Source organism: Amblyomma maculatum, chromosome 9 (assembly GCF_055883805.1).
Source record: "Amblyomma maculatum isolate TAMU_Amacu chromosome 9, ASM5588380v1, whole genome shotgun sequence".
NCBI classification, from domain to species: domain Eukaryota; kingdom Metazoa; phylum Arthropoda; class Arachnida; order Ixodida; family Ixodidae; genus Amblyomma; species Amblyomma maculatum.
The window spans coordinates 30,119,749-30,183,859 of record NC_139352.1 but is presented as its reverse complement, the minus strand read 5'-3'; the positions used below and the strand labels follow the sequence as shown (position 1 = coordinate 30,183,859).

The 64,111-nt window shown below is 45.0% G+C and overlaps 5 protein-coding genes across 11 annotated transcripts; 1 reads left to right on the top strand and 4 right to left on the bottom strand.

Moving 5' to 3' along the window:
- Positions 1 to 8,015: 8,015 nt before the first annotated feature.
- Positions 8,016 to 9,565, bottom strand: LOC146178732 (uncharacterized). The gene has a single exon (XM_084578492.1). The coding sequence runs from the start codon at positions 9,563 to 9,565 to the stop codon at positions 9,005 to 9,007; it is 561 nt and encodes a 186-aa protein (XP_084434618.1). The 3' UTR covers positions 8,016 to 9,004.
- A 1,486-nt stretch (positions 9,566 to 11,051) lies between these two features.
- Positions 11,052 to 12,746, bottom strand: LOC146178731 (uncharacterized). The gene has a single exon (XM_084578493.1). It carries the CDS (start codon positions 11,475 to 11,477, stop codon positions 11,061 to 11,063), a length of 417 nt encoding a protein of 138 aa, XP_084434619.1. The 5' UTR covers positions 11,478 to 12,746; the 3' UTR covers positions 11,052 to 11,060.
- A 146-nt stretch (positions 12,747 to 12,892) lies between these two features.
- Positions 12,893 to 27,380, bottom strand: LOC146178730 (uncharacterized). The gene is made up of 2 exons (XM_084578491.1): positions 22,063 to 27,380; positions 12,893 to 14,603 (listed from the first exon to the last, which is right to left on the bottom strand). The coding sequence occupies exons 1-2, from the start codon at positions 22,147 to 22,149 to the stop codon at positions 13,995 to 13,997; spliced, it is 696 nt and encodes a 231-aa protein (XP_084434617.1). The 5' UTR covers positions 22,150 to 27,380; the 3' UTR covers positions 12,893 to 13,994.
- A 43-nt stretch (positions 27,381 to 27,423) lies between these two features.
- LOC146178729 (uncharacterized) lies at positions 27,424 to 42,172 on the bottom strand. 3 transcript variants are annotated; one of them, XM_084578488.1, is made up of 3 exons: positions 41,575 to 42,172; positions 35,859 to 35,907; positions 27,424 to 32,513 (listed from the first exon to the last, which is right to left on the bottom strand). In XM_084578488.1, the coding sequence occupies exon 3, from the start codon at positions 28,687 to 28,689 to the stop codon at positions 28,105 to 28,107; it is 585 nt and encodes a 194-aa protein (XP_084434614.1). In that variant the 5' UTR covers positions 28,690 to 32,513; positions 35,859 to 35,907; positions 41,575 to 42,172; the 3' UTR covers positions 27,424 to 28,104. The 3 variants fall into 3 exon arrangements, with proteins under 3 accessions (XP_084434614.1, XP_084434615.1, XP_084434616.1); XM_084578489.1 differs by lacking the exon at positions 35,859 to 35,907; XM_084578490.1 differs by lacking the exon at positions 35,859 to 35,907 and having other exon boundaries at positions 41,865 to 42,172.
- A 261-nt stretch (positions 42,173 to 42,433) lies between these two features.
- LOC146178728 (GDNF-inducible zinc finger protein 1-like) lies at positions 42,434 to 53,112 on the top strand. 5 transcript variants are annotated; one of them, XM_084578485.1, is made up of 5 exons: positions 42,434 to 42,570; positions 44,281 to 44,375; positions 45,719 to 45,830; positions 47,784 to 47,865; positions 51,330 to 51,460. In XM_084578485.1, exons 1-5 carry the CDS (start codon positions 42,545 to 42,547, stop codon positions 51,402 to 51,404), a joined length of 390 nt encoding a protein of 129 aa, XP_084434611.1. In that variant the 5' UTR covers positions 42,434 to 42,544; the 3' UTR covers positions 51,405 to 51,460. The 5 variants fall into 5 exon arrangements, with proteins under 5 accessions (XP_084434611.1, XP_084434609.1, XP_084434610.1 ...); XM_084578483.1 differs by lacking the exon at positions 47,784 to 47,865 and having other exon boundaries at positions 42,437 to 42,570; positions 51,330 to 53,111; XM_084578484.1 differs by lacking the exon at positions 47,784 to 47,865 and having other exon boundaries at positions 42,544 to 42,802; positions 51,330 to 53,109.
- The last annotated feature ends 10,999 nt before the right edge of the window (positions 53,113 to 64,111 follow it).

Sequence of the window (64,111 nt, the reverse complement as noted above, 5' to 3'; positions counted from 1 at the left end):
AGCAGCAGCAGCAGCAGCAGCAGCAGCAGCAGCAGCAGCAGCAGCAGCAGCAGCAGCAGCAGCAGCAGCAGCAGCAGCAGCAGCAGCAGCAGCAGCAGCAGCAGCAGCAGCAGCAGCAGCAGCAGCAGCAGCAGCAGCAGCAGCAGCAGCAGCAGCAGCAGCAGCAGCAGCAGCAGCAGCAGCAGCAGCAGCAGCAGCAGCAGCAGCAGCAGCAGCAGCAGCAGCAGCAGCAGCAGCAGCAGCAGCAGCAGCAGCAGCAGCAGCAGCAGCAGCAGCAGCAGCAGCAGCAGCAGCAGCAGCAGCAGCAGCAGCAGCAGCAGCAGCAGCAGCAGCAGCAGCAGCAGCAGCAGCAGCAGCAGCAGCAGCAGCAGCAGCAGCAGCAGCAGCAGCAGCAGCAGCAGCAGCAGCAGCAGCAGCAGCAGCAGCAGCAGCAGCAGCAGCAGCAGCAGCAGCAGCAGCAGCAGCAGCAGCAGCAGCAGCAGCAGCAGCAGCAGCAGCAGCAGCAGCAGCAGCAGCAGCAGCAGCAGCAGCAGCAGCAGCAGCAGCAGCAGCAGCAGCAGCAGCAGCAGCAGCAGCAGCAGCAGCAGCAGCAGCAGCAGCAGCAGCAGCAGCAGCAGCAGCAGCAGCAGCAGCAGCAGCAGCAGCAGCAGCAGCAGCAGCAGCAGCAGCAGCAGCAGCAGCAGCAGCAGCAGCAGCAGCAGCAGCAGCAGCAGCAGCAGCAGCAGCAGCAGCAGCAGCAGCAGCAGCAGCAGCAGCAGCAGCAGCAGCAGCAGCAGCAGCAGCAGCAGCAGCAGCAGCAGCAGCAGCAGCAGCAGCAGCAGCAGCAGCAGCAGCAGCAGCAGCAGCAGCAGCAGCAGCAGCAGCAGCAGCAGCAGCAGCAGCAGCAGCAGCAGCAGCAGCAGCAGCAGCAGCAGCAGCAGCAGCAGCAGCAGCAGCAGCAGCAGCAGCAGCAGCAGCAGCAGCAGCAGCAGCAGCAGCAGCAGCAGCAGCAGCAGCAGCAGCAGCAGCAGCAGCAGCAGCAGCAGCAGCAGCAGCAGCAGCAGCAGCAGCAGCAGCAGCAGCAGCAGCAGCAGCAGCAGCAGCAGCAGCAGCAGCAGCAGCAGCAGCAGCAGCAGCAGCAGCAGCAGCAGCAGCAGCAGCAGCAGCAGCAGCAGCAGCAGCAGCAGCAGCAGCAGCAGCAGCAGCAGCAGCAGCAGCAGCAGCAGCAGCAGCAGCAGCAGCAGCAGCAGCAGCAGCAGCAGCAGCAGCAGCAGCAGCAGCAGCAGCAGCAGCAGCAGCAGCAGCAGCAGCAGCAGCAGCAGCAGCAGCAGCAGCAGCAGCAGCAGCAGCAGCAGCAGCAGCAGCAGCAGCAGCAGCAGCAGCAGCAGCAGCAGCAGCAGCAGCAGCAGCAGCAGCAGCAGCAGCAGCAGCAGCAGCAGCAGCAGCAGCAGCAGCAGCAGCAGCAGCAGCAGCAGCAGCAGCAGCAGCAGCAGCAGCAGCAGCAGCAGCAGCAGCAGCAGCAGCAGCAGCAGCAGCAGCAGCAGCAGCAGCAGCAGCAGCAGCAGCAGCAGCAGCAGCAGCAGCAGCAGCAGCAGCAGCAGCAGCAGCAGCAGCAGCAGCAGCAGCAGCAGCAGCAGCAGCAGCAGCAGCAGCAGCAGCAGCAGCAGCGGCGCAGCGGCAGCAGCAGCAGCAGCAGCGGCAGCAGCAGACGGAGGACTTCCACTGGTCGTCTCGCTCATGGCTCAGAAAGAATTCTGGCAGATAATTTCGCAGTGGCGAACGGCAGCGGCAATTTCGGCTCGGGCGGTGCACATATACAGATCCGCCGCCACCGATCTGGCTCTCTGATTGCCACCGCACAGGGGTTGCATTGGAGGAGGAGCGAAGAAAGGAATTAAGATCGAGCCGGCGCTTTGACAACCGGAGACTCGCAGGAAGAGGGGGGAGGGGGGCGGCGTGTACACCCAGCGGCAAACGATGGGGGCAGAAGCGCGCGCAGCAAGCGGACAACGCGATAAAGGGAGGAGGGAAGAGATAGCAGCGACTGGCTGATGCTGCTGACGCCGATAGTGAGTCAACCCCAGCTGCGGAGTTGGTTTCAGGGACAATTAACGCCGCCGATGCCGACGCAAACAATATGATACCCTCGCTTCCGCAGCGCCAAGAACCAGGTCTAGCCGTGGGAAGGTGGTCACGTATTCGTCGACGTGCCAGGGCCTACGTGAAATAACCGGCGCGTCGGCAACTGAAGAACACCCTATCCGCCACACAGGAACAGGGGGGGGGGGGGGGGGGGGGACCCTCCCCTCCTCTTTCTGCATGGCGGCGACTGTGTTCTATGCAGTCACGTTATCTTGACTCTCTAGCGGCGTCAGCGGCATCCAGCGGTATCAGCTGCTGCTAGCGCTGGGGGGATGAAAGGGGGGCGGAGGGCCGACGACGACGCCGACGCGAAACCCAGGAACGGACGCCAAAGAGCTGCGCTCAAATAGTTAAGTCCCTCAATTAGAGTGACATCAATTAATGTGACGTCACCCACCTGCCGTCAGCTTTGAGGACCAAGCGGGAACGAGTGCGCTCCAACGTAGTCGGGCACCGCTTCTTGCCTTCCGCGAGTGACAGATGCTGCACCTTTCCTTTCCTGTAATCTAATAATAGAACGGCTATATATAGAACGGCGGTGAACTTAGACGCGCTCGACATGGAAGCCAAGGAGAGTTTAGCTGCTGGCGAACAGTGCAGAAGACTATAGAGAAATTAACTTCTTATCCCAAAGCAGTCACTGCTTTTACGTATATATCCATACCACGATCCATACCACGACCTACTGTGATCCATACACAGCAGAGCTAAGCCATCTTTCATTTTTTGCAATATGCACCGCGCGCTATGCGCTAAATATTTACGAGTAAAATCACATAATTCTATATTATTCACAAACGTAAAACGGCAATACATCGAAGGACCTTGTAATCACCCCTTAAATTTCTAGTCTGTGGAATCAATGTTACATGCACAGTAACGTTGGCTAGAATAGCCTGTACGACGCTTCAAGGTTGCCGCTGATAATCTAGCCATGTTTTGAAGCGCAAGTTTCACTTGCCTAATCGAGCGATTTCGACGTGTGCACGCCTCAGGTGCGGCGCAATTAAGTAGCAGGAGCCGCGCTTCTTCGCAAGTGCGGCGCGCGCGAAGGCGGCGGCGCACGTTTCTCCGCACTAAAGCCCCTTCGCACGTGCACCTCGCGGAGCCTGCGGCGCTCGCTTCTTCTGCTGTTGCTTCGATTCCTTGCCTACTTCGCACACCTGCTTCTACTTCTTCACCCCTGCCAAACTTTGTTCATATCGGTACATATATCTCCACTGGTAGTGTTCAACAGCCACATGCCACGGGAAAGGACAGCAGTTTAAAACAGCGAAGCACTGAAGGTAGCCGGCGAATATCTCCACTTAGAAGAGGAATAACTGCAGACCCGGACCATGAAAGGGAAATAACTAGAATAAGATTGAAAAGAAGTGATACTTGGCAGTTTCTTGCTGATTATGACAAGCAGCAACTTACTGGTATAGCTCAAGAGGAAGACAACAGTTGCATCTTACCTGTACCATATACTCGCATATTGGGCTGAAAAATGCAGGTAACATGTTTAGATAGGAAGCGTGCACGGTGGGTCAGAAAAATAACTCGAGTTAATTACATTCTAGTGGAAATTAAAAAGAAATGGGCATGGGCAAGGCATGCAGTGTGCAGAGAGGATAACCAATGGTCGCTTAGGGTAAAAAATTGGATTCCAAGGGAAGGAAAGCGTAATAGAGGTGGCAGAAAGTTGGGTGGATGAGGGTAAGAAGTTTGCAAGGGTCAAGTGGCCGCAGCTGGCCCAGGATCGGGTTAAGTGGATGAGTATGATGATATTTGCTCCAGAAATATAAAACATTGCCTGACAATTAAGTCACACAGCCTTCCAGTCCTATGCCGCACTGTCATTGTGGCACAGTGGTTAGGGCGCTCGACTACTATGCCGAAGAATGTGAGATCGAATCCCGGCCGTGGCAGCTGCTTTTCGAGGGGCATGAAAAGCAAGGTTCCTGTGTGCCTGAAAAGTGCACGCTAAAGAACCCCAGGTGGTTGAAATTTCCGGAGCCCATCACTATGCCGTCTTTCATAGCCTGAGTCGCTTTCGGACGTTGAATATCCCATAAAACCAGAAACCAATGCACTTCATGCCCTCCTTTTCCCTCCACTGCCACCGCTGCCCATCTGGCTCGCCTCCGAAAAAGCCCTCGACACCTTCGTGCCATCTAGATTCAGCTGTGGTGTTCTTGCGGTTCGCAGACAGTAACCATGTGCTTCGGCTCCATTGCTGTGATGTTGACAGCCATGGAGAGGAGTAAAACCTCAGCAAATCTGTGTGACCATGGTTAATCCAGCTTCTGCTCCGTAAACTAGGTTAACGATAGGCATCTCACCTGGATTGGCAGCACAGTATAACCAATCATAACAAAGCTTTCACTTGAATAAGTGGGCTTAGCTGAGCCAAGTTGCCACAATTTTTACTTCACTAGACTCAGGCTAAGCACCAGTCAGAAAACTATCTTATATGCACCGACTATTTTAACATTGCATAAACACACTAATAATGGGCGTGAGATGACCAGCTACACCTCATTTTTCTAACCCTCCAGAGGTTCATAGTGCATAACGTTCCTTTTTCTGTCTAGTCTTTCCCACAGCTGGGCCTTGTGAAATGTTTTTTTTTCTACATTGCATGCATATTTTCCTTTTATACCTTATTGTGCACTCTTTTCACTTCTACTTGATATAAAAATGCCACTTTTCTACTCCTGTTGTTTAAACGAACCAAGCTTTCTGTATATGAACTTTATCTCAAAGATGGCAAGATTTTGTACAGGATGCAAGTAGACCTTTGCCATGTCTTTTCATAGGCTTTTCTCAGATCCCTGCGATGTGGAATAAAGGTGACATTACGAAAGTTGTTGCTGGATATTGGCTTCTCTGCTTTAAGAAGCAAAGAGATGGCGCCGGTTTAACCATAGTTGAACTGAATTAGACAAGCGATAGCTGGGCTTTGCAAGTTTCTGCATGGTTTAGCATTTGTTTTTATTCTATTCATCAAAAATTTTTCAAAAATATCTTACAAAATTGTAGCATAGTTTTTATTCACAATAACTAATTAGGACCAGCAACTAGCTTTGTCATACTCAATATAAGCTATCCAACTATATACGATGATGCTGTAGCATGAAGTCTAATTTTAAGCACAATATAACTAAAGCTCTTGGTCTGCCGGGGTTTAACATCCCAAAGCAACTCAGGCTATGAGAAACGTCGTAGTGGAGGACTCCAGAAATTTCGACCACCTGGGGTTCTTTAACATGCGCCGACATCGCACAGCACAAGGACGCCTTGCTTTTCACCTCCATTGAAAAGCGGCCGACGAGGCCGGGATTCGATCCTGCATTCTTGGGAACAGTAGTCAAGCACCGTAACCACTGCACCACCCCGGCAGGGACAGTATAACTAAAAGTAAATGATTAACACCTACAATAGGTCCAGTACAATTATACTCAATATAGGCAATTCGACCTAACTTGTATAGATGTAGCGCAAAGTCGTTTTTATCACTAGATGACTGTATTTACAATTATTCTACCTCAGTTATACTTGGCATAAGCTATTCAACTTTTCTATTATACTCAACTGCAGGTCGAATGGATGCAGTTCATCAGTGCTCGACTCTTGCATTCATTACAGTCCTTGCTCGAAAATAGTGCGAGTCAACGGTTTTGACAGACTGTATAACCTGTCATTCTGACCGAGAACTCCATGGTTGGAATGAAATAGCACATTGTCTTCTTGATAGCATGTGTGCAGCTAACCTACAGTATAAATGAACACCCAAAATGCCACGTTTACGCAAGCCCTCGTTAACTTTGCGAGATGCACAGCATGCCTAAATTGTGACAGATACTACTGAGACATCACAGCGAAACATACAGCATACCATACCTTAGGCCTTTTAATATATACGCAGCAAAAATCAGCGTACATGGTTAAATAAATTAATATGACTCTGCAGAGGTGGATGCATGGCATGTTTGATTGTTCATTGGGATAACTGCCACCATGGGGGGGGGGGGGGGGGGGGGGGGGGGGCTGGCATGTTATTGGTGGGACATTGCAAGAAAAAAAAATTGCAAAAGCACCAGCTAGGACAGAAGCAAGGTTATACCACAGGGTGGTCTTTGGCCCTATTTGCTCACACTGCAGTCGTTTACAGGGGGGGGCCTGGTATCTATTGGTGGGCCATCATAAGGGAAAAAATTCACAAAAGCAACAGCTAGGACAGAGGCAAGGATACAACGCAGGGTGGTCTCGTGCAAGCTGCAGTCCAGTTCCCACTATCCTTGCCTTCAGTACAATCGGCATGACATAACTGAGCCTTCAGCCACTGCCAAATAACATTCGTTTCTCATTTCTTGTCCTCATACAGTCTCACCACCTCCTCTCATGACCCAGAAAACCTTGTATGTCCAACTTTCCAAAACCTCAAACTTGACCCTAAAATTCAATCCTGAGCACCTCGATGCAGCTGTCCGTCCTTTTAAACAATTGCAAAGCCCAGGACCTTATTTTATCTTGCTCCAGCCTTTCTGGAGTTGGTGTATCCTCGCATCACATATCCCTCCTTCACAGGCTTGTGCTTTATAGCCCATTCTTCTGATGTTTGGCTAAATCATAATGTTATCCCCATCACAAAGGCTGTGGAAAGCTTGCAAGAGGGACCTCAAGTTACTGCCCAGTGTCTATCACATCACTTCTTATTGCACAACTTTTGACTTTTGAACAGTGTCATTACTCCTCTCAGCATCCCAGCTAGCACCATTTCCACCCTGCAGGGTTGCAGCTCTGGCCAGTCATGCACTTCGTGACAGCCGCACTCTTATCGATGCGGTCAAACTTGACTTTGTCAACGTATTTGAGAACACCAAACATGCCCATATTGAGAAGGCTGCAAGAGTCAGGCTGCGTGGTGCCGTTTTACTAACTATGAACAGCTCTTTTGTATATATAGCAATGAATCATAGGCAACGCGTCCTCCATCACAGATCGACATCTAAATGGTTCTCCACTCCGAGCTCCCATAGGGTTCAGTTCACGACCCAACCCTACTTTCCATCTAGTCAGACATTCCTAATGCAATTTGCAGTTGTACATCTCTATCAACCATCTCCTGTATTACCACTTCATTGCTCTGCCCGGCTCTAGGACAAACTTCAGGAAATCTCCTGGTGGGACTCAGTCCTAAACCACACATTGAGCCAGTGTGGTACAATTGTGTCTTGTGCAAGAGTTTGATCCTGCCAATTTCTGTATTCTTTAATAATTCTAGGCAGTTTTGCAAGTGCCGAAACGCTCACTATATATGCATACACCACACAATATAGAGGAACTATCTACGATCAATTTCCTGACATTTTGACACCTGTTACGAATTTCTCGGTATTTTCTTTGCTAGAGCTCTTGCTATTTTTTTCACTTGCCACAAAGTACAGAGTACACATTGATTTTTTATTCCTACAACGTTTGTTCCTACACTGTTCAGAGACTCGGGGACCACCATCAAATGGTAGCTCAGCCAGTCTACACTAAGTTTTCCGCTGCAGAACGAAATTTACATTCTACACACCTGTCATCTTCCAAACTGCATTCGGACCAATTGATCCCCACTGGATCCAATAGGCCACATTAGGATTTAACCAATTTGTCACATTCAAATTCATGTAGTTGTGTATAAATTTACAATGCTAAATTTTCCAGTTGGAATCAACTGAAAATTTCCAGAATGGAGTCAACTGATCTTTTTGACTGGGAGATTTGATGTCAACCACTTCCTATATTTCTTATATACTCACCTCTCTAATTGCGTTAGGGTACAACTTCCACCTTCATTTGAACCCTGCAGATGATCCTGCTGTGCAGGTTTTTTACTGAACTTTCAATTACTTTGTTTTATTCATATTATTTCTGGTATAGCATTCAGACCAAAGCCTGCACTTCGATTGTCAAGATAACAGGACTGACTCTTTATTATACAAAGACCATGATGGAACCATGAGAAACACACAAGACAAGCCATCAAAAAGCCACAAATCAATACAAACTGATGCCAACACAAAAGTGAATAAAGCAATTCCGTGCATATGGTACAAGTGCGTAGGTGGTGGTAAAATCAAGAAATTGGTATTCTATAATGGCCGCCTGGTCTGCACAACTGTGAAAACAGAAATGCAATGACAATGACTCATCAGGTCAAACATTTATGTCTAATGGACAGCACTGCAGGCTTTCTTTGGAAAGTCTGCATTTCAAGTAATTTTGGCCAATGGAGTGCCTACTCCAAACACCGCACTCATTTGTTCCTTTCCTGTACCCTCAATTCCCAAAGCATTTCAAAAATGGGTGGGAGTTGAAACAGAGCAGTAAAGGGGTGAAACAGAGCATAGTAGTAAACAGGGACTAAGATACAAACCTTAGTAAGGATTTGTTAAAAGAAGAAATGTTCTCGGCAAGTAATACCAGGACCAAAATCGACAACTCATATGCAACATTTACAGGCCAATAAGTCCACAGCACAAAGAAAAAAAAAAACAGGATATACCGCAACACACAAAAACGCAAAAATAAATGTCAAGTAGCAGATAGCAGGATCAAATAGGATGTTGCTAAAATTTGGACACAGATGGCAAAAATGAAAAAGTAAATGGCAAGGAACTATCAAATGTGCAAAATCAAACTGACAACTAACACTTGGGTAGCACAAAAAAGGAAAAGCAAAAGGCTGCTGAAAAAAAAAGTGCAGTAATTCACGCATTATGTCAGCCATGTGCTGGTTACGAGAGTCAAGTGAGGAGACAACTATTTGTTGAAGTACGGTCACTCGCTGCCTACAGAGTATGCACAACTGCAGGGCCGGTCGCCATCAAAGAGCGCGACGCATGTTCGCCTAATGGTCAACCCCCATGCTCTCACATCCACTGTCATGGTGGTACCTGGTTATGTGCTGGGTAAGCAGGCCCGGTCTCAAGAAAGACTTGGGGCACAAGTTGCACTTAAAGCGCTTGCTGCTGTCGTGCAGCTGCATATGGTCAGACAGGTATTTGCGTGCCACAAATTTTGCCGGGCACAGGTGGCAGGGAAATGGCTTGCGGCCCTCATGTTTCAGCAGGTGGATGCGTAGGTCTGGGGTACCCTGGAAACTCTTGGGGCATAGGTGGCACTTGTGGCGCTTCTTGTCTGCATGGTGGGTGGCCACGTGGAAGGTGAGCATCTCGGGATCTTGGAATGACCTCGGACACACGTGACACTTGTACGGGGCTGTCTTCTTGTCGTAGTCTTGTGCCCGTTCACTTAATTTCTTTGTGGCATCACTGCTGGGCTCACTTTGGTGATGCCCTGGTTTCCCGTCTTCTGCGTTAACAGCCATTGCCCCTGAATCGCTCGTGACAGTCCCAGTATCAGACGGGCCTGCCAAGTGCTCGACCTGCTGCATCGACATTCGGAGCATAAAGCGAAATGAACACAAGCGCCGGCTCGAGTACACCGCCAAAATGCACTGGAGACATGAACATCTGCCAAACTGGCGAGATAAAAATTCTGAACATATTTATTTGCGCCAACTTATTTGCGCCAACAAAGGGGGAGGTTGCCAAAATTGTCAGGCAGTGTCCAATAAGCCCTTTTGCAAGTTCTCCAGTAGCATAGTTTGTAACTTCCATATTTGATATCAAATACTGTACAAAAAGGACAAGTACAAGTAACAAAAAGCAAGAGGACTAGTGCTTTTGACAATCTTTCAGTTTTGATCACAGCAGCGTCCAGACTGATGGCCGCTTCCATATTCTCTGCAATCGTGAGATGTGCTGAAATCGCATCAACATTGTGCAAAATGCGTAACGTTCAGCTTTTCTCAATACCCCAAACCACGGAAATTTGGAAGTATCAGTCAAAATTTTTACAAGTACCGCAAGCACACGAGAACTCTATATTTACACTGTGCGCATCACAGGCAAGCACCTTAGCTATCTCTAAACATTCACACAAAAGACAGCTGCCGCAGCAAACATCTAGTGTAACAACAGCTTTGGCTTGATTTGGCTTTGATTGGCTGTTTAGCCAATAACGCCAATGGTGCTACTGCGGCCGTACATGATGATGATAGCAATTACAATCCAGCTGCAGATTCCGCGGTGCTGAGTCTGCACAAATCATTCTTGCGCAGGCAGTCAACATACCGGGAGTTATAGGGCAGTGAAAGTACAATCCCGAAAGATGAGTAAAAAATCTAAAATGTTGGCAGGTACGCCACACTGAAAGTGTAATGCTAATTATGATTCTTTGCACTTTTCTAATCTCTCCACTTTTCATCGTCTTGTCTCATTGATGTCTTTGCATACATTTGCCCCATTTATTATGCTGCTCACAGACATGCTATTATGAAGAAAATGTCACTTGGTGACATTCTTTTTTAACACAATGTGACTGCAAGTGGTAGAAGGCAAGGTGGAAATGTTTTACCAGGTGCTCTGAGTTCATTTCTGATGCCATCTATTTAATGCACTCCAAAGCTTTATCCCTTTGAAGCACTAGCCATATGCTTGTTCAGTACTGTTGTGCTTACGCCCATTCTGCTCTAATTTGGGGAAAGACACAAGCACCAAAGCAGCCTGTAAAAACAAAGCACATCCAAAGAGAATCTGTTAACTTAGTTTGTCATCCTTCACGCAAATCCAACTGTTTCATTCAGCCAACAAATTAAGAACTTCAACAAATGGACATGGTGTAAATTCTGACATTTTTCAATAACTTGACATCATGAACATCAAACTGACATGAACAGCTCAAGAAGCAATCCCATAAGCAAGACATACTCATGACCTGCAGTATGGAAAGAAGCATCACAATCATGCCACGGCCATGTTATTACAGCACAGTCAATCACTGCCCCCAGATTGCCCGACTGCAGGGTCGGTTGCCACCGGAGGGCGAAACACATGTTGCTCTTAGATGTCAGCCGCCGTGCCCTCACACTGAATGATGTGGTGGTACCTGGCCATGAGCTGGGTAAGCAGGCCCGGTCTCACAAAGGATTTGGGGCATAAGTTGCACTTAAATCGCTTGCTGCTGTAATGATGATGCTGCATGTGGTCAGACAGGTACTTGCGCGCCACAAATTTCACTGGACACAGGTGGCACAGTATCGGTTTGCGGCCCTCATGCCTCAGCAAGTGGGTGCGCAGGTCTCGGCCCTCTCGGAAAGTCTTGGCACAAAGGTGGCACTTGTGGCGCTTCCCGGCTGCCTCGAGGGCGGCTAGGTGGGAGGCGAGCGTCTCGGGATCCTGGAACGACTTTGGGCACATGCGGCACTTATACGGGGCCTCCTTGTTCTGGTCTCGTGCGCGTTCACTTAATCTCTTCATGGCATCGCTTTTGTGTTCATTCTGGTGGTGCCTTGGTATCCTGCCTTCGAGTTAATGGCCATCGCCACAGAATAGCTCGTGACAGTTCCGGTATCGGACAGGCTAGCCGACTGTTCGACCTGCTGCATCGACATTGGGCGCATCGAGCGAAATGAATTGAAGCGGCAGCTCGGGTGCACTACCAAAATGCACTCTATATGTGCACACGTGTCAAATTGGAGAGACGGAAATTGGGAGAGTTTTATTTGTGCCAACAGGGAGGCAGGAGGGAGCGGGTGTTCGTCTAAACTGTCAGGAAATGTTCAATCAGCCATTTTTCAAGGACACTTCAGGAGCATACTTTGTAATGTCGACAATCTTTCAGAGTAGTTTTGTTCAAAGCATGCTCCTGGTCTTTCACCCTTGTAGGATTGTGTTGTAGCCTGATGATTTTGATAAATGGAATTCATTGCTAGTTTTAACTCACATTGCCACTGTGAGATACGCTGATAATGTATATGCATTGCACAAAATTTAAAAGTATAAGATTGTGAAAACGTTTCTGAATACCTCTTGTTAGGCTTTGATAGAGCCTTAATGAGAACTATCCACCGCACACAGGCACCCTAGCTATCTTTAAAAAAGTACACACAAAAAAAGCTGCCACAGCAAACATGAAATGCAACTGCCACAGCTATTTTGGCTTGACTTGGCTTTGACTAGCTGCTTTGCTGATAATGTCGAACGTGCTAGTGATTATGATGCATCTGAACATTCTGAGATGCCGGTTCCACACAAATCCTTGCACAGGCAGAGGCAAGGTATCGGGAGATGTAGGATACTAGTCACACAGACAGAAAGTTCAGTAAAAAATTGAAGTGTTAGCAGATGTGTACTAGTACCCCCAAAATAGAACGGAGCACATGAACAACAAAGTTTCGTTTCACGGTGTGTCCTGCAGGCGGATGTGCATATGTATAGCTTGGGTGCATGTGGGTCATCCGGATGTTCAGCCTGACATACTCGGTGCTCGCCTTATTATTAGCCCAGATGAGGGAGAGCACTTTTTCCACAGGCCCTAGCTCTGTTTCATTTTGGAGGCAGTAGTACATGTTCACAGTGCAATGCTTTAACATGTCTACAATTTTCTATGCTCCATCTTCCTCTCCCTTCGCCTCATTGATGTGCCCTCGTGAACCTTTCTCCCTTTTATCACTCCTCAGGGACACGGCCTAGGAGACATGCCACAGCGAGTGGTAAACGGCGAGTGGGAATGTTCTACCAGATGCCGTGCATTCATTTCTGGTCTCATCCTTTTAATGCGCACCAAAAGCTTCATCCTTTTGAAGCACAAGCTACATGCTTGTTCAACCCTGTTGTCCTTGTTCCCATTCTGATCTATGGTTTGGAGAAAGACAAACACCAAAGCTAAGGTGCTTGCAAAAAAAAAAAATGCACATTCAAAGTGAATATTGTCAAATGCTTTGTCATCTCTCAGACAATGCAACTTAACTGTTTCATTCAGCTAACAGATTAAGAATTTGAACCAATGGACATGATGTACACCTGACATTTTTCAATAACTTGCCATCATGAATGCTAAAGATACTACTCTGATATGGACAGCTAAAGAAGCAATCTCATGGCAAGGCATACTCAAGACCTTCAACACCTATTATTGCAGCAGCCACCACAGGATGTGAGAGTGAGCAAATAGCCAGTTAGATCTGCATCTCAGTAGTACACTTCACTGGAACTGCCCTCCTTACAGGAGTCCCTTCAGTTTATATCACCTTCTTCTGAGGCAATAATATCCATGATGCTTTATATTATGAATGTTGACTAAAACTTGATACAACTTTCTATGCCTGCAACACTTTATCAGTCGGGATCAACCAAAAGAACAATTAGATAACGATAGTGAATATGAAGTTACACATCATTATTGGCTGGATAACAAAGCACTAACAGCACTGCCCCAAATACTAGAAGTCAACAAACCCAATAACCCTTGCTCTAATAACTTCCGTATCAAATTCAGAATCTCAAACATGCAGCTGGCTGCATGTTGAGCTCAGCAGGGTTTTTTTGAGTAGTCATTTTTTTGTGTGCGCTATCTGACTTCATGCTGCCCGAGATGACAGGGAAAAGTAGAAGACAACACATGTGCACGTGTTGTCGCACTTGTACTGTCATCATAACGCCGCTGTTCTCGGGCAAAATCTACCCATTAGCCCAACAGTCACTTACGTAACACCCAAAAAATAAAGTACCTGTCAAAACAAAGCATGTCGACAGCGAATCTGGTCCCATGCTTTCTCATTGCTCACGTAATGCAACTGGTGCACTATTAAACAGCCTATTAAACAGAAAGACTGCAGTAAATCACACAAGTTATGTCAGCCATGGGATGGTTGTACAGTACAAGTTGTAGGGCATCCGTTATAAGAATAAGTGAAAAAGAAAACATTTGTGCCATGTGGTACAGTCTGGAAGGAGCCATCACGATCATGCCACGGCCATGTTCCTGGAGCCCAGTCACTCAGTGACCACTGACTGCTCAACAGCAGGGTCGGTTGTCACCGCAGGGCATGACGCCGGTAGATCCTGAAAGTCAGCGGCAGTGCACTCATATCCAATGATGTCATGATACTTGGCCATGTGCTGGGTAAGCAGGCCCGGTCTCAAGAAGGATTTGGGGCACAAGCTGCACTTGAAGCGCTTGCTGCTGTAGTGCTGCTGCTGCATGTGGTCAGCCAGGTATCGGCTTGCCACAAATCTTGCCGGACAGAGGTGGCACGCGTACGGCTTGCGGCCCTCGTGCCTCAGCAGGTGGGCGTGTAGGTCTCGGTTGTCTTGGAAAGTCTTGGTGCAGAGGTGGCACTTCTTGAGGCGCTTCTTGGGTGTCTGGTGGCTGGCCACATGGGAGGCGAGCATCTTGCGCTCCCAGAACGCCGTCGGGCACAAGTGGCACTTGTACACAGGCTCCTCGCCACGGTCTCTCACCTCCTCGACTGGCATGTCCATGGCATTGCTGCCGTGCTCGTTTTGATGGTCCCCTGGTATCCTGCCCTCTGAGTTAACAGCCACCACTCCCGATTCGCTGGTGAGAGTCTCAGTAACGGATGGGCTCACAGAGTGCTCGACCTGTTGCATCAACAATTGGGGCATCGAACTAAATGAACAGCAGTGCTGGCTAGAGTGTATTAAAACACATTTGATACATGCCGACAGTGCTGAAATTATGATTTCTATTCTAAACATCTGTTCTAGCTAGGCAGCTGTTGAATGCACTATGAAGCTTCATCCCTGTGAATCACTAGCCATGTGCACGTTGAGCACTGTAGTCCTTGTGCCCATTCTGTTCCACGGTTTGAAGAAAAACAAACCCAAAAAATAAAGTACCTGTCAAAACAAAGCATGTCGACAGCGAATCTGGTCCCATGCTTTCTCATTGCTCACGTAACGCAACTGGTGCACTCCACCAGCATACTACCGTATACACGCGTGTAATGGCCGCACGCATGTAATGGCCGCACCCCGAACTTTAGAAAGAAAATTGGGAAAAAAACTTTTAAAAAATTTCCCAAGTAAAAGCCGCACCATGAGTTGGGCAGTGCCGTCTACTGTGCGGTGCAAGAAATACGGAACGTTTTGTGGTTACTGCCGCCAGGTGGGGCCCAAAAATCAAGTGAAAGCCAAAATTAAGCGTAAGGTTAGAAGTAGAATTGCCAATAAGAATTAAGAACAAAATATTTGAGGAAAAAAAATGTCGAGCATGGGGGCAGCGGCCACCACCTCCGTTACAAAGGGGGCGCTCCTAGCCACAGCGATGCCCGCCCGCTACAAAGGGTGAGGCCAGCAAATCCAATCCAATCCAAGTCTGTTCGCTCCTCCGTTTTACAGCCATTTCCTCGATCGCCCGAAGCATATCACGTGCGATCTTGCAATCGGAACGCATCGCTGCCCTGATTTGTTCTGCGCTCGTGAGCTGAAGATTTTCTTTTTCCTCGATGGGAAAATACGCTAGTTATACCGCTCACTTTAAGCTGAAAGTGATTCACTACGCGAAAGAAGAAGGAAAAAGAGCGGCTGGACGAAAGTTCGGCGTTGACGAAAAATGTGTACGGCGATGGTGCTCCCAAGAAGATTTATTTATACAAGTACCTGCAGTGCCCAGGGGCATTATAGCAGGGGGGGGGGGGCAATAACGGTAAAAAAATACCTAAAATGAGCATGTTACAATACTGAAAGTATACAGTAAAGCACATTTGTTTAACAATAAAAAGAACAACACTGAAAATGTGAGTGCGAGAAACAGGTTTAAAAGGGTGGAAAGCTACTACGACAAATTGGACGCCAGGAAAGACTGAAAATGTTTACCTGTTTTAAATTGTTCTATGCTCTTAGGAAGACTATTCCAAAGTGAAGAAGTGTGAGGAAAAAAGGAATTACGGAACACATCAGTTCGACATCGCGTTACAAGAACTTTCAGCTTATGGTCGCGGCGTTCAGAGATAAAATGTGGAGGTAGAATGTACAAGCTCTTGTTTATTCCCGTAAGATCAGAGTATATTTGGAAGAAAAGTTCTAATTTTGCGGTTAGTCTCCGGTGAGCCAATGTTTTCCATCTAAGGCCCTCAGGAAAACAAATGTTCAGAGGCGCACTTTCCGAGGGAAGCAGAGCATGTTTCCGGAAGTTGAAGACTCGCTTCTCGAGTATGTGACGGAGACGCGGCGCAACGGCTTTGCTGTTTCGACTCAGATGTTGCGCATGAAAGTGCTAGACATTGCACGCAGCAAGGGGATTGCGGCTACCGTGTTTAAAGCCAGCAATGGGTGGATTTCACGCTTCATGAAGCGAAAAAACCTGTCCATTCGCCGTCGCACGACGATGTGTCAACGTCTACCCGAGGAGTATGGTGAAAAGCTTCTGCAGTTCCACAAGTTTGTTATCAACAAGCGCAGAGAACATGAGCACCTTCTCTCTCAGATTGGTAACGCCGATCAAACCCCGGTTTGGTTTGACGCACCCCAGAATGTGACAGTCGAGGCGAAGAGGATGAAGAGCGTGCGTGTGCTTACATCGGGGAGCGAAAGGCAGCGATGCACGGTCATGCTTTGCATCACAGCGGATGGACGAAAACTACAGCCTTACGCAGTTTTTAAGCGGAAACGTCTACCTGCGGAGAAATTCCCTGATGGCATCTTTGTTCGTGCGCAGGACAAAGGATGGATGATGGATGACGGATGAGCTGCTGACAGACTGGTTGAAGTGTGTTTGGGAGAAGCGACCAGGAGCGAATCTTGCGACGTGTTCTCTACTCGTCCTAGACAGCTTTAGAGGCACCTGACAGAGAGCGCGCGGCAACAGCTCCACGCATCTAACACGGACTTGGCCGGCATACCTGGAGGCATGACCGGCATGCTTCAGCTGCTGGACGTCTCCGTAAACTGCCCTTTTAAGTGTGGATTTCGCCGTGCGTACAGTGAGTGGATGGCAACTGCCCTCCACCAGAAGACTCCAACCGGCCGACTGAAACGGGCATTGCTTGTAGCCGTTTGCCACTGGATACTCCAAGCGTGGGCCACTGTTTCGTTCGAGACTGTGGAAAAAAGTTTCAAGGTGACAGGGATATCAAACAGGCTGGACGGTACGAAGGATGACCTCATCTGGGACAAGAACAAGCCTGAAGTCGCGATGAGTTCGGAGGAGGAAGAGGACGACGACGAGGAGTGATGTTTTGGACACGGGACGAGCCTGAAATCCCGACGAGTTTAGCGGAGGAGGACGAGGAGTTTTTTGACAATAATAAAGGCAGGTATTGCCGCAAATAATTTTTTTTGCTGTCTTTTTTTCTTATGTAATCGCTGCACCCCCTCATTTTTACCCCAATCTCGGAAAAAAAAGTGCGGCCATTACACGCGTGTATACGGTATGTTTCATATCAGCCTCCTTTTTGTTGTATATGTCAGCAACTGAGGAGTGCTTCCCCATCATTGGAAGATCAAAACGACCCCCCGTTGTTTCAGCCACTTGCATCACATTACTGTCGCCTACGAAACTACGACATCAAAATGCATGAATGACATCGAGCATCTTAACTTCTCGCTGTTACAATTTGATCACAAGATGAAAGCTCAGAATCCTGATGTCCTTCTCTTTGTGGACAATGCTTCTTGCAGCACCAGTTATTTTTTTCTTCAAACTCCACACCCTACCTTCAACCAATAGACAAAGACATTATGCGCTCTGTCAAGTTGCTGTACAAAACAGGGTTGGTAGAACGCCTGTTGCTCGACAGGCAGCAAGACTGTACAATAGTAGTAATTGATGCGAAGTTTGCTGTTCAGGTGTCTGGAATGGCCTGAGAAGTGAAGCGGTGAAAAACTGTTTTAGACAAGCAGGCTTTAAATGTGGTGACATGATGTAAGAGGGCCCATATATGGATACTGTTAAAAGCTTCCTTGAAAATGAAGCATGGGCGAGCATCCAAGAGACTGCTGAGGTACCATAATGTTTTGAGGAATTCGTATCTGCAGATGTGGATCTTGTGTGCTTCCGCAGAGCTTACAGAGTGTGCGATTCTTGCGCAAGTAAATGACACATGTGCCATAGAGAATCACTACAATGACATTTCAAAGGAAAAGTGTCAGCATCTGAGGGTGACGAGCATGTAAGAGTGCTTCAAAGGTATTATATTAGAGCAACAGGAAGCATTGCAAAATGAAGTGCTTTATCTCCAGAATTTGGGAAGATATACACTCTGCACTCACAAAAATACATACTAGTATGAATAACTTCTTTGAGCTTTCCTGAACAATTTCCTGTTAATGCGTGTGAATGCATTTATATATGCTGATGTACAGTAAACTGATCAACACATTGCTTTTATACTTTTTGGTTACAAGAGATCTTGCTTACAAGAGACATCTTTTTCGGGTCCCCTGAGTGTCTGTTGTAACGAGGTTTTACTATTAATAGCTTGCATACAAGAGGGCCAGGCCTGGGACGTGCAGTGAGCAAAACGTGGTGACTAAGCCATCGCGATGGCTTCTTCACATGTCACTGGTGTAAGGTGGCGAAGAGTCTAGGAGCAACCAAGGAAGCAATCCCAGCTCGTCATTGCCTTCTACGAACCGGATTTGCTACTAGATCTTTTTCGCGCTTAGGACAACGCAAATACGGACTGAATCCTGAGAGAAGTAAAAAGAAGCTGAGCACATTGGAAGTCAATAAATACTAATCTACACTTTTATGCAGTGAAAGTCTCAATTCTCACCTTTGAACCTCATTTAACAATAAATATTTTGAAAATCAGGCAGTTCGGATGATATGTTCTCCTAGATAATATGATTTTTCCACAAGTTTTAAAAAATGTATCAACAGGGTTTTACTGTAAATAACTAAAATTCTTAATGGTATGCCATTGTCTTAAAAAAATAAGCAGGTTGGCATACTGGTATTTGTTGTTTACATGACCCTTACTAAGGTAACTGCTAATCAAGTTACATCAAACAGACCTTTAGTCAACCAAAGGACTAAGTATGCATTCATATACACTTCACAATTAACAATATTCATACAATCAGTCAGGTAATAGAGAAATGCACAGGACATAATTGACACTTATCCTATTTTGCGGAATATAAATCACGTTTTTTTTTCAGAAAATTTTGTCAGCGCATTTTACCCATCGGTGTGACTTATGTAAGGAAGAAATCTGGGCTGCGGCAGCCACATCTGGTCTATGCCCAAAAAGGTGTGTATGCGCTGCGCGACGTCAGCACATGTTATGAGACCCTAGTCGTCTAAATTAAATTATTTCGGAGCCCACAACTGGGTGACTTCGCTCATAGCCCATATGTCACTTCGGGATGTTAAGCCCACAAATGTATCATTTCTGCTTGGCAAAATATTGGGTGGGCGGCGCAGGCACACACCCGAGCCAGAAAATTATGTGCCACAACTGCGAGCCATGTTCTGCAGTAGCTGTATTTCAAAAGAACTGAAAAGTAACATTCAACAGTCTTGCAAAAACGAAATGCAGCTGACAAATTTTGATAGACAGTTTAATTATGAAGGAGGAAAATGTGTTGTTCATTTTAAGATCTTAGTTTGCCAGTAGCAAGTTTTAATTTTCAAGCCGCTCCCATTCTCATCATTTCTGTCTGACAGGGTATCTTAATTACATTGATCGCTGTAGCAGTTTCACTGCCTGGAAACCACAACCAGCTGCCTGAAGGCAGCCCGGGATACTACTAAGTAATCTTTTATTGCGAAAGCAATACTACTCTAGGTTTCGAGCCTTCACCGTAGCGCAGCCGGTAGCCACGTCTTACTCACGTGACGCTGTGACGCCACACCCTATGTGACACTAGGGTGAGAGCTGGCCTACCAACTCAAGCGGTTGGCAGGAGCTGCCAACTTGGGTCTCTCGTTTCACATGGGACGGTTATGTCAGAATCAGCCTGCTAAGACCCTGGCATTCACGTTACCCCTATAGGCCACTAAGGCACGTTCATTAGCTTGGTTAAAACGGAACTTTATATGTGGGCTGAGGAAGAAGAAAAAGAGAAGAACGCTCGGTCACCCGCAGCTAATGCTTTCGCTCAGTATTTGATTCAGCAGCGTTGAACCGTTGATTTTTTTTTACTTTTGGCCTTCATATTAATAAGAGGTTTTCCCCAGCATCATCATGCGTGCTTTATATCTTTCGTGTGTCAATTTTCACTAACCATAGCTCCGCCCATGAGGCTAAAAAGTTACGACATGAAATTAAAGCTCCGCGCAGTTGAATTTGCCGAAGAGCATGGGTACTGTGCTAAGGCAGTTTGTGGTTAGCAAAAAAGGTTTTCGGGGCTGGCACAAAGCCACCAGTGTGCTCCAGAAAATAAAGTCGGCCATGAAGGCGAGCAATTGCCTAGGTGGTGTTGCATATTTTCCCTCACTGCTCTGGCCTCTCCTTTTCCTTTCCTTCTTCCCTCTCTTTTCTCCGACAGTTTTGCCTAAGCGCCATCTGTAAGTGGATATACCATCTGTATGTATCAAAATAAAACATTTTGGAAAAGTACTGTTCGGACTTTGGGCACTACACACTCCTGTGCGAGCAATGCGCATCACGGGATATGGGCATATGCGGTAGCCGCCGCAAACATGTATTTTCGTCACAATTGCTCACAGCGTGATCGTTAACGAGTAACAGGTGCGTCTTATATATCAGTGCGACTTATCAGTTTCTCTCTTTTTTTTTTTTAGCAAAAGTTGTCGTTTGGATGGGGCATGACTTATACACCGGATAATTCGATATTGTCGTCAGGTTGAGGTGCGACTTATATAAAGGTGCGAATACGGTATCACCACCGCAGATCAAGTGAAAGCATCCGACTCATTCCACAGCTGGAACTGACAACAGGCACTGTTGTAGCAGTTTCTGCAGCAGAGCAGAGCAGACACTTCACCTTCTGTAGTAAAAAATAATTTTATAGGATCGAATGAACAGGTATGTCATAAAAACCAGTGCAACTTAAGTGCAATCATTAAAAACAAAAAATATGGCATTTGCAGGGCAGCACAACTTATACGCAGGTGCAACTTGTGCATTGAAAAATACGGTAGTCCTCTGCAATTGCAAGACTCTTTGTGCATGAAGCATGTATATCACTACTTTCTTCGAGTACATTTATGCTGTGTGAACTGCCTTATTTGGCTGCTTTGTCAGGATTTATTGTACTTGAGTATATTTTTCTTTTCACTACGAGAGCTCTGTACATTATTATCATATTGATCCATAAGCGATGAGTGGGGCATTGAGCATGAGCCCCGTGTCATCACGCTGTCATGGTGGCCATGCTGCATCTGGTAAGTACAGGTTAAAAAAGTTCAAATTTGCAGGGGCCCAAGAGGTGGTACCATTATAAGCAAGGCCTTCAACTTTCTGTGCAGTAACATTATGAATTCAGCGAATCGAGAAGAAAAGGCCTGCTACATTGTGGGAACCCTCCACCGTACATTACTGCATGCAGCCTTTCGTGCAGCTTCTGCCTTACTGCTTTTGTTTTGTTCAGTTCTGCACCCAACGCCACCCAATATAGTAATGCTGATTTTCGACAGGTGGCAGAGCCACCAATCACTCCACGGAAGCATTCAGCAGTGCATACTATGCTCCGATAAACTATGTAATCACACTCCTGTCCCTCCTACTAACACATACAAACACACTACAATCCAAAGGAGAGAATGTGGGCCCAATCCCACGAAAAATTTTGAATTCTGTTTTCTTCTAAAATCGTGACAAACGGGAGACTTACTTCATGAGCACAAGGGGGAGAGAGTTGGGAAGAGTCCAGGTGCCCGACTAATGTGATAGTGATTTCTTACAGGGCATCATAGTTCCTTCTTTTTATGACAAAACTCATACTGTCATTGAATTTAAGTGTCTCACTGTCATATTTCATCCTGCACCCAAGATTTGCATTACACCAAGAGCGTCCATGGTGGCATCTCAACGGGGCATCAATTGCAGTGTTTGTGGGACTTTTCAAAATGTGCAAGCCGCTACTCAGCGTTAATAAACCAAAACAAAATGTGAGAAATGAGGCTTACCGGCTCCTCAACCGGCTCCAGTTTGACACGCCAGATGGGCACGATCTGGAAATGCACGGGAGTGGCGTTCGGTGCCAGGGCAATCATAGTGCTGGTAGCACCAGACGGCGGCAGAGGGGGACGCAAGTGCTCCACGACTGCGAGTATCAGGAGACAAGCAACAGACACTTCAGTGAAAGCATGTTATAAGGGTACGGAAACTGCCAGAAAAATCTATCCTCCATCCAGGTTAAGAAAATCGAAAACAATACCCTCATTCACAAGCAGACCATGAAGGCATTTCTAGTGCAGACACACAGAAGCGGAATTTATAAAGGAAAAGGTTCCATGCATTCATATGGGAAGTGGTAATTAAAGCAATTCTTTGTTTGCAATGAGGGGTGGGTGAAACAACTGGCAGTACAACTTTTGTAAAAGATATTTACACCTGCACTGAGTTAGCCCCACTACGACCACAGTAAGTCCCATTCCACATTAAGACAGCTCACATATACACGCATGCATAATCCACAGCCCAATAGCAGAGAAATAAGAAAATATATAAATAGCAAATTAAATGGCTAAGGTGCATACAGATTGTGACCCCAAATGCTCCTACCCCGAATTCTCAGGTCCTTGTCTAGTTTCGCCCTTGCAAACTTTGCACCGATAGTTAATTAGTTTGAAACAAGGGGTGCACCCTCTGCATTAACACTACCTGCATATCAGTTTATGATGGTATTTAAGTTTCGTGATCATGAAACTTTCAGTAACCCTCGCAGCTACACCAAGACTTATACTATGCAACTGCTAGCAACTACAAATCCACGCAGAAGTGACTTACGTGTACATTCTACCACTTTCAACGCCAAAAATTTTGTCTCTGGCCATTCTTACAGGAAAGAATGATGAGAATTGCACGAGAGCAATAAACCAGACCATTACCGCGCCAATTATACCCAGTCGCACTTCCTTGCCCAAAGAAACAACTTGGATAAACTTAGCGCTGTGCGACATTCACGAGCAGAGTCTACACAGTGTGTAGCTCTGCAAGCACACAAACAAAAATAGCATTGCTCTATTTTGTTTCTTTCATTTGTTTACAAAAGCCATGCACACAAAGGCACACATAAAAAACAAGACAAGCCTTGCCATTAACCATCTGCACTGTTTGCACATTTTTCTTCAGCTCCCATTCCACTGTACCATATTTAAAGCAATGAATCAACCCCAGTATGCCTGGCTTTCAGCTCTCTCGGCATGTGTGTGCATTCTAGAAACACAACAAAGAAACAGAGATTTTTGTGAAGAGAAGCAGACACTTATTCTAACAACCACAGAAATGTCCTGAATTCATTTTATAGCATTCTTTAATTTTTTAAACATGCATACACGGGCAGGAGACAGCACAAGAAATATGCTAGACTCCCATGTTGCTTCCTATGCATGTCTGCATTGACTAAAGAACTGTATAATATGAAGTTAACAGATCAGTATCAGCTCACCCGTATTAAAAGGAATTGATATATTAACAGAAAAGCATTTCTTTACTAAGTTCACATCAAAATATCCAGATACAACTAAGGTGAAACCTATTTGGATCAAATGCAAAACTAGACACTCTGTGACCTGTCAATCAATGATCGCAAGGAAATCTCAATGACAATGAAAAACTTCCAACGTTGAGCCTTACTATACTATTAAGTAGCATTCAATAAGATTGCTCTAAATAGACTCAAGGTAACATATACAAATGTGCGATAGCAGGACTCCAACAAATACCAAATATGGTACAAAACAGCAGCAACACAACGCCAGTATCAGCGTGCAGATTACAGCTTCATGAAACAGCACCACCACAAACTTGCCGTGTGTTCACACTGAAAAATCCGATAGCTGCTGTACTAGACTCAAGGGTGCTAACATATCCATCATGGTGGTTCACACATCATCATCTTCAAAATGTTCCAGCAAAACTATGGACTCCACACAACTCGATGACAACTCATGCGTACAGTGGCATAAAAAAAAGCACAAAAGTCTACCTACAACCTTGATGATAGGTTGACTGCTCACAGCTCAAAATTGCAGGACACAACTTATCACATTGTCACAATTTCTTCTGGCTAACACAGTTTCCGAAACGCTATGCCTCATATTTCGACAAATTTTGACTGTACAATATATTTTGCACATGTGCAAACGTAACAAATGAGCCGAACCTAGAGTCAAACAATTTGAACGGCTGAAATTCCAATGTCGTCAGCGGCTATTGTGGCCTGTCTGGACTACTTAGGTGTAAAAGAGGAAAACGCGTGCATGAAAAACAAAAAAAAAAAATTTGGAGAACGCTTAAGCTTCGCCGTCAAGAGTGGAACGCGATAGCGTTATTGCACCTCGTTCGCACCGCCCAGCGCTACCGGCACTGGTAGACGGCACCGCTTCTATCACACGCGTCTCAAGAGTGAGCGCGCAAGGCCCTGCAATACAACACCCGTCGACCTGCCAAGGAGTGTAAGACAATGCGGTACGGCACAGCAATTACTGATGAGGTGCCCCGCGTCAGACTTTGCACTCACAGATCACGTGGTGAGCGCTGAGCAACGCAGCGTTCGGCGCAGCAACGAAACGTGCGCCTGAGCAAGCGGAACGAACCAAAGAACTCTGTGTTTCGGAGGGAGAAAGCCGGGCAGCGACGCGCCATTAAGGCGGACGCGATCATGGGGCTGACGCCTTGATGGGATCGTCCTCTATCTCGCTTGGGAGCACCACGCAGAAGCATGATTCCTCGGAAGCAGCTCGGCACACATCGCAGGGGACGCTTTCCCAGCAGAAGCGCTACGGCGCAGTGATCACGTCAGAGGCGTCCAGCATCAGACGCTGCACCTAGCAATCACGCTGTGAGCGGAAAGAGGAGCCGCGTCGCCTAAACACCACTGTTCGAGTGACGCACGCTGGATGTTGGAAGGGGAGAGAGCGAGAAAACTTATTAAACGCAAGGGTATTGGGGCATCCTCGCACCGGTACCCACGCGGCCCGAAGGGGAGAAGCGGGTGAGCGAAGATAGTGATCTAAAGAAAGGAAAGACGCTTGATTCTACAACCCGTGAGGGTGCACGGCGAAACGTCAGGGGCGAGTGGCGCGCTACGTGTCGAGGCAGCGCCGCACATTGCGAGGAGGGGTTCTTCTGTGTTTGCCGCAAGATGGCTCTGCATGTGCGCAGAGCGCAGAAGAAATGTAGCAGAAATGTACTTCGCTACTCGTGTAAGTGCGACTTCTGTAAGTAACATGCTCATAATTACCGATATACACCACAGTATAACGTCCTACGGCACGTTTCTAAGCCAACACTGCATTCACTAGAAGCGCTTTTGTACCGCTTTCAAGCATCGAACTCGTGGCTGAGTGGTAGCGTCTCCGTCTCACACTCCGGAGACCCTGGTTCAATTCCCACCCAGCCCATCTTGGAAGTTGCTTTTTATTTATGAAGTGCATGCCAGGATTTATCGCTCACGGCCAACGCCGCCGACGCCGGGTTTTCTGCGACACGAGCTCCTTAACGCTGTCGCGTTAAAAGCATTAACACGACAGCGGCTATATGAAGGGACGTGAATGGTTAGAAACGCAGCGGCTTCATTGTTGAGCCTAAAAGCAAGTGGCAGGGCATCTGATTGTGACTGCAACAGCGTGGTCAGATACAAGCGGGCCAGGCCTGGGGAATGATGCTTAAGTTGACACAAAAACAACCATGTGCCACCATAGCTTCCCCATAAAAAAATAAGTTCCAGGAAGAAAGAACAAAAAAAAAATGATGAGGGAAGGTTTTGATATTTTCAACATTGCCGTCACCGAACCGGGTGTTGTGAAGTTCCTTGCACTCTCGAGACAACATAAATGCAGGCCGAGTCCTGCAGGCACTCGGAAGGGAACTTATAAGGCCTCGAGCCAATAAATGGCAATCAATATTTCATGAACACAAGTCGTTAACAAAAGCTTTAATACAAGTAAGCCTAGTTATAACGAAATTGTAAAATGCCCACAATTTCTCATTACATCCAGGGTTTCGCTATATGCAGTTTTCGCATGAAGATTCAAAATGACAATACACAAAGGAAGCCACATTTAAGATTTGAATGTAAGGGTTGGTTAAAGCGGTGCTTTATATCCACATAGGGTGGTGTTTTGCATGATGTGGTAGCTTATAACTGTTATGCTTATAAGTATATGCGGGACAATATAGCCACAAACAATATAGCCACAAACTAAGATTGTTAGTGAGCAAGCAAGAGCAAATGGCATGTATGCGAATGAGGATCCAAAAGGAAGGCTGGCGGACATGAGGGTTTAGCCCGCTCACATCACACCCTTAAAGACCAAATTGAATGTTCCCCCTCCCAAGTTTATTTAATCAAACTGGCACTTTAGTTCCGTCAACATTAAAAGGACTGAAACACTTAAACTTGTGTCATTATTCAAGCGAAGTTTCAGCCCCTTTCAAGTTCAAATTACTAAAACCATAGCATGCATTCGTACATTCGCCGGTGAACTTTTACATTTCCTTGGCAACATAACCAAGTCGTGTGACCCAGGTATGAGAACTATGCTACACTTACTGGGGAGACAATGACAGTCAGCATTTTCAGGAAAGATGGAGCACTTAATGAAAAGTCCTTACACAGTCGAACCCGGATATATCGAACTCGAAGGGGATCGCGAAATAGTTCGATATATCGATAATTCGATATACAGAAATCGGCTTATGACGGCACTTACGATGCGAAAAAACGATACCGTATGTGTCGCATAATCAACCCACTCACATAATGTACCCACCCTCCACTTTTGCACCCGAGAATTCGAAGGAAAAAATGCGTTAAGGCCAGCTCGCTCACATGCAAGCAACTGAGTGATCTCAGCGACGAGCGGCAGCAACAGAGCGAAAATTTTTGAACTATTTGGAACTGCGTCCCTCTCGCCGCTCGAGCCACCGCGGCAGCTCAAAACAAGGTTTCTGCGTCGCCGCGGCGGCAGAAATCGCGAGCATTTTCGCTTGCATGTCGATGGCGTGCGTCAGTCCGTTGCGGTCGTCTCATCCACAGCTCATTGGCAGCGTGCCAAGGTGCTGCGCAGCGATAACGTCTGGGCGCGTTTATCTTTTGATAGCTCCTGCGGTGGCGGGGTGCGAACTTGGCAGAGTGCCCGTAATTGCTTGATTGCACAAGCCTGGTTCGATTTATCACGCCGCGCTTGGGGCGGGCGTCATGATAGCAGCAGCTGACCGCGTGCTTTCGCTGATTCATACATGCAAGGATAAACGATAAAAAAAAATAAACATCCCCGCAAAAAAAAAAAAAAAAAAACCCTGCGTCCGCAGCCGCCATATCTTACGCCACCCCGCGCGTACAGCACAACGATAAGAAAAAAATGACTCGTAAAAAAAAAAAAGAGAGCTGCCGCTTCTTATCCGCAGGCACCATAGCCACGTCTGCTGCCGCGCCGCCGCACGCAGAGGTTCACAACACACGCTGGAGAAAGCGTCCGACGTCTGTCTGAAAACAGGCTCAGTTGGCTTGGCGCATGCGTAGCGCGTGCTGAGGGAGAGAGAGAGCTCGGCAAAAGAATGGGCACACCCACGCACATGGTTTGCAAACGACATGTATTGGCGAGCGGGAAACGACAACTGCATATGGGGAATGGGCACGGCGCTGCCCAGAACTGTCCCCTCTCATTCCTTCCGCGCGTGGCTCGAAAACGTCACGCGGCAAACGGCCAAGGGTGATGCGATCGTCTTTGGGGAAGGCACACTTTCCAGTGCGTGGTGCGGAGTTCGATATATCGAATGACCGGTGAAATTGAGTTCGATATATGACGCGGCTTTCCTATACTTTTACATGGGATTTTCAAGGGGATATTTCGTGAGTTCGATATAACCAAAATTCGATATATCCAGGTTCGATATAACCGGGCTCGACTGTACATCTTTCCCACACTTAAATTAAGAACCGAGCACAAATTTATCGACACCACAGCAAGAAAAGAGGGTAAAAGCGACCTCCGCCCATCTCAAGATGACAGCCTGCTCTCAGACGCATGGCGGTAGTTGATGTGGTCCCGCAGCACAAACTTGCGCGTGAAGCGCTTGCTGCAAAAGGTGCACTGGAACGGGCGCTCGCCTGTGTGCGTCCTCATGTGGTTCACCAGAGTGCCCTTGGCGGCAAACGCCATGGGACACACCTCGCACTTGAAGGGCTTCTCGCCCGTGTGCGTACGTAAGTGGTTGGACAGGTTGAATTCCGTGCTGCAAGTAATGGGGCAAACGGGGCATGCGTGACGCTTGCTGACCACATGCCTCCGCATGTGGTTCGACAGGTTGAACTCAGTGCTGCACACAATGGGACACAGCTGGCAAGGCCACCGCCGCTTCAGAAAAGGCACTGCCCCCACTGGTGACTGTTCGTGGTGCAGAGGTTGTTGATGTGCACTCGACGAGTCAGGTAGGCCCGCTGCTTGCCAGTTTTGCCGAAGCTCTTCGGCAGGGTTCCCAAAGTCACTCTGTCCCAATGCCATGCTGTTCTCCACACTGGTGCTGGTGCTGGGCATCAGATGCTGAACCAGTTCACTATGATGCCCTTGGTTCACTTGGGACATGCCTTCGGAGAATGCAAGGGATGCTGGTTGCCAGCCTGCAGGCGAAAAGAATGATTATGCAATGTCTTTCACTTTTGAAACATTGCTAGCCATTCACATTGCCCAATCAGATACTGTTATAAAGCTACAAGTAGTTCAAAAATGTGGATTCTCATTAATTCAAGTTTCCTCATTTTCAACATCCACTTTTCTCAGACACTTTGAGCCCACCAACATCAAGCGTGTTAAAAAAGGGTTGCCTTAAATCAAACGCCCCATACTCGAACATATTTGCGATGCCCTCCGAATTGAAACTATAAAGACTCAACTGCACAACTCATGAGACTGAAAATATGACATGCAGATTATCTACAGAACTGGTATGTGGAGCATGCAAGAAAAGATATTTAGAGATTCTGTTGGTAAAAGTATGAAGATGGGATGAACAGAAATATATACAACACAAGCACTATTATGTTGTTTTTGCTGTGTTCTTGTGTTCTTTCGGTTTGTTCATTCCTAGCGCTATTACCGAGAGGATCATGAACCAACAAGCCTAACTGACTACATTTTGGACACCCTTAGGTAAAATCCTACAAAATAATTGCTGCAAACCATGGTGTTTAATGCACTGAAGTGAAACCTGGGCCTCTCTAACAAGCACGGACATAAAAAAGGAAGAATGTTTAACAATAAGTATGATTTTGCATTCCTTTACACCACATTTAAGATTAGTGCAGAACAAGCAGAAACCCCAGCATGGTAATGCCACCTTGTATGCACATATACAAACAAAAACAGGAGTTATAAAATAAAAAAACAAGCACAGAAAGCCAGAATACAATGGGAAAGCATGCTGCTGAGAGTATTAAGAAAATTTACTTTAAACAGAAGCAAACACAAGAAACTAGAAATACAGTTAAATATAGATGTGCAAAGAACTGTGAGTTTAAGAGTAGCTGTTTACAGCACATTCCAGAAATATAGTAAAAATAATGTATTTCAATTTTCCAGCCAAACACGTTTGGCTACCTGCCATAAGGGAAACTACATATCTGAAGAAATTCGTCACAAATTGCTCTTTAATCAATGCTATTATCATTAGCTAATTATTCAGTAGACATTGGTTATCAGAACAAGGCAGAACTTCTCATATAGCTGTCGGCAAGTCCAATGAAATATATAAACACATTTCATTATTTTCGATCGAGTCGAAAATAAAAGTAGCCGTGAGCTGTACTAAGTCATCACACATTAAATCCCAGGAGGTGAAAATATCCAGAGCCCTCCATTACGGAGCCCCTATTAAACCAAACCAATTATGCCAGTATGCAAGAACAAGTGTTCCTGTCACAACTTCACAGCCATATTGAACTGACTCCTAGAGGTATGCACACTAAACACTATGCCCACTGCATGTGAAACATTGTACTGCACAGATACAAAAGGAGTCAACAGCCATTTACGGCAGGAAAGCATAGGGGATTTTTGTTGTTGCTGATCAATATGAAGCAATAAGTAATCATGGAGATAAGCTGCTATAAAGTATAATAAAAAGAGCACATGACCTGAAGGCTTTCAAAACATTGGGACTGAGACCTCTGCTTGATATTTAGAGCCAATCTGGATTAGAATACAAAAGAAGGTTAAATATAAAAGGTCATGAAATGAATACTTAACAAAGTTGTGGCGTTAAAAAAAGCATTAAAACTTGACGACTCAAGTCTCTAGGGGCCAAAAATAACAGACTTTACAAGAGCGAGCGATTTGTACTTGCGCCCCATCATCTACATACCTCAGGCTCACAGCAGTTCACATCAATTTGCAACGGCTGCCTTCTTCAAACTTTGTCCTTTACAAAGAAGTTTTTCAGCAGAATACTTAACATCAGCACTGCCGAGGAAACAAATTCTCTTCTTCAATATATAATTAACGTCACCCAACACCTGAATGTCCAATTACCATGTTAAGGTAATCAAATGCCAAAGTTAAGCTGCTTGCATTGCAAGTCGATATTAACATTAAAGGCAGCACTGCCACCTAGCATAAGAAAAACTTCTTCCCGAACCCTAGATACTATTAAAAAAATGAGCATAAACTCTGAAAACTGGCGAAAATGCGAGCATGTTGTAAACATGCCCCATTCGCCTATATCTATTTCTACAAAACATCAAATGCTCAACAAACAAGCTTACTGCCACACACAAACTTCCTGACCTTGTGTAGTACTGTTACCTTGTTAGCAGCAATACATCAGAAAGTGCTCTTTAGGAACCGGCCAATATATATATATATATATACATAATGTTAAACAGCATTACAAAACATATGCTACCCATTAATTCCAAAGTGGAAAACAAAAATGTGTCAACTACAAGAGAAGAGCACAAAAAGCTTGAGCACAAATCTGAACGCAAAAATTTAATGTGAAAAAATTCAACACTGGCTATAAGCTGCTAAAACAATAAATAGGAGACAAGCTGCTACATGTCTCAGCATTTTGTAGAAGCCACAAGAAGCAAGCACAATTTACATGCATAAACATGATTTAGCAACGACAGTGTCACAAAATACAAAAACCTTCAAATATTAATAAAACTGAAAATATATTGCAACATATTGAAAAATATCACATCAGCTGAAGCCTGGAACTACAGGACCTGGCTAAGAAGGTTATCACGATGGATATCAATTTTTGAACCAGAATAATAATACTTAAGCAGACTCACAATATAACATCATGACAATACTGCTAGCTACATCTGCTACAATGCAAACCACTGAACCAATTAGGCCTTAACTAAATGTGCTGGAAGTGTTTGGTGATCAAAAGGCCACAGAAGCATAATGTTCGAGCAAGCTGCAAAGAATCATAAGCGATATAAACTCTGTGCATAAAAAAAATATGGCCATAAAGTATTACTGCGAGTGGTCAAGTGACTGCATTTTTCCAACATCAAATTCACACATGCAGAGGTTCACAAAAGCATACATTGCAGGAGAACGCTAGTTAGTTGCTGCTAGAACCATAAGTAAAGCATAAAAACAAACTGAACACACATAAAAGATGTCTTAAAAATCCAAGCTAAGCATGTTCTACTTGTTTTTAAAAAGTGTGCAGAATGCTAGTGGTCATTACACCATCTAAATGTCTTTTTTTCCCCATATACTTATCATACCAAAGGGAAGCAAGATAAAATTCGTAACAATACCGTGGCTCTAATGCTAAATACAGCCCCTTCCTATCATCCATATTTAAACTTTATTCTATCAGGATGTACTGCAGCAAGCAATTACCTCAATTATTTTACACAGGTCCTTTTGGACTTGCAAGGAATGTGAAGCCACAGACACTCGCGCATCAACTTCCTTCAAGTAACAAAATCACTAAGCATCAGCACCACAGTGCAATACCGCGCCACTCCCATCCTGGTACAATTCATGCTAGCAAAGCAATCCTCGACACCATCACACATGGTGTTCCCTGACGTGGCACAGCAAGTCCTTCATCTGTCCAAACGATGCCAGGCACATCTCACAGTCATGGTTGTGGACGTCTAAGGGCGTTCCGGCAATGCTGGGCTTCCGCACTTCCCTGGCCGCACGAGCGATGCGACAGTCTGCCCTGCGAACAACAGGTTTCTCCCTAGATAAACGACTGCGCGGTGCACCTCTAGTGGCCACACCAGCACACTGTCCTGAGCCACTCCCACACTGCTTGAGCCTGGTGCTGGAAGCTACTCGAGTGGCCAGCCAGCCGTTCTGACGAGGCTTCGAGGAACCTGCCCTTGGCTCGATGTGACTTCTGGTGGAGAAACCTTGAGCACGGTGGCCATATCTGAGCACTGCACAAGAGCGAGGGAGGGAAAGCTTACGATTACACTAACGAAGATTTTCAACCCTTTCCCCGACATGCTCTAGCAGTGTGAAATAAAACAGGCTCAGAATAATAAAAAAAATGGATGTAAAAATGCAGGAATATTGAAGAATGACCACTATGATTTATTATGATAATGAAGAGCAGTCAAGAGACTTTAGAAGTGATAGGCAACCACGTAAGTACTAAATTACCTACAATCAAAGCTGAATCTGTTATGTGCTTATCTTGAAAGCATATTAATAAGTGTAAGTAAACTATTTTGTTAACTTTAAATCACACATAATGCTTATGCCTTTCAATTCCAATACCTAGTCCTCATGTAGCAATGCGCCACATAGGAATAATTATTTCACAAACTGTACTTTTACTTCCCAGTACTCCAGGAACAGCTTCTATCTGCTCTGCTTATTTAGTTCCTTCAGCGCATAGTACTTGCACAGCTCCATCAATGTTAAGAACTACATAAGTCTAAATTTAGTTGCTATTTTCTTCTTTCAAATGATGAGTTAAGCATCTAGAACACACTGATCACCATGCGGTAGGCACCTGCAATTACTAAATAATTTATAACTGAACTTTTCTTGATGAATCAGTTTCGGCTTCATCACTCGCTCTTGCCTGAATAGCTACCTTCCGGAGCCTGGAACTAGAAGGATACAGACCCATAAGCTACAAATACTACAAGGGAAGCACGCCGACCATCATCAAGCAACCGCAAAGCATTCAGAGAGAGCCCCACCTATACCGAATTCACGCTATATTGCAAAGGAAGCAGAGTGACATACCCATCCTTACACGAATCCCCCAACTAAGTCAATTCCGCAAGCTGGCGACCGCTCCAAACACATTTCCAAGTTTAGGACACAAATGCCTTTCGTAACCCATCCCACAATCAGAAGCATGCCCGGGTGGTAAATATTCCAAACCCACAGCATATCCCTCTCATTGGGGGTGCCCACAGTCCATACGTGCCCAATCACCTATAGCCAACCCATCCACACTAACTGGGAGGCTACCCTGATTCAGCTCAAACCCGAGGGAACAGCTTTGCTTGGCAGAGCTTTGCCTAAAGAGAGGGCAGTTACAATTCGAAATCCTTGACAGTTTTTATGCACCATTAAGAACAACAGTCAAACAATGGCTGCACTGTGCAGTTGACGTTTAGGTCACACGAGGCTCGAAAAAACTGGAACAAATAGAGCTAGCGTAACTAACTACTAACCAGGCTGCTTCAATGGCTGGGATGAAAACGAATGCAGCAAAAGCAGTCATAGTGCTATTTTTTGCATGCCTCAGGTTACCTAAGCACCAATGTAATGTTACACTTATCGTTCAGTTGATCGAACCTAGGCATTTCTCGAACAGTGTCAATAAGAAATTTAAATATAAATTATTTAGCAGTCATAGGCAAATATTAAAGGGTGATACATGTATACATTTGAAAGGAGAAAACAGAGAAGTAAAACCTTGGTGCCTAGGTCACTTTAAAAATCGTTCCTAATGTAGCCAAAATAGTCCTTCCAAACACATTGTTACCGAGATTAATCCTTCAAGATTTAAGCAGCTACTAATCAACCACTTAATAACAACTCACTTTCTGTACCCAAGCCAGCTACCCTACACTGCAAAAACAAAAATGATCAGCCTGCTTTACGCTATCCTTTGTATTGCTGATGTTTGTGTTGCTGCACATTTTTGTTACACTTCATTCTTACTTAACTGTTTGAATTTCCCTCTCGGGACTCTTAGAAAGTTAATAAGTAATGATGATGATAATAAATTGGTGAGTAAAATTGCACCCACGCTTAACTTCGCACAAAGTACACATGCTGGTGCCTTCCTCCTAACGAGGGCTGCGCAAACACTTTAGAGAGGCCTACAAATGACAAGCGACTAAAGCAACACAATGGGGAAAGAGGTTGAATATAGCACTGTCAGTGCAGCACACTATTCATGAATGACAATGACCCGAAAGAACAGAGCAACACATCTTCCAGCTGACCTCCAAAAATATTGACCACATAAAAACAAGCACATTTTCAATCCATCCGTAGTTCAACACTCAGATTATTCAGTGTTATCACAACAACAGAAAAAAAAAGGAAAACTGCAGTCATTGTCAAGCCCACCCTCCCCTCCCTTTTTTTCTATGGAGCCTGTTCCCAACTTTCAATTAGGACTGTACAGCAACAGTTCATTAACAATACTCTATATTTATACTTGGTGAATTTATTTTGTTTAAGACAATGAACTCCTACAGGGTCAATCATAAAAGTAGGCAACGAGTTATGTACACTGGGAAAGAATTCTGCACCCTGAAGTATACAATATTACTAGTAGTTAAGCATCATTAAGTTGCACAACCTGATGACAGCACCTTTTTAAGTGTAACTGCACTTCATAACAAGGCTCATAAACACGACATTTATACACATGCCATGCTTACGCTTTTATAATGGCATTAGTGAATTCAGAGGTATTAAAGTGGTTAAATGTGATGTTTGTGGCTGTGGTTTCATGCAATGGCAGCATCTCACAGTTTTATTCTGAAATGAGTTAAACGCAAACCCTTTACCTAAGCTCATTCCTGTTACACATACAAACATCCTCCTAAGGCTTGAAAGTGCACCAACAATAATGGAACAAGGGGTCATCCCATGTCTGCAACCCCTATCATCTTGAGAGGCTGACTAGAAGCTTTGCCACCCTTAATTGCCTGCACTTTTTGGTGAGCAGAGGTCCCAGTACTTCACCAGTCCCTTTCATGTATGGCTCCAAATGATCACGACAAAGCGAAAATTCAAAGCGTCACCAAAAGGCATTACTCTCTCAAGCAACGAAGCTTGACGGCAACTTCATGCTACACACACAAGACTGGTAAAGAATTGTATAACTAACGTCATAAAAACAGTCTCCTTAGGTAAAGCTTGCATGTTTCTTCTGCATTAATGCGTTCAACTAATGTCCAGCAGCCTTCCAACATAGAAACATTTTATACACAGTGCCTCACTTCAGGAGGCAACACAGTAGCTAAAGACGCAACTTCCTTGCATTATTCAGCTTAGCTCCAAGCTGCGTCAGTTGTTTTCTTGAAGCCAAGACGAGCTAGGTAACCATCACTAAAGGGTGCCGCACCTAATGCTCGAATCATTAACCAGCAGAGCACCGTCACATCCATTCAACAACAAGGGCTAATAGTTAGCCTTCATAAACCAATGCCAAGATACTACAGACCAAAACAAAAAATGTTTCCAGACAGAATGCACCAGCATAAGAGGGAAATATGCAGAATAACGGAGCGGCACTTCACTGTTCAATGTATGCTCAACCACATCACTTTCCTAATCAGCAGGCGCTCTCTGCAAAGGAAGGTACAAGAAAAAGCAAGTGTCATATGAAAGTGACACAACAGCAGTCATAAAAACAACACGCCAGTCAAATTGCAGAACTACGCCACTAATATGGCATGTTGATAATAAAAAAAAAAAGAAAGGGATGTTACACTAACTGCAAGTACAAATTTAAGTAATACTAAGCACCTGTGAGTCACATATTTAAGAGCAAGAGAGAAAGCAGCAAAAAGGGAGAACATTCATTTCTTTATGAAGACACCAGTAACACATTACAATGCTTCAATTTCACTCACACTTCAGCTAATTCTTTAAAATGCAAAGCAGACGCTGGACAGAATAAAATTTTTCAATCAAGTAAACAGAACACACTGCTGTACTGAGATGCAGTCTGGCCAGGCATGGGCCCAAGAAGCCAAACTGGTGGTCCCTACCGGCCACTATGTAACACAACTCAAGGTAATGAGTGAATAAAGTTGAAAGGCACCGCTTTACACCCTCTCCCCCCCCCCCCGCCTTGCAGTACACCTGCTGGTGCAAGTTTATAAAGCATGAACGCAAATCCATGTTCCATAAACTTTGGGTCCTAATTCTTTGCACCGAGCCCGCATTTTTAAACATCTAATGTAGCAATGAATGAATGCCACACTCAGCAATAAGCTGCACAGGTTCAGTCTAGGCTGCATGCAAAGACCGCATGAAATAAAGCTCTTGAGCCTCTATGGATTCTTTTTTCCCCGAGAGAAGTTCTGCCTATTTTTCTTGCTGAAGGGAGTAACAATCAAAACACCCTGTTGCAGCCATCATAGACTGGCATAGTTGCCGTTTGTATGGCATTCCAACGGGGCTTTGATTTAGCTAACTTTTAGCTAAGACCGAGCACCAAATCAATAACCAACAGCCCAACTGTTTGCCATGCCAAAAAAAGAATGCACTTCAAAACTTCCTTAGGCTGTCCTCTTAAAATGCAGCAATTTAGCATTCCAAGCTGCTGTCAGTACAGATATCTTGCCATGACAAATTAAGATCTGCCAGAAATGCCAGAACTACAGAAAAAATAATGACTAACACAAAGGATGACTAACTCCTCAGAATGACATTTCGACAATGATCCTTACTTCCTGTAGCAACCTTATTTCCAGCAGCAGCGTGGCCTTTTCAGCTTGCATCAAGTGACGCAAATAGCCTTAATAAATCCAGTTTTCGCACCGACAACTGTATTCTTTGCTCTGGGACAAATACCATCAGCATAAACATAGAGAGCCAGAGAATGAATTTCTGCTCAAAACAATAGCCGGACAAAGCTGCTCGCAATGTTGCTCAGGAAAAAAAATGTGCTTGGGGCACCAACATCGCATGACATGAATGCACTTCCTCACATGCTAACTTTCCTCAGGTACCACAGTGTCGAGCTCCCCAGGTACAAATTACCACCTGGCATACTGCAAAGAAAAAGCCCTTGAGGCTGGCAGTTCAGGTCACCCTGAAACACCCTCAGAAATGAAATATACTGTGAATGCACTCGCTCAAGAAACTTCTTCACCAGCACAAGCTACTAGCACAGCTAGTCTTGGGAGTTCGAAATAGCTTCCATGATCAACTTCTCTTGTGCCCAAAAATGGTACAGAAGCACACAGCCAACTGATAGCATGCTATATTATTATGCTGAATGCTTAGTTATCTTGTTCTGCTTTGCTGCCTTAAAGCCAACCCCGCACTCATAACTATTTTTTACTGCCAACCAATGTTTGCTGCATATCCCCCCTTATGACGCCAGAGTAAACTAGCAGCAAGAATCTCCTGATAAAGAAAAAAAGAATGTGCAATGTCCTGACACCAAAAAGAATTAAAGATAGGCAAGTACACAGTAACTTGGCAAGCTATAAAAATGTATGTTATATTGTTATTCTATAATCAATACCAGTGCAGAAAGAGAACCAAACATTGAGTAGTGCACCGTGTATTTAATCAATGTACTACTACTGCTACTGCTACTATCACGTGTTTTTTTATCTAAAGACCTCACAGACTGTTTTATGACCAACTTAAACTGTTAACAAAACAGTGAGAACCTTCTAATGCTGCAGAAAACAACATTGCATGGCAATAAGCAAAATGGAATACGCAGTCTGAGTTTTGCAACAACGAAAATCTAGTGCGAACACAAAGTGAGAAACCCATAACTTGTATCAAGTGACTATAACCAAGCTGCATACAGTAATAAAATGAAAACTGTGTGTTAGCTATGGTGGCCATTCTAGCAAGAAAAGGTTCTGGCACTGGTGTGCAAAGCCTCACCGAAGAAGAGGAGGATATGCAGAGAAAGCAACATCCCCCCTTCACTTTCAGGCGAGAGGAGGGAGGGAGTAAGGGCGGGAAGAGGCAGCTGACGAGAGGGAAACAAACCCCAATCATCAATCAGGTTTGAAGGGTAGAAACAGTGGAGGGGGTAAAGCATGTCACATGGCGACTGATGAATTGGATCATATCAACCACTTCCACGGTACGAACAGGCCAGCCGCTAAGGCTCTTTGCATACTCTGTTGTATCAAATGCATCGATTGTCTGTGAATTTTGCCCAGAGTTTATGCTACAATCACCCATAAAATTGAGTGAGAGGTTGTATACAAGAAATGTTATTTGAGTGACATCAACAACCATAAAGATATGTGCACATGACGAGTTCAGGCCTCAAAGGACATGAAAATTCTCTGCTAAAACAACAGTGCCAGAAAAAAAAGAAAGCAGGGAAAAATTACGCTGAAAACTTGTGCTCCAGCATTATGTGCATTACGCGATAGCGTTAACGGCTGCCACCTATGGCTCCCCCTCTGCATATTCTCATTCGTTTACGTTACCAGTCTCTCAACTTGTGCCTCTGATATCTCAAATATTCTTATTAGCGTACAGTCCTAAACTACTGTGACATCCACATATTGGTGGTAAGCAACCAACCGACAGATATAAAGACCCACTTGAACCAAGCCATATCAATGTGCTTACATGGCACAGGAGTACATGACTCATTCAAAAGCACTGAAAGGCCGATTCCCATCCCACCTCAAACAAGCAACCCGAGGAGTTGGCAGCTTGTGATATCAAGTGGTCAGGTTAAGTCACAAAACCCACGAAAGAATCAATGCTCGGCCACGTAACCTGCTACCTACCACCTGCCCCCCCCCCCCCCCCTTTTTCCTGTTGCAATGCCGGCAGCACTGCATGTTCTGTGGAGCAGGGTCTTTAATGCTATTGCGTTAAAAGCCTCATGTAAGACAGAGAGCCAAAGGGTGCCTTCTTATGACCTGGAAGCTTTCAAAAACAATACTCTCAACACAGTGGCACCACTTGACTGAGATGCTGTTGACAGGTTATGCTACTGAGTGCTCCTGACCAAGAGCCAGCACTACTAAAGCTGTCACTCTACTTCAAGAGTTCAATGGATAACAAGAGGCATTTCCCGAACATTCTTGAGATGACTGCCATACAGAAAAAAGTCCACTTTCTCAGATCTTCAGAAAATGTACTACCCCATCATAAGAACTAGTGACCTTCCAAAAAACTGAAACCATGCTTCACATCCTTGTCTCAAACCAGTGCAGTGCCACACAATGATATTTAGAACCAGCATGTCTCTTGCAGTGCTATATGACCCAAGTGCCCTTGCCTCAGTTGATGAGAGTGAAGAGCTTCACTGTCTTCACAGTACTCACATAATGCTGGAATACCATTGAAAATGAAACCTCAAAGTCATCATGGAGTTGTGTGGCCATGCTTAGCAACTGACATCAATCAAAATGACATTAAATTCAGCTGCCTTGTTGACCTAACGTCCAGTGAATTTTGAGACTCAGGATGTACACAGACACCGCTTCAAGGTCAGTTGTGTGACCAATGTCACAAATTTTGAACTGTGACCTAAAGAAGACTACGAACAGAAGCTGCTGAGAGTTGCGCACTAGTCCCCAGTGTCTCTTGACCGACCAACATTTACAGCAAACGCCTTGCTCATTATCCTTTTCCTAGGTTCCAAAGAACAAGACGTTTCACCAAGAACTGTTTTTTAAGCTGTGCCATTTTTATCAAAAGCAATAAATGTGACCCTAGCCTGCCAAGCTCTCCTCTAGAAATCAGTTTTGTGCAGCTGTTTTTAAAATGTATGTAAATAAAATTACCCTGTAGTACCAATGGCTGGCAAGTACACAGGGCTCAGCACCTAGGAGTGAAGGCAATCTAAGAAGCACTTAAAGTGAAAGACAGTAGTGAACAAGTAAGGCACAGAGAGGCACTCTTAGCCAAAACTGACAGCTAAGATGATGACTCCTGATTATTTTGTACAGTCAAGGATTTCATCTAAGCAACATAGTTCATAAAAACTGGAACAGTCACACTAGGTTCATGCAAGCACACGCATACAAAGATTAATCCAATGCTTCATTCATCACAAATTGGAGAGTTTGCTGGCAAGTTCACTAGCATTAGGTGTGCTATCAGTTAACATTCCCATAATGATTTATGCTCCTACTTCACACTACAACTCTATATCCACTACTGCTCTCTTGCATATTGGAAAGCAGTGTTAGTAAAAAATACTTTAAAAAAAATTAAAGGGACAATCAAGATTCGATTAAGAGTAGATGCAAAGCACCTTTAACACATTTCAGTCTTTAGTCGGTACTTTCAAATTGAGTGCCAATCCCTTCCTATGCCCTTTTTTTGGTTGCGTAACGTCATATCCTCTATGTCACATTGACTTCTTGTTTACCCGTTTTAGTCTGGTATTTTCATATTGCGCGCCAGTGCCTTCCTATGCCCTTTTTAGGCTCTACTTCCGGTTGTGTGACGTCACATCCTCTGCGTCACATTAATTCACTTCTTGTTTACCCATCTTAGTCTGGTACTTTCAAATTGTGTGTCAATCCCTTCCCATGCCCTTTTTTGGCTCTACTTTCGGTTGTGTGACGTCGCATCCTTGACTGCCTTAACTACTTTAGTCTTTGGTACTTTCAAATTGCGCGCCAATCCCTTCCTGTGCCCTTTTCTGGCTCGACTTCAGGTTGCGTGACGTCACATCCTTGATGTCACCTTAGCTGACAGATTTAATTAACTATTTTAGAATTTCATACATTCAAATGTGGTACCAAGCCATTGGCTAGTAAGACCATTTTCGCCTTTACATTTTCATTTTTTGCCTCTAATTAATTACCTAATCAACTTATTGGCCTAATTATTTTTTCGGACACATTATGCCACTCTCTGTCGATTGACACCACACATTAGCCTCTACCACTTATCACAACTGCTGCGGACACGAATTTGCGGACACGTTCTGCGGACGCGGTGTGCGGACAGAAATCTGAGCATACCGAAGTAATGCTTTCGCATTAAAAAAAGTCTACAACTCGACTAGAAGACATATGCTAAATGGTAAACGAAACGGTAAGACACTACCCTAAACGCTGCACAAATGCGGTTACGTCACAATTTTGATACCAAGTCACGTGCGCATTTTCTCCGACACGGATGGCTTTTCGGCCGAACGAGCATACACAACAGCCTGCGTCACTGAAATAGAAACGACGAGAGCAAGCCGTGGTCTCCGAAACTTGACTGTGCTCGTCGGTTCCGAAAATATTAGAAACCAGAAACTCCAGTGCCAGAGGCAACGCAGACGCACACCTGCGTTCAAGCATGGAACTTGGAAAGTTTTCGGTTCGCTTAAGACATGGGTTCAGCAGGAGAGCGAAGCAGTTCTTTGAACCAAAAGGGCCTGGACGTGCAGTAACCAACATTCAGTATCAGTTCGAGCGCAGTCCGCTCGACAAAACAGCAAAAAAATATTTACGCGAGAACAGCCACGGAAAAACACATGCGTCGCCGTTGTTCATGACTACCACGAGTCTGAAAGCGCGCGCCTTTTAACTCCATCATGATAAATTACAAGGCAACAAGGCTGGTGGAAGTCCTACACTATATTTAAGTTCGCAGCATGAGAAAGTGAAAGCGCTGGCGTCCAGCGGGAAAGTCTCGCTCAGCCCGCCGTAGTGAGTAGAAAACGACAAGCCTGTGCGGCGTCCTCCAGGGCTTCGGGGTGGAAGGTGGAGTTGGCATTCAATGAAGAACGCACAAATGCCACGGGCACTGCCAACTACAAGGGACTTTACACGGCTATGCCACGAGAAGTTCGAAAAACACACCAACCACTACACAGAACAGTTGGGCGTACAAGCAAAAGGTTGCGCACCACCTGCTCCAGCAACAACAAGCAAAACGTGAGCAAAATGTTTTATACTGATATCGGCCAGGCCTCCTCGCCGTATTTTACCAAAATGATCGCCAACTCGCTCGGTAATGTTTTTCACTTCAATATTTAAATTAACTACAAACAACCCACATGTATATATTTGGACACTTATTAAAACAAATTCAAAGTGTTTGTTTTTAATAAAATCAAAAATAGTGACAAAGCTTATAAAAACCTTACTTGCAGAAACCGCTTTTGAATAAATAAGCACATGTTTAGTCACAGTGTAATTTTTATGCAGTGATGCAGGTACATTTTCCTGCACACAAAGGTAAACCATAGAGAAAGGGTAAACTGGCGAAAGTAGAACCGAAACCGAGGTACCTTGATAAGCGCACGCATAGCATGGAATGGTTCACAGTTTTGGCTTGGTACTGGCGTTTTGCTGTGTTCCGAACTCTTTGTTCAGTGTTGTTCAAGATATACTCGAAAAAGGAAGAGTAGTGATTACTACTAAACTGAGAAGTACCCACGCGAGTTTGTGTTTTTAGTCGTAAACCTGTCATCGCGCGCGTCCGTGATTTGACAGTTGGCGTTTGACAGTTGGCGGTGCCGGTGGAAAGTGTTGGTGACATTCGGAATCAACTTGCGTGCGCGGAGAATGTAACCGAACATTTGTAATGCTATTAATCCTCCGTGCTCACTGATGCCCGCCTCTTGGATGGTTCCGCGTACATGACGTCGCATCTTATTTTGCTTTTCACTTCCTCACGCTTTGCCACAAAATATAAGTACCCTTGCCGCCGATCGCTTACGCCTGTTCTTGTGTCGTTAGAGCTTGTGTGTGGTTCACATTTGCGAATAGTTTGAATTTATATGTGTGTTAGCACTTTTCCTTGCTTTCCTGGTGCGCGGCGTTAGGCAAGCGAACTTTATTGCCAGCCACTTAACAATACATTGCGTTGTAGCTGTACGTGCCTGTGTAGTGCACTGTTATTGTGTTATTTCAGGACTTTAATTTATTACTCGGTAGCCCGTATAATCGTAGATCGAAGCCTTTTATAAGCTTTAATGTGCTACATTAGTGGAATTTTCTAGTTACAAATACTGCATGCAGGAAGCAGTGTGCAATTGATACTGCAAGGAACGAGATTTTTCCTCTCAAGTTCTCGCGAACAACGCTGATAGACATATTTCGCTGGTGTGCTAGGTAGAGAATAGGTTCCTGATGAAGTTTGGTCAAATATATAACAACTATTGAGCTTGTCAACGCCACCAATGAGATGCAGGTAAATATCCTATATGACAGTCTCTGTTCCTAGTGATAAAGCAAATGAAAACTTTAGCCCCGTAAACTGTCATACAAAAAAGCGTTTACAACTGAGTCACGTACCATAGCAAATCATGAACTTGGCTGTTATTCATCGCCATCAACCGGATTATACCCACTGCGTAGCGAAGGCCTCTCCCATATCTCCTCAATTAACCCGGTCCCTCACTAGCTGTATCGACTTGGCCCCTGCGAAATGCTTAACCTCATCCGCCCACCTTTCTGCCGCCCCCTGCTACGCTTTCCTTCCTGTGCGATGTCAGTGCACGTTAAAGAACCCCAGGTGGTCGAAATTCCCGGAGTCCTCCACTACGGCGTCTCTCATAGCCTGAGTCGCTTTGGGACGTTAAACCCCAGAAAACCAAACCAAACCTTCCCTTGGAATCCAATTTGATACCCTAAGCGACCGTCGGTTGCCCTCTCTACGCACTACATGCCCTACCCATGCCCATTTCTTTTCATTTCCACAACAATGTCATTAACTCAAGTTAATTATTTCTCTGACTGCGCTTCCTATCTCTTAGCGTTACACCTACCATTTTTAATTCAATAGCCCTTGCATTGTCCTAAACTTAAGTGCAACCCCTTTCGTTAGCCTTCACGTTTCAGCCCTATTGGTGAGTACAGGTACGATGCAACTGTTATATACTTTCCTCTTGAATGATACCAATAAACTGCTAGTCATAATATGCAACGCTGCATCTTTGGTCGCACTATTGAAAAATGTATTTCATTCTAGTCAGAATTCAGAGCATTGTTCGAGGCAACATATGCACACTCATAATCATTTTTGTCTTCTCTTATGTTTCAGGTGTGCAACCATGGTTCCAGCGTGCACAGCTCCTGTTAAAATTTGGACCTTCGTTTTGATTCATTGTCGTGCGAGAAAGCTTTTCATAACAGAGTGTGCGATATATGCTGTATAATGGCTTGTTTCCACTTATTGCTGCTCATGTGCTACGATGTGCCAAATTTAAGACAGAAATGTTTTTACATTTGTTGTTGCTATGTTTGCCTCAGTAGCGTTTGCAAGTGCTGCTAGGCTTGGCATTCCCTTTTTTTTTAAAGGCATATCCACCATTCAGTTGCAACTAATTTCAGTGGTTCTTAAATTTTCCCAGCTGACTAAATCTTGCCTTTCGTATGAAGGGTAGCAATTAGAGCTTGTCAGTTTGTCACGAAACATGAAAGCAGCACAGTCAAAATGACGATAATAGAAGAAAGACAAACACTCACTCAGTCAGGTGCTTGTGTTTTTCTGTCTTTATTGCCATTATTTCATTTGTACTACTTTATCTTCCCTTTTGAACTTTGAATTGTTCATTATATTCTCCAGGAATAAGCTTAAGAGAAATCAGTGGTAATATGAAGTGATTTCAAGCTTCTAGTTTTATGAGCAATGTCATGCTTTTTCTGAAAATGTTTTGTGTGGGTTTATTTTTTTTATTTTTTTTTTTTTTTTTTCAAGTTTGAAGTGGGACAATTTGATACCATCTATATGTTGTTGGAAACGCATTATAAAGCTGCGGGGGGGGAGGGGGGAGCATGTAGTGCGTGCTGGTTCTAGGTTCCAAAGGCATCATAGAATCAAGTAGGGCAAGCCAAATGTTAACTGCAGTCACTAAGAAACTAGAGTATGAAAAAATTCACCTTACTTCCATGCTGTGTGTAGTCTCTTCTTGGCTAAAATATTTCAGTGAATGTATGATATGCCCAGAACATAGCAATCAGGCGAGAAAATTGGCAGGGACGTACAATCTTCAACCTATCTTCATCATTATTGGATTTTTGGATGCTTGCATAGAGCGCAATGTTTTCATGCAGAAAAGATAAATGCGAGAATGCTGGAACAAAAGCACATGAGTACACAAAAGCAAATTTGATAACATGTTCTTTCAGTTCCTGTTGTAAAAATCTGAAGCATACATCTCGGCAGGGCCCATCGCTTAGTTGAATGGCTACGGCACTCGATTACCGAGCTGAGAGGCCTAGGTTTGTTCCTGACCACGGCTGCCGCATTTTGATGAAAGTAAAACGCAAGACATCCACATAGGAACCCCTAGGTGGTCAGTTATCTGGAGCGTCTACTACAACATTTCTTGTTAGCCGCTTTGGTGAGTTATACCTCATAATACAAAGACGAACAACCTGGCCATAAATCTACGCACTGACCTCATCTGATAGTGTCTGTACATCCATTAGTTCTCAGTCTGCCATCAGTGATTTGTGCATGGGATGTTTCTTATTAGTGATGCCACCTCCGGACATCGCAATTCTTGGCGGAACCATGGCTGGCAGACCTGCCAGGGATGTCGACGCCAAGCGAGACGCTTCGTATGGTCCTTTACGGCGACATTCAAGGTAGGTATACAACGTTATTTCTTCCGTTTATTTCAATTATCCATCCTCTATTGCTTATTGTCAGCGATGTATTACCTTTATTCCTTTTTCTAGTTGTTCCACTGAGTCTTTGCATTGAGTTGCTTAGCACGAGCATCATGGCATATGCTACCTCATTTTGGCCAGCATACATGTAATATTTTTGTGCAAAAACAAGTGCAGTTTGCTCTAATGTGAGCTCAAATATGCTGTAATATTGCTTGCATGAAACCATTGGTTATTCCTAATCTATGCATGGAAAGCATGCATTTTTTTTTTGTTTAAATAGTTTTTTCTCTGGATAGATTACTTCAGTCCCAGTGATCATGCCAGGTATTTGGAATATTCAAATCATATTCTCTATCCTAACTCCAGTGGGGACAGACTTCCGATAGTTATCCGTGGGTAGTCTTTATTTAGATGGCCTGACATGTCTGGTAGATATCACGTTCGGTTTATGTTACAGACACTTGCTTAGCACTTATTTTCCTTGTGGTTCTGTAATATCCTTGTTGCCTTCCTTTAGCTATGTGTCACCAGACATCATTCTTGAAGGCAAGCTGAGTTTCCCCTTGTGCGTTGGTCAGGTCAGTGGAGCTTGCGTCAATGAACTTAGTTTTGGAACTTAATTATACCTGGAGGTGAGCTGGTTAGTAGCCCACCACCATGGACAGTGCACGAAATAATGAAGTGGTGCACACCGAATATTAAGTGAACTATCAAGAAGAAATGGGACTCAATGCCATGCAAAGTTTTCTGGTCGTAGAGTAGTTAGCCTGCACGGTGAACCAGTACTTGGTCACAGAATGTAGAGTGTGGCTGACAAGAAAGCTGTCTTGTATGCTGTGCCTTTTATAATGCTGTGATTTCTGGTGGTGTCTGCTTTCCGGTCTTACTTTCTGGCCTTGTCGGTTTAGCTGTTGACCACAGCACACATAAACCTTAGGTGAAAATATGAAGGGAAATGTATCATGTCAGTCAAGCTTCAGGGCCTGCACATTTTTTGACAGCCTGGATGAGGCCAGATAGTCTCTGGGCAGACATAGCACACTGACATTCCAAGAAAGTACAAATTATTAGTCAGTAAACATTTTTTTTTGCAATTAACAGAATGAAAACTTTTCAAATGTCCTTGATGTCTATCCCAGCAATTAATTGTCATTCGGGCATAAGAGCTACAGAGCAGTGGTATACAATAATTCAGTTTAGTTTGTTTGTAACGTTCAACGTCCCAAATTGATTCAGGCTGTGAGAGACACCGTAGGGAGTACTCCGGAAATTTCGACCACCTGAGGTTTTTTAACGTGCACTGACATCACACAGCACATGGGCGCCTAGCTTTTCGCCTTCACCAAAAAATGGTCGCTGGGGCCGAGATTCAATCCCGCATCCTTGGGCACGGTAGTCAAATACCCTAACCACTACACCATCGTGATGGGGCGTTTTTATCTTTACCTGTGCTTGATTTTTCAACTTTTGGTTGCAATTTTGTTTGAAAGGGAGCCATGCACTCAGTTGCAGGAAACTCCTCACAGGTCTGTGCATTTGTATTACTGCACTAATTCTTTTCTGGTGTTGCTAATTTTCAGAAGGATTTACTGTGTGTTCACTGTTGAATCCATCTTTCTTTCATGCACACACACATGAAGCATCACTATAGTGATGCTTCTGTCTTTGGTTTGGCTATCCTTTTAGTCATTTAAATCTTTCCAAATGTTCCTTGAAGCCTAAGTATCATTTCGCCTTCTTGGGCTCCTAGTACCAGCATGTTTAAGAATGCAATTAAAAATTTAAAGGATGTCTCATATGTACATGGTTCTTGCCCTTGCAGCCTTGCACAGGGGGCATATAGGCTCCTAACATTCATACACAGTGCTTTAAACATGATATGGAATACTGGGTATTTTTTAATGCGCCATTGTTGTTGCTTTTCAGCAGAAGGGCAGAGGAGAGGTACTGGTCAACCATCATCTACAATTATGAGAACTGTGCCCAGGAAGCACAATATTGGCTCTATGTGGGTAATCCGCTCATCCTATGTTGGGCCAGACATTGCCAACATCTTACCAATATTGGCCAGTGAATTGTGCAGTCTGGGTGCTTTTTCACATCACACCAATCATTTAGATCCAAACATGCACAAGACTGACAGAGTACATTATATTAGTAGAATGATGTCTTTCTCTGTTAACGTCAGCCTTGTTCAAAAATCAGCCTGTTCTGCCAATGTCATATTCTGGGCAAGAGAGTTGTAATCATCACGACGCACTGAGTGAGCTGCTTAGCATTTTAGTTACTTCCAGCAACATTCTTGGTGTCTAATCAGAATGCTCCCAGTTACCATTTGTATGTCCCGTTTTATGGCTACCTTCTTGGAGTGCTCTGTCACCTTGTGAACGTATGCCACTGCCACATAGTTCCCTTTAGGTAGGCAATCACTATTACTTGGTTTCTAACTTTTGAGGAAAAGAAAGGTGCAGTATCTAGCTGTGCTACTTCTCATGAACACCTGAGCTGCACTGTGAGGAAAGGGAGGAAGGGGACGTTAAGAAGAAACAGGTGCCCTAGTGGAGAAATACAGAAGAATATAGACCGCCTGGGGATCTTTAAAATGTACTGGCATCACACAGCACACGGATGCCTCTTCATTTTTCTTCGAAACATACCCAACAGTGGTCGGGTTTGAACTTGGGTACTCGGGTTAGTAGTCAAGTGCCTTAACCTCTGAACCACCGCAGCGGATCGCACTCACAGTGTAGTTAGTACTTTTCTTAGCACACTTCATCTCTTTTGTCCCCTTTCTGGCTACTGAAGCCTATTTTTTCAAGGTGTTTCTCTTTGGAGCATAGCACACTTTCTTTGACGATCCATTGGCAAGACACGTTGAGAGCGCTGCAACAACAGTGTAGCTGTCTTGCTTCATTGCCTGATTTCGAATGAGCTTAGTTGTTTTTATTTTGTTTTCAGTTTTTTGTTACTTCTGAAAACCAGCCGGTCGTATTCATTAATTAATTGGGGTTGTGCAGTTAAGGCAGGGTCATAAACCTGGTTTAAATATACCAGTGATATGCTTGACGCACTGCTAATTGTCAAATGTTAGATGCTTCATTATTTTCGTCTCATTGCTAACATATCTTACAATTTAGACTACCAAAATATATGCAGTTTTCACGGTGGGCTAAATGTATATCTTTAAGCGCTAGTAAAATGCATGACTTGGAATGGGAGCAGTTAGGGATAAGGGTAGATGGAGTATACCTCAGTAATCTGCGATTTGCTGATGACACTGCCCTACTAAGCAACTCGGGGGATAAACTGCAAATAATGATTGATGACCTAGACAGGAAAAGGTAGGCTTGAAAATCAATATGCAGAAGATTAAGGTAATGTTCAACAGCCTCGGGATGGAACAGCAGTTTACATTAGGTAGCGAAATACTGGAAGTAGTAGGCGAATATGTCTACTTAGGACAGGTAGTAACCGCAGATCCGGACCATGAAAAGGAAATAACAAGAAGAATAAGATTGGAATGGAGCGCATTTGGCAAGCACTCTCAGATTATGACTAGCAGCTTACCGGTATCGCTCAAGAGGAAAGTATACAACAGTTGCATCTTGCCTGTGCTCACCTATGGGGCTGAAACGTGGAGGCTAACCAAGAGAGTTCTACTTAAGTTGAGGACAACCCAGAGGGCTATGGAACGAAAAATGGTAGGGGTAACATCAAGAGATAGAAAGCGTGCAGAGTGGGTCAGAGAAATAACTCAAGTTACCGACATTCTAGTGGAAGTTAAGAAGAAGAAATGGACATGGGCAGGACATGTAGTGCGAAGAGAGGATAACCGATGGTCGCTGAGGGGAACAAACTGGATTCCAAGGGAAGGAAAGCGTAGCAGGGGGCGGCAGAAAGTTAGGTGGGCAGATGAGATCAAGAAGTTCGCAGGGGTCAAGTGGATGCAGCTAGCACAGAACCGGGTTAAGTGGAGAAATATGGGAGAGGCCTTCGCCGTGCAGTGGGTATAATCAGGCTGATGATGATGATGAAAATGCATGAGTATGTTTTGTAAAGCATTCTTGAAATCAAATTGTGTATTGCACTCAGTTCAGTCTGTTTAATTAAGGGCTTAATATTTTTAATCATGGCTGAGCTTAGCTAAGATATAATTAGAGCTGGACATATCAAACTAGTGCAAAGGATCACACAACCGCTATTAAATCGTTCTACTACTCTGGTGAGCTTTTAATTCCTTCATATGAATTCTGATGAGGCCTAGTGCCATGAGGGCCTTCCTTATGGAATTTCATTGAGGCTGGGAATGCTCAGAATGCCTGTTTATTTTTCTGCTCTGCTTTTACGCACTAAGAGATGTTGGGGTAAAATTGTCTCAAAGGGATGTCAGAGCCAAAATGATCAATTCTTTCCAAGGATTCATTTAGTGAGGTATTCCTCTTTCTTTTTGACATAGCACCTGTTTCAGTGTTAGGAGTTATTTTTATTGGCCTTTTTAAACGCCTAATTTCATCCATCATTGTCAACTCATCTTCCAAGTCACTGATAGCAGTGGTCCTGTGGTTAAGCATCCACACCTTATTTGTGAGATGCTGGGTTTTAACCCCCTGTGCTTGCTTTAATTCACCCCCCCCCCCCCCCCCCCCCCCCCCCCCCCCCCCCCCAGTGGGCAGAGTTTTGATGTGCAGCAACTGAGTTGCGTGCTTGTGAAGTGAACTTCATTTTTGCCTGTAAGAAATTTTCAAATATCAGACCTTAAATACAGCTAGAAGCATGCCTTTGCCATGCATCTTGCATGGTGACTTGATGCTAGAAAAGTGAGTTATCCTCATGGCTTCAATAGCCTAAAATCACAGATTATTTTTTAATGTTTCCTTGTGACTACTATCACAATGCAGTTCTTAAAATAGATTTTAATCGAAGGTGACCACAAGGTGACCGTAGACTACGGTGGTTGTCAAGGCAGTTCTCATTGTTATTGGTGTCCCTTAGGCTAAGTGATGGCCCACTTTTATGCAGTGGCCATGAAGTTATTTAATGTTGATGGCAGGATTTTTATTGTAATGGAGGAGTAAGGGGCCTAATTCCTAAATCTAATTTTCCTAGCAGTATATGGGTAACTTTGTGCTGACCAAAAATCCACATGGAAGGAACAGTGGAATCAGTGGAACATGAACATGATGAACATGATGATGCTCATGTTCATCATGATCAACATGAGCATCAGCCCTTAGCTCTCCACTGTGTCATTCCCAGTAGCCGATTTCTGTAGTATAGCTTCGAGGCATTAAGTCCCACTCACTGTACCATGCCATATTTCTAGTCATTTGTTCCTCGACGAAGGCAATCTCTGTTGGAATCACCAAAGGGGTATGCTAGTTACAGGACATGTGCAAAATGTAGTGTTCACCAGCTCCTTTCAGATGTTTTTCTTGTAGTTGCACTAACTATGATCTTACCATCGGCTTGCAGTGGCCAGCCACGCAAGAAAGACAGCTTCCAGTGCAGCTACTGTGGACGTGGCTTCGTTTACTGGGCATCCTTTAGGACGCACGAGGCTTTGCACAAGGCAGAGTTGCGCTTCCGCTGCTGCTTCTGCCCCGAGTTGTTCACCGACCACAAGCGATACGGGGTTCACCTGCGCAAGCACAGTGACTGGGTGCCTCCGGCTCCTGGGGGTGACTGCGTGTAGCGACTGACACAGAGTGATCACAGGGCAATGTGCTGAAACTTTCGCTTGCTCATCCAACTCCACAAGAGAGTAGAAATTAGATCCTTGATTTTACACACCGAAGTAGTTTGTGATAGATAGGTGTGGCACGTCTTTGTGAGAGCAAAGGCAGAAGGACTTTCTTTTTTGAATGCATATCATGGTGGATGCAGTGTTCGTACATTTTGTTCAGCCTCCTCCATCAAAGTAGATTTTAGATTTGTTTCTAGCCATATTGTTATTTTCTGCGGCGAGTGCTTAATCACCAAGTGCACACAGAGCTGTCATTTATGGTCAGCTTTTCACAGCTTTTGAGTTCAGTTTCGTAAGAATGCTCATTTCTTCTTTATGCTGTTCACTGTCTACGTCCTGAAATTTTGTGCAAAGGATGAAGGCTCAAGCAGCTTTCAAGGATGAAAGCTGTGCGAGATCAAAAGGAGGGAAAAATAGCTGGGCATCAAGTTCATTAAAATGTTTGTTCATCTCTGTTGCTCTTTGAGGACATGAACTGGGGAAAAACACTGACACTTTTCTTTGAAGACTGCTAAAAAGTATCTGATGAACATCTTTACTGCATGCAAGCTGCAAAAGCCTCCCACCCCCTTTTTTTACCTTTGTCAATGTCGATGAAAAGGGTCAGGTTTCAGTATTATGCGTTGGTTTATGATTATACTGTAGTGGTTTGCCTGATGAGAAAAGGTACATTTTTTGCTTACTTCTACAGTACAGCTGCCAAGCCAGAGGATCTTTCCCCCATCTTTCCCTGCTCCCTCATGGACACGTCGCGCGAGCCAAGGAGGCTGCCGCCGCAGTCGCGCCGCGCTATCAGCGAGATCGCGAAACATCCCCTTCTATGAGTTCAAATAATTCTGATTTACTGTAAATACTTTCAAGGTACTTTCCCTTACATCAATTCTTCATCTGGTTTTCGTTCTACATTCTCCTTTTGGGTCCTCACGCGAAAACTGCATGTAACGAAAACCTGGATGTAACGAAAAATTGCGAACATTTTACAATTCTGTTATACCCAGGTTTAACTGCAATTCAGTTTCCCTGTTATGAAAAAACCAGGTTATATTGGATGTAGTTAGCATTTGTGTAGTTTTTTGCATGTAGTGTGCCTTTCGCCATCTCTACTTTTCAGGAAATTTTGGGTTGCAGATTTCTTTTCTATAATTTAAACTTTTTTCAAAGGTATGAGCTGAGTGGATGCCCCCCCCAATGTAAGAAACATTTCATCTGTATTTTGCATACCGAAGTTGTTTGCTGATCAAGGGTAGAACAAGGTGAAGAAAATAGGTACACAGCACGAAATAAAAATGAGAAAAGGTTGAGGGAAAGCCTCAACATTTCGACAGGTGGACTTGTTTTCATCAAATCAATGTTGGCTTGCAGACTAAAGCTCCCTCAAACTCTATTCAGTTCTCCTTGGTGCTTTGTCTGCTGGAACATAAGTGGGAGAATATTCATTCATGTCTACGAAAAATGCTGTGAATTGCCTTTCCTTTAACCCATAGGGAATATATTTCCCACCTGATTCAAATAACCCTACAGCCTGGATAAATGCATGTTCGCTCACAGTATAGTGGCAACACATATTGTAACGCCTTGTAAACACACAAAAAACAAGGTAAACATTTTCTCTATAATCTACTCGAAACAGTTCCAGGTTTTCTAAAACGTCGTGCCACTTTTTCACTTCCAAGTGTTCATGCGTGTGTCTTTTGCCGCCACTAAAGTAAATTATGAATACTAGGCCATAAAGTAAATAAGTTATATGCAATTATTACTTTGAAGGTTCTGCTAACAAACGATGGCATTTTAGCACCTTGCTTTAGCTTTCATATGAAATGAATGTAGTCTGATCGAGACCTAAGGCATGGGAGCATATTTCCCTGTGGGCTTTTGGTAAAATCTCAAGTGATTTGACTACCTTTTTTTTTGCCAAAATGACTGTGTGTTTGACAACAAAACTGGCTTCAGATCTGTGTTTTTGTAGTGAAAGCTACACTGGGCTATTCAGCAGCACATTTCGGATACTCCGTTTCATACATCAAGTGCAACACTGCCAAAGCTAGAGCTCTTGTTTGCTCTCCCTGCATCCACGATGAAAAATAGTGCCTGCTCTTGATGAGAGGAAATAATAGTTTCTTTGTCTGCAAGCTTAATACATCTTAAATTTGTCATCAACTCCATAAAAAGCACCTTTTTTTTAGAGAGAAATGATCGGATTCGGTGAATTTGTATGTTTTGTTTGGCGTTTTCTCTGCCCCGCAACCCTGCCAGCGGTGCCCTCTGCGCTGCGCAACGCAACGACCTCGACGGCCTCTTCGGAGCGGATTTTTTTCTATAAGATCCGCACTGCGAAGATGTCGAGGCACGCGAAGCAAGTTATTGCAAACATGTATGCTCGGAATAGAGCCCGTTTCTGCAGAAACCACTCGGCCACGAAACGAGCACGTAGTGACGCGCCTTTTTTTTTTTCTTGCGGACTACTTCCGTAGCTTTCGCTGCGTTGCAGCTGATGTATGAAATGGAGTTATAGCCAAATAGGAAGGGAAGAAAAAGAAGAAGAGTGGAAGAGAGAAGGAGGGAAAAGAAGCATGTCAAATGAAGCAAGAAGATTAGGAAGACGCTAAGAAAAAGGTAAGAAGAAGGGAAGAAGAAGACAGGAAGAGAGGAAAGAGGGAGAAGAACAATTCTGTCAAATTGAACAAGAACATTCGGAAGATACCAAGAAGACGCGCCAAATCGCCGATCACACCGTACGGTTTGCAGCCGATGCATCAGCGACGAGAACATTTGAGTCGGACTTTGTGAACATTTCATTTGATAGCTTTTGCTACGCATATCCAGGCTTAACCGAGTTGAGCCGCCATCAATTTTTTCACTCCCTCATAATGTAGACCAGGGAAAAGGTAATGAAGATGCTGATATTGAAGAGCTAGTGGCTGTTGTTATCTGCTCGAAAGATCAAGACGACTGCTTCCGATCGTTCACATTTAGTGACTTCCTGAAAAAAGAACAAAGTGTTTGACCTAAAATTGACCTCCAGTGCCTTGTGGCTATTCACCACTACATGCGGGCACCAGACCACTTTTGCCAGCTCCGAAAGTGTTACAGTCTGAGCCGAGTGTCTTCAAAGTGGTGGATGCACCTCCTTTACTTGACTATCGACTGAACTCTTGTACAGAGCTGTTCGCTGTAATAACTCTCAAATTTTGGTTCTGATGATCACCTTCTCTTTCTGATGAAGCTAGGAAGGCTGCTTCTGAGCTGCTACACTAGTAGGAATGTGAAGGTGCCATTGCTGCAAGACACTGCTCGATCAAGTAGCCAGAAAAACTCCATTTTCCGCAAAGCGGTACTTCATTGAAGCAATGCGGATACAACTTCGAAGGATGACAACAGGTCATGGCGGTTTCATTAGTATTGTTCACCTCTGCAATGATCCCTGCTTAGCAAACTTTCATCAGAGGTACGACGCAATAGAAACGCAATGCGCACTATCACGGCCTTGCCAAAACTTCCCCCTATCCCTATTCTGCAAGAGTTTGCACAGATAAATACGTTGACAGAATTATTTGAACAACAAGAGGCAACAAGGGTTATGAAGTGAAAGTATGTTATGCCCATAGCATCCTGGTACAACGAAGTGGCAGTTCAAACACCGCCAATGGCTGACCTTCCTGAATTCACGACTATTACGACCAACAAGACCACTCGGCTTCGTCGCAAAGAAAAGCTGGCATCTCGACCTCTGGTTGATGCATTTCCAGGTACCTGCATTGCATATACGGACGCATCAATTATAGAAAATGGCGGTAGAACAGCAGCTACTAGTCGAACACACAGCGAACTAAAGGTACATAAAGAATATGTTTCAGAATACCCGGACCCGCTTGTGATGGAACTCTATGCAATTCGCGATGCTATGAAGGCCATAAATAAAATAGATTCCATAATGGAAGCCCACATCTGTACAGACTCCATAGCCGCCATAAAACAACTGAAGAAAGTGACAAAGATGCTATGTGTAACCCAGGAGATCCACACACTCAATAAAGAAACAAAGATACGCATCCTGATACATTGGTCACAAGACGATGCTGAGAACGCTGAGCAGAGAAAAGTTGGCCACCTCACACACGAAGTTCCAAACACTAATGTGCCCCCCACCTGGCTCCCTTTTGATGCCCACTCCACTGTTCCCATTTTAGCATCCTCTTTAAGGAAAAGTACACGTGCCCTCATTCCCCCTCCCTCATAACTTAACGAGATTGGAGGAGGTTTCCCTTAGAAGGATAAGAGCTGGGGCGGTCGGTAACATGCCGATGGGAATCTCAAGCAGACATCGGACCAACCATATGCCCGAAGTGTTCCACACCAGCTGCAGAAGTGGATGTTCGCCACCTGCTATGGACTTGTGCAGGGACAAGGGTATCAAGGACACAGATTTTGCGCGAATTGGGACTAACCACAACACGGGAAGAGGACTTCTGTAAATGGCTTACCGACGATAAGAGCGGGAGCTTGCTCCGGTTCGTTACGAAAAATAATTTACACGAGTTTCTATAATATGCCTTATGGCAAGCTTGCGTAGCAAAAAAAAAGGTATGACACCCTTCTGAGCCCACAGGGAAGAATATACCCATAGCTGTAATTTCCGCTTCATATAAGTTCATAGTAGTTCTGGCTTAAAGGTGTGTTAAGGTACTAATAAAGAACATTTTTCATAAATTTAGTTATTTAGTTGGTTAATACTAGCAGAAACACTATGGGATTTTAAGGGTTAATGCATCGAAGCAAATCCTCGTTTTTTTTGGAGGCATGCAGTTGGTTCATATTTGAACTACGACGGGTTCAAGTAATCCATGATTTTGTTTTAATATGCATCAGTTTCCTTTTCATGAACTGCAATTTTTGAACTACAGTGAAATCTAGGTAATTCTGCCCCTGTTAAAATGGAAATTTGAATAATTTGAACCAGGGGAGCGGTCTCTGTCAACACCCGTGAATTCTGTGATGCCGGACGCTAGTTAATTCGAAAAATGGGCGGAATTGCTCTAGTTAATTTGGAGGTGTAATCACGTCAAGGTACGGCCGCAAAGTCAGCCCAGTCAAAGAAATTCAGTGGGTACAATTGGGAATTTCCCAATTGAAATGAATTGGTCAAAAACCAATTGGTTTTTCGCCACCCATTGGGCCTGACCATTTGATACGAATGGGGGCTCCCAATTGGAAATAATTGGTCACCCATGAAGACCAAATGGTTCACCTATTGAACGCAAATGGTATACCCATTGAGCCCAAATGGTTTGAACTCATAGCTGAAAAAAAAGAATGGAGATACAGTTTCAATGTTTTCTTCCAGAAGTTACAGGGGAGCCGACTTATATAGAAGTGGAATGAAATTACAATTTTTTACAGAAATCATGAGAGACAAGCAAGCATTACACGCACGGAACACAGATTCGATGTATATATCCACAGGTTGCAGAACTCCATTCTTTGAACAGTGCTGCTCGGACCAGTGACACATCTTTGTTATTGAGAGTTAACTTATTTAATTATGCATGCACTTACAGTGAACACAATATAATCAATTAATAAGATTAAGCGGCATATACTTTTTATAAGAACTTAAATTTTTCACTGTTGTCTCTTTATACAGCTATGTATATCTGTGCACATCTCAGACAAGGATATCACTGACTTGATTTTCCCAATTGGGAATGTTTGCTTAGGACCAATTAGAACCAACGGGAAGCCCAGTTGGAAGCCCAATTCGTTTCAAATGGGTGTCCCATTTGGAAGCGAAATAATCCCAATTGGGATTGAAGTAACCCATTGGGCTTAACCCAATGGGTTTATTCAATCCCAATTGGGATGCCCCGTTGGTTTCTTCAGTCCCAATTGGGACGCCCAATTGGTTTCTTAATTCCCAATTGAAAATTCCGAAACCAACTGGGCGTCCCAATTGGGAGTGAAGAAACCAACTGGGCTTCCCAATTGGGGGCGAAGAAACCAGCTGGTTTAGACAGTACCCATTGGACAAACCATTTGGGATTGGCAGAACCAATTCAGTCTGACTGGTCTTTGGACCCATTGATTCTTTTTTTTTTACTGGGAGGCATCACCAAATTAGAGCTCCCTAACCTCGGTTATATATAGAAGTGCCCGCGCACGTGCGCGTTATGCCAGGGACGACGTCAAGTTTCCTATTACCGAATCGTATCTCGATTAGTCGTGTAGTCGCTCTGACTCCACGCCATTCCGCGGCTGGTACGCATTGCAACCTACTGAACGAGACTGGTGAGCTGCCCATGCCTACGGCGAGACACTGATGCGATCGATCGCGATCTACACGCGTCCCCTCATCCCGTTTTTAACGCACTTTAACCAACGCTATAATCGAAAGGAGGGATATTTTTGCAAGTCCTGAGTGTGCGATCACGTGACGTAGGGCCGGGCTACGTTACGATAGATTCTGCGTGTCCTGTAGGTGTCTTTTTTTTGTTTGTTTGTTTTCATTCAACTGGAGGCAATGAGAAGCTGGCTGCAAGATATCTCTGAAGTCCAATGCGCGGGAAGGATGAAGGGATCGTGTTTGGCCATCGGAGCACGTCTTCAAGCTGGAGGAGGGGAAGTGTTAACCATTCTGTGAGCAAAGCGCACAGCAGCAAACACCAAATTTCTTCTTATCGTAGACAGTGCGGTTTCAAACTAGTGACGGCTTGGAGCTGCCCCTGGCAAGCACAAAGCATTAAGAAAGTTTGCTTATAGCTTTCCCTTTTTTTTCCTTGAAGTAAAATATGGGCTGCTTAGGCCTGAGCGGCAGCGAAATCAGCGCTAAAGATCTGGCTGCTGCTGTGCGCAGCTGGAGTACTGTAGCTGGAGTTTGCTCCGCGACGCCAGCGCTCGGTTTCTGACGGAGCGGAGAGGAACTACAAAACCTAGTCGCCGCCGCGGCCGCGCAGCGCACGGTATGCACTGTACCCACATGGCGCCCAACTACCCCGCCGGTGCCATTTTTGCGGTGTACGTAGCAGACGAATTCCTCCCAGTACTGCTCCGAAAGGGCGCTTTCGCCGTGTAACTGTGGCTCGCGTGCCAAATTCATGTTATCACTTAGACTGCGCGTGCATCGAAAAACGGGCCTGTAATTGTCGCACTGGATAGCTGCGTGAAAATGCGTCATAAACAAACTCTACTCGGGTGGGCACATGCGCTGGTTAGCGCTGCTCGAGCAGAGGTACGCGAAAAGGGCGCAGCGACGAACGTTGTTCGTGGGATTAGGTTACCCTCTATTCCGGAAAGAAAGCTCATACAACGATGACAACAGCCGTTCCGTCAATCCGGAAAGCCGAATGTGGTTCTGCAGCGCGGGTCTACACTCTACAGAGCTCTTGAATTAGACAACGTATCTACGGCCCTTGATATCGATCTCGTCTGCATATGTGACCTAGACATATAGCGCTGCAGAGTTTGCTCTTGGGATTACTTGCGAACGTTTTTGACAAGGTGCATTCGGATAAGCGCAGCATGGGCACCAATTAAATTTTCCTAAACGCTGTACGTGTGAAATATGTTACCTCGTCATGTTTCGCACCTTGAAATGATGGAGTCTTTGGGACATGCGCTGTTTCCTGAGGGTGTCGTGGCCACCCTGGAGATTACTTTTTTTTTTTCCCTTGTACACATGCTGGGAACCTATGCACGCTTGCGCTAGGGCTATAATGCACGTTGCCTAGCTCGGTAACCCGCCAGTTTAACTCGATCACTGCACTGTACGTGTACTGTGTTAACGGATGTTAGCACGAAAGACAAACACGACAGGGATGAAGCGCGGACTACCGAGTATCGGCTAAACACTCGCGTGCCGACTTTTGTTAACATGCACGGCACACAGCCAAAAAATGAGCCACCACGATGCACTTAACTCAGTTTGCTGCCTTAATCAGCTACCAATTAATTGCGACTGCAGCGACCTGTGTAAAAACATTTCTCTGGTGTGGTAGCAATAACACTTCCAAATTCGGACTCTCCGATTTCACGGAAGCGCTGCTGCTTCTGACCATTATCTGCGTTTCGGTCCAGTCGTTGGACCTGTTTCTTGACCTTGGCTTGAGCAGCGCACCTGCCCATTCGAAATGGCGTTTATTTGCGACTTAGTTTCTTACTGCTGTCGCGCGCAGCGATGGCCAGGCCGGCCGATGCTCCCGTGTTCGCGACTTCTAAAAGGCAATCTGAATGTGTCGCGTGAGGAAAGCATATATGCTAGTGACCTGCACCACAAGTATGGCGGCAGGTGACATAGTGACGCCACGTGAGCGCCGGTGCATACCCTTTGCATCGGGTGAGGAGGTTATCGAAACGCCTCCTCTTTGGACTGTTGCAAACCGGTTTCGCTGCCGCCTCCACTGTGTTGACGTCAGGCGCACACAACAGCCCAGCGAGCAATATGGCGACGCCCAGGAGGCCCTCGTTGCAAAGGTCTATAGATGGGGCTATAGTGCTCTCAATGCTATCACGGCTTGTCTGTGGAGTCTGCGCAGCTAAGACCTGCGCTAAATTTTCACGTCACTTCCTGCCGGTCAATTCCTCGCTCTTTCTAGCTGCGCCGGCGCTCGCGTCGTTGCCTTCGCCGACAAATTGTGCAGACTGCTTCGCAGCTGGCTGCAAATTGACCAGCGATGTGTCCTTGCCAAAAATCGTTTGCCATTGCTATTTGTGCGAGTTTATTCATGTCGAACAAGTGCGAGCTTTTGTCGGGTTGCTCCGGCAACTATAGTGGTCAGCAGAAAGTTAAAGCGTATTCTTTTCTGAAGGAAAAAGAAACTTTCGAGAAATGGCTGCATGCCATTACGAGGAATAATTTCGTGCCGACTCTATATTCCAAGGTGAGAGTACCTCAGTCGATTCTGCATTTCGTTTTTCTCACGCTATTTTTGTTTCCCCAAGAGGTTCGAATGTCGTGCGTGTGGTTGGAGCTATATCTTTCCCCCTACATCTTCCCCCTCCAGCCTCACGGGGAAGGTGAATGGGGAAGTGGGCGCATCTTTGCCCTCTGCGTGCTATTTTCGGAGATTTCCGTCTCGGATGCTCCAGTGCTGTGGTTCATCTGCATGCGCTTTTGGGTTTTCTTTACTTCCCCTTCCTTTCCTAGCTGCCTCAGATGGAGCGTATGACAGCCTATAGAGAGGCGGCGAATTTAGGCGGCCGGTGACCCGGGGGTATCGCGCTCCCTCTCCTTGTCCTAAACATAATTTTCTGGGTGCCGCTCCGTTTCATAAACTCGCCCTGACGAGTTGGCATGGTAAATGAAAAGCGAAAAACCTTGCAAAAAGTAAATACACACGTAGGCGTGGCGCCTTCGATCTGCGCCAGGTGCTCGATTTCTACCTCTACTCTGTGTGTAGTACTTTGTGTATAGGTCGCTCAGTATGAAATGGAACGGTGAGTTTGTGCAAAAAGCGTTTCGTGTTTTTCTCTTCCAAAGTCAAAAATGACTTTTGGACATTACATATATATGCCAAGATGAATTCTACTAAGTAGAACAGAAAAAAGTAATATTAGCTTTCAACTGTTGTCATGCCAAGTAATTTTATTTGCTAAACGGTTTGTTGCGTGATCCTGCTCCTCAACGACACTTCGCTACGCTATAGCAACTTGCGGAAGCAAAACCAGTCTGCTCGCTTCAGTAAAGTCTCATGGCTCTTTTCATATCTCAACATATTCATAGCGGACCACCAAAAGCAAAAAAGGCGATGAGAATACTTGTTTATGTTTCATTTCGAGTATAAAAGTGAGACGTCTGGGCCCAGGTTCAGGTAGTAGAGAGAAGGGGCCAGCCATGCGGTGGCTGCCCCGGAAGGAACATAAAAATGGAAATAACAGTGATTGAGCGGACAGTAAGTCAGCTTCTATAAGCGGTTTTTCAAGCCAAGTTCTGCGAAGAAACTTTCGTGAGAAATGAAATGGATGAAAGCCTGCAAGACAATATTAATAGTGGATCATAGTGCTACGCATTCCCCGCTCCCGTACTTTTTCGTTCTTAATTCGCAACTAGGCTTCCCATATCGAGCAATGGAAACCTCGTCTCCATCTTCGCGACGTTTTGCCTTACGTAGTATGAACCAGATTGAGAGGTTCAAAGTGTGCGCGCTGAGCCGCAGGCGAAAGAATGAGCAGGACTCGCTCAACCCGCTCACACAAATGAGTGAAGTAATGATATGTTAACTACAATATTGAGGAGTGAGCATTTCAACGCGCGCGCAGCACCTGCGAAACCTCTTCTTGCGGTAACCATACACAAAACAAACAAACAAACAAAAGGGAAGAAGTACATTTGTGCAATGAATGCCCAGCCGTCGCGTACGCTTCCTCCTGTGCACCGGCGCCCGCTCCCCCTTTTGAAGCATCCGAACGTCCGAAACGCGAAGGAAAGTGAGAAAAGGCTGCTGAGAGGGCAAGGAGGACCAGGATGGCAGTACACAGCCGTGACATAGGATCTACGTCGCCATTCTTACTTGATGCCGCCCGTCCGACGTGCAGATTAATTCCCCTCGCGGCCCCTCGATCGGCGGTGGCGCCCCTAGAGACTGCTTTTTTTTTGTCGTGAGCCAAATTTCAGCGGGGAGTTCATGATCATTAGAAGTATTTTGAAGGGCTCGGATGTTAGTCTCACAATATGACGCTAATATGCCAACCCCGAGGGCAGTGAAGCTTACCCTCGCTATTGTGCCCTACTCTGTTGCTCTCATAATTATGTCAAAAATTAAATTTTCCCTGGTTTTCAGTTTACCTTTCTCAATCTAGCATTCCCAAATAGCAGCCATATGTAGTGCGCTATTGCAGTGCTCTTCACAACCAATCATTTTTGTGAAACAAAAGGCTCTTTCTTTGTCTAGAGTAATCTCAAGCCTGCTCCGTTAAATTTTGCGTGTTTTTTCAAGATATAATTCAGATGAGTTTTGAGGCATGTCTAACCCAGTAGCCCACTCTACTGTACGTGGAGTAAACATCCGTGCACACTATTGTGGGCTACTCAGAACAAATAAAAAAGGCATAGTAAGCATGCCCCGGTTCATTGGAGCTGGAAATATACGGGTCTTTGCTGATCAGGACGACGGCTGTCGCAGCGAATCTCTGTCTTTTCCATACTTTCATTTTTTAAAGGAAAAATTCTTTCTAGGCTCATGTAATGAAATCCCGTGAGCGACTGTTTTGTGCGTCGGATCTGTGCATGGATCTACTCGACTCTGTTGTATGCAGAGTCAAAATCCGTACCAATATCAATCCGATCTAGGGATCTGTCCGGACATACAACAGCTGTAGACCCGAAACATTCAGAAAGATCGGCGAAGTTTTCAGCGAACTCGATGGAAGCAGCGCGGATAAATTGTCGAGCTCAGTGGCAAAATTTGTTTCCAGGATTTCCTACTGAGCATTAGCGATGTTGATGAGGCTTCGGCCGGAACATACGCCGTGCTTCAACAGAAGTGACGGATCACTCTCGGCAACTGCTGTTCGGTCACGCAACCAGTCGCATTCGATACTGACAAAAACGCGAAGGGTGGACCTGCATTAAAAACATCAGCGTAGATATCGGCATTGTCTGCAGAAAATGTCACGGTTCGCTGCCTCAGGCTAATGATGGCTCCGTTCTCGCGGAGAAAGGCAACGCCCAAAATAAGGTCAAGCGAACAGTCACGATCGAAGAACCAGACATCTGACAGCAAACGTGGAGTCTTGAATCATCAACCCCTGCTGCGCATTCGCAGTTCTTGGTCTTCGCGATCTGCGCAGCCGGAGCTAAATCTCGGCACCCATGTGCAGTTAATATTCGTGACAGGCGTATACGACAGATGGCGGTAGCTGTCAAAAATACGCTTCGCCATTTCGCAGGCGGCTGCGTCTCCCAAAGATGTTTTCAATCAGTTGCAGACGTATTTTCAACCACTCCCAGAGGGTGCCACATTTTGTGAAAAAGGCGGATTGCCTATGCCTCAAGAGTTCTCTCTGAAATTGAAAAAGAGGCTTTGGCGGTCACATTTGCCTTTTAAAAATTTCACCAATTTGTTTACGGTCGACATGTTCAAACAGAAACTGACCATAAGCATCTCATTGTAATTGCGCAGAATAGTGTGGGAGATATTCAACTCCGTTTGCAGCATTTTTTCTTAAAACTGTTGAGATATATAGCTTTCATCTGCAGTATGTCTCTGGACAGCAGTTGGTGGTGCCGCACTTACTCTTGAGAGCCCTATATGAGCAAGGCCTGCAGCGACGAACTGGTCTGGTAGACGTAGAGGTGAATGCAGTCGAGATGCAGCGCTATTTTGTCAGCGAAGCACCACATTGCAGCTCTTTCATGAAACTGCTGAGGACCCGGAACTGGCAAAAGTGATACGTTGCCTCCAAGAAGTCCTGCCTATGTCTGGGCATTACAAGCCGTTTGATGGTGAGCTGACAGAGGTCGCCGGTGTACTGTTTAAAGGAACAAATGTAGTCATTCCCGTGCTATGCGAAAAAGAATGCT

Coding starts and splice junctions, on each gene's coding strand:
- LOC146178729 (XM_084578488.1), bottom strand. CDS start 28,689: ATGTCCCAAGTGAACCAAGGGCATCATAGTGAACTGGTTCAGCATCTG.
- LOC146178728 (XM_084578483.1), top strand. CDS start 42,545: ATGGAATGGTTCACAGTTTTGGCTTG. Junction 42,571..44,280: donor TGGTTCACAGTTTTGGCTTG/GTACTGGCGTTT, acceptor CTTATGTTTCAG/GTGTGCAACCATGGTTCCAG. Junction 45,831..51,329: donor CCTTTACGGCGACATTCAAG/GTAGGTATACAA, acceptor ATCGGCTTGCAG/TGGCCAGCCACGCAAGAAAG.
- LOC146178732 (XM_084578492.1), bottom strand. CDS start 9,565: ATGCTCCGAATGTCGATGCAGCAGGTCGAGCACTTGGCAGGCCCGTCT.
- LOC146178731 (XM_084578493.1), bottom strand. CDS start 11,477: ATGAAGAGATTAAGTGAACGCGCACGAGACCAGAACAAGGAGGCCCCG.
- LOC146178730 (XM_084578491.1), bottom strand. CDS start 22,149: ATGATTGCCCTGGCACCGAACGCCACTCCCGTGCATTTCCAGATCGTG. Junction 14,604..22,062: donor TGGAGCCGGTTGAGGAGCCG/GTAAGCCTCATT, acceptor TTGATGCAACAG/GTCGAGCACTCTGTGAGCCC.